General features: G+C 48.9%; 4 protein-coding genes across 4 annotated transcripts; 3 read left to right on the top strand and 1 right to left on the bottom strand.

Annotated features, from left to right (window-relative positions):
* Positions 1-979: 979 nt before the first annotated feature.
* On the bottom strand, positions 980-4330 carry LOC311200142 (uncharacterized protein). Its single transcript, XM_084274319.1, has 4 exons — positions 4261-4330; positions 3328-3463; positions 2874-2974; positions 980-1316 (listed from the first exon to the last, which is right to left on the bottom strand). Exons 1-4 carry the CDS (start codon positions 4309-4311, stop codon positions 1176-1178), a joined length of 429 nt encoding a protein of 142 aa, XP_084130445.1. The 5' UTR covers positions 4312-4330; the 3' UTR covers positions 980-1175.
* An 8429-nt stretch (positions 4331-12759) lies between these two features.
* GJA9 (gap junction protein alpha 9) lies at positions 12760-14319 on the top strand (the record flags this gene model as incomplete). Its single annotated transcript, XM_084274101.1, has 1 exon — positions 12760-14319. One exon carries the CDS (start codon positions 12760-12762, stop codon positions 14317-14319), a length of 1560 nt encoding a protein of 519 aa, XP_084130227.1.
* Positions 14320-16615: 2296 nt separating this feature from the next.
* MYCBP (MYC binding protein) lies at positions 16616-21625 on the top strand. The gene is made up of 5 exons (XM_084274315.1): positions 16616-16680; positions 16884-16956; positions 18407-18455; positions 19129-19258; positions 21532-21625. Exons 1-5 carry the CDS (start codon positions 16666-16668, stop codon positions 21574-21576), a joined length of 312 nt encoding a protein of 103 aa, XP_084130441.1. The 5' UTR covers positions 16616-16665; the 3' UTR covers positions 21577-21625.
* A 2005-nt stretch (positions 21626-23630) lies between these two features.
* Positions 23631-34114, top strand: RRAGC (Ras related GTP binding C; the record flags this gene model as incomplete). The annotated part of the gene is made up of 7 exons (XM_084274190.1): positions 23631-23897; positions 27928-28131; positions 28799-28998; positions 29835-29949; positions 31198-31340; positions 32465-32613; positions 33587-34114. The coding sequence occupies 7 exons, from the start codon at positions 23631-23633 to the stop codon at positions 33736-33738; spliced, it is 1230 nt and encodes a 409-aa protein (XP_084130316.1). The 3' UTR covers positions 33739-34114.
* Positions 34115-69530: the final 35416 nt, after the last annotated feature.

Consider the following 69530-nt stretch of genomic DNA (forward strand, 5'->3'; position numbering starts at 1 on the left):
CCAGGGCAGCGGGCAGGCAGGCTCTCAGCAGCCAAAGCCCAAACCACTGCCCGTGGGAGCAGTGACAGGCAGGGCTGCAGAGCCAGCAGGCACACGGAGAGCGGGTGCTGGGGTGAGCACCCCCCCACCTCAGCCTCTGAGGGAATGCAGCTGGGAATGCATGGACACTGGGAGAAGGTGAGGGGATGGGGGCCCAAGACACACAGGGAGGAACACTGCCACCCTGCCAGGCGCCTGGAAGCTGAACACAGGCAAGCACAGCTGGACTGCACAGGCAGGGACACTGCTGAAGGGTCTCAGCATGGCCACACTCCTGTAGTGGAGAGGCCAGGACAGGCCTGTCCTCTTCCATCTGCCTTTGTATCTGCCAAACATATCCTGGTTGCATCCCCAGAAGTGTGGCCAGCAGATTGAGAGGGGATTCTGCCCCTCTGCTCTGAGGGGACCTCACCTGGATGCTGTGTCCAGCTCTGGAGCCCTCAGCGCAAGGAGGACATGGACCTGCTGGAGCAAGTCCAGAGGAGGCCACAGAAATGACCCAAGGGCTGGAGCCCCTCTCCTGTGAAGCCAGGCTGAGAGAGTTGGGCTGGTTCAGCCTGGAGAAGAGGAGGCTGAGGGGGGACCTTACAGCAGCCTTCCAGTACCTGAAAGGTGCCTCTAAGAAAGCTGGATGGGGCTCTTAGCAACCTGCTCTTGTGAAGATTTCCCTGTCACTGCACTCTGGGACCAGATGGCCTTGGAAAGTCCCTTCCCACCCAGCACATCTGATGATTCCATGACTCTATATAACCCCCACCAGCTCAGGACTGGTTAACAGCAGCACGTTTACCGTGCTGGATTGGTGGAGAGCATAAACCACTGCAATGGGAGGGGCCAGGACTCACCGTGGGTGGTGAGGGTGGGTGTGGGGCTCAGCACCTCTCAGTGGGTCCTGTGGGTTCCAGCTCTCCCATCACAGACACAGCACAGGCCTGGTCACCAGCGCCTTTATTTCTCAGAACACACCTAAAGACAGGGGTTCATTTTGAGGTGGAAATGGAAGCACACAGCAAAGGGAGGCAGGGACAAGCGGTGGCGTTCGGCTGGCTGGGTCTCCACGCTTCACAGAGAACGGCATCCTGGGGGTGTCTTGCTGTAAGCACATTGCTGGTGGGGGGCACAGTGGCCCCTCTGGGTCAGCGCAGCTGCAGGAGGAAAGCCAGAGCCATCCCCAGGGCGAGGGAGAGGAAGGTGGGGCTGCTGCATGGGGGGCTCAGGCTGGCTGTCGTGGAGGGTGTAGCTGTGGTTTTGGGCTCACCATCAGCATTGCTAAGGGACTGAAAAAGAAAATGAGAGTCAGATATTGCCCCAAACAAGAGCAGATGGCAGGGCAGAAACACCCCACCCCCTGAGAACCCTCACAGGGCTGTCCTGGGACAGGAAAGCACTGGGGGCACCCCGGTGCCCATCCTGCCCCTTGGCAGGAGGAACAAGCAGCATCCTTTCCCTGGGGCACGTTCTCCTTCGGGCCACACAGAGAAATCAACATTGGCTATGGGGTTTTCCCAGTACAGGGGGTGAAACAAAGCTCTTCCTCCAGCAGCAGCCTGCTTCTAGCCAAGGACTATTTAGAAACAGGGGTGGGTGGGAAGCAGAAGCTGGGGGGGGGGGGGTGGTGGGGTGGTGGTCTGCAGCAAGGAAGCAGCTGGGGACAAAGCAGCCCACAGGCCCTGCAGCGAAGGATGTGGGATGCAGAGGCAGAGCTGGGAAACACCCATGCTGGAAGCAGGGAGCGGACACAACCCCCAGTTCCTCTGGCCCCCCAGTTCCCCTGGCTCAGGCTATCGCAAGCCAGGACATTGCAGGCAGCGTGTGAAATGTAACACAGCCAGGATGGCAATTTCAGGGCAGTTTCCTTCCTTATCTAAAGATCGGCACCTTCCAAGCCAAGGTGTTCCATGAATCCCTCCTGCCCTGGCTGCAGGACCACAGTCCCTGGGGGGTGTGCTCCTTTCCCAGGACTCCTGGTGTAGCACAGTGCTACACAGCAACAAGCACTGCCCTGAGCTGCTAGAAAAGGGACACCATTTCCCTCCACGAACCAGCCCCCACCCAGGTGCACACTGCTTTTTTTGGGTCCATGAGGAACTGGGAAAGGGCCAGGGATGGGGCCCCAACACCCAGCCCTGCCTCCTCACTGAGCTTGGAGGGTTTGGGGCTGTTTTGCTCAGCCACAGAGCAGGACACCTGAAATGCAGGCAGTGGAGCTGGCAGTGGGTCGCAGGTCTGCCAAGCACAGACACCAACACACTGTAAAAACAAGACAATGAAAAACCATCCCAGCAGCTGCTCCAAACAACATCAGCCTCCCCAAAAGCACCGTCAGCTTCATCTCACGCAATGGTCGTCACCCCTGGGAGCAGCGACAGCCGCTGGTTGCACAACCAAACCGAGCCCCTGTGAAGCCTACAGCAGGAGGGGAAACAGCAGCAGCAGCAGAGAAGAAACCACACAGCTGAGAGCCCACCCGCTCGGCTCTCACGCCAGGATGCTGAGGCTTCCCACACCAGGCACAGGCTGGTGTTTGCATGCAAGGAGAGGCTACAAGATGGGGTGGAGACCAAAGTGTGAAGGTTACAGACACACAAGATGCCCTTAAGAGCCTAAAAAAAGCCCAACAAATGGAAGTATTTAGACCTTACAGACCTGGTCCTTAGACAACCAGGAGTAAAGTCAAATAGCAAGTCAAGCGCTCAGGTGTCCAGCTGAAGTTCAACAGAAAATCTCACACAGGTTGAACCCCACAGCTCTCCCCAAACTGCTGTCACACCCATGGGACAGACCTGGCTGTACCTCCCGATCTATGGGGCCCCGTGGCACGGGGCTTCTCTTACCGTGCAGTAGACAAGGAGGACGAGCAGGAGGAACAGCCGGGACCGTTGGGAGGGCTGCATGGCAAGCGCTGCGCTCAGGGTGTGCTGTAGCACTTCCTCATCTGCTTGAGTAATTGTAGTAGGAGGCTTAAAGTAGCAGCGGTCCCACCAATCACACCTTCCTCCTCCGCCCCCCGACCCAGGGGACGGTTCGAAGCCAGGGCAATGTGAGGAAGTCGCAGCCACTGCAGGTGGCTCCAGCACAGGCAGCGAGCCCCTCACCCTGCCTCTTCCCACATCACAAAACCCCACCTGTAGCATGAACCCCCAGCCCCAGCTGAGCTCTGCTTCTCCCCAGGGGCTCCCTGTCCTGAGCCCCACATCCACGAAGGACCAACTGCGACTACGGGTTAAACCTCCCCAGGTCACTGGGAGGGTTTACAAGTCCCAGCCAAAGTTCCAGCCTGTAACAAACCTCGTCCTCTGCAACTCAGGGCAGAGGCTGGGTACCAGCTGCCTGTCAATTTCAGTTGCAAGCTCAGGGAAGCCTCAGACGGGTAACAGATCAAGGAAACACCTCCTTCCAGCTCCCTCACCCACTCAGGCTGCAGCTGCAGGAAACAAAAGGGACATGATGACTTTAAGACAGCCTGAAGCACGTAAAGGTACCAAACCCCACTGAGTAGTGCGGGGTGGCACAGGAAACCCCTGACATGTTCCAGAACAAACACTGAAAAAAAAAGGTAGTTTGGTACTTTTTGGACAGCCTTTTCAATTACATTTTAAAAGAAATGAATAAATATCCCCTCAAGCAAATCCTCCCAAAGCTAAGGAGCCCATGCTTTGTTGTTACACCTTATCCCCTCATATTTAAAAGGGCAGAGCTGTCCAAGTTCATTACCCACTGGTAAAGCTTTTACCACCCTGTGTGTTTTGCAACAAGTGGAGCTTTCTCTCTCCTACGTGTGTCCAAAATCAGATAAGTACCAGGTTTCCACATCCTCTTCAAGCTCTGGAGCACACCAGCCTCTCATCTGTTCTAACAGTCTGTAGGTCGCCTCCTTCCTACTACATCTTCGAGCACAAACTCTTTCAAACTTCTCCCAGTGAAGTTGGTTGTTTCTCTCAACCCCACAGTACTGTGGGGTTTGTTAAAATAGCTCAGTATGACCCCTTTCTGCCTCACTAAAGCACAGGATGTTCTTGTAAAGAGTATTATGGTCTTTTTCTGCTAGCCCCACACTCTTCCCAGCTGCTGAGATCGTACCTTCCCCCAGGTCCTGGCTCATAACAAGTGCCCATCTACCCTCATTAGTGCTGCAGTCCTTCTGGGATTGAATGGAGCAGGCTGCTCTCCTCTCTCCTGCCCTTCCTCCCTTCCCCCAGCATCACCACAGTATTTTTTCACCTGCTTCCAGAGAGCCTTATCCAAAACGTTGACCTGTTTTCTTTCTTTCATGCTCTTCCTGCCTCTTCTCAGATGCTGACAGCCTGTCTCTTAGGGCAAAGGATCCGGTGGAAGGCAGTGTCCCCTCCTGCTCCAGGGGGGCATCACTGAAAAAAACACATGCAGGGCAAAGTCTGTCATTAATTAGGGGGTTCTGGGCCACCACAGTTTCTCAGTGACAGCCTGATGGACTCAGTACCCCAGGCCAGGGGTCATTCCTGTGGTCCCCCTCCCACATACACAGCGTGCTGTCAGGGACACAGCCACCTCTCCCTACCAGACAGGAGCCAGGGGGGTTCTACCTGGTACCCCCAAAAGGTACCCTTGTCCTGCCAGCTGCTGCATGACAGGAATCCTTGTGCAGGGTCCCCATGGCACAGATAAGCCTCTGATAGTGATCATCACTGTTTTAGAGAGGTAACAGGTTGTATTTGTGCTTTCAGGCACAGCTCACACTGCCATGGAGCTCGTGTCCTCCACGATGCAGCAAAATCCCTGTGTTGGGAGCAAAAAAATAGAGAAACAAGCACAAAATCCAACTGTAGGGACAAATCTGCCCCTTACTGAACCTGCTCTGTGCTCTGCTGTGGCAGCTGGAGCCACAACAGCATTACACCTGCTCAGACCTGGTTAGGGCTAAGGGAAGGTCATCTGTTACACAGACAAGCTTTGCAAAGCAAGACAGCAATTGTTACCAGTCCTTGGGGTGGGAGAGAAGACAGTCCCTGCTGTGACCTCTTAAAGTCCTGTCCCTCAGCACCCTGTCCCTAACACCATCAGCTGCTTCACTCACTTCAGACCTTTTATTGTTATTGTTTCTTCCTCCCTTTTGCTTTCTGAAGCAATAGCTGCTCCTGCAGCAGAGTCAGCCTGGAGCAGACCTCTCTGTGTTACTGGAACTTGGACTAAACAGACCTTTTTATTTTTGAGGTGGCAACTGCAGAGATTCTTGTTTTCTTTTCTACATCACCCACACACACCACAGGCCTGAGCAGGAAGCACAGCAGCAGGAGCCTCTGAGTTTGTGGACAGCACTTGCACAAACAGAAGGGCAGTTAAGTCATCATGTCCCTCACCTCTTCTTGAAGCAGTGTATTTATATCCTGCCCCTCACTTGAGTCTAATGAAGGCTTTTGAGGTGATACAGCCCTTCTCACCCTTCCTTTTTACTGTCTCCAAGTGGGGTGAGAGTATTTGCACCAGACACCCAGCCCTGGCTAATAATGCAAACTGTTCCTCAGGGTCCTGAAGACAAGGGACTGAACAAGGTCACTGTTTGTTCTGGTCCTGAAGGACAGGAGGATTGCTGAACTTGAAGAGGACTCTTCAGAAAGGAGAGGGTAAGAATTGTTCTACCCTTTGCTCCTATCTGTGGGTGCAACAGAGCAGGTGTGGAGACCTCCTGTGAGAGCCATCCCTGTCTTAAACACCCAGGAGCCTCTTTGGTGAGTGGTATCAGTTATGCCACACGTGGTAGGTACCCTCTGCCTAAGCAGATCCACTCTACACACTCACATCTGTTACCCCACTTTTTCTGATGTGGTGCAGAACATTATTTTCTGACCCATTTTCTAAGGGTTACCAAGTTTCCATGAGCACAGAGACCTGAGGAGAAACAATGTAAATACTGCTGAGTTCAAAGAGGCTGGAAAAAACCCAGAGCTGCTCACAGAGAAGCAAACCCAAAATCTGCTTGGAGCCCCAAACAATATTAGAGGTTCAGGCTGATTCGTCAGCCTGAGCTTGAAATTAAACCCAGGTTTAAAGATCTTCCCCCTTCACTCTGTTGCTGGAGTCCAGCAGCTCTCCACCTAAGCACAGACAGGTGCCTTGTCAGGCATAAAGTTGTAGTAACTTCAGTTTCCTGAGCATGATGTACATCAAACCACAACATTGCTTTGGCTTCATTGCACATCTTACAGCTCAGGTCTCTGGAGTCAGCTTTAGTGGAACACTTCAAAACCAGTAAATACCCAGCAATTGCTCCCTCATAAAGAGTGCCAGGAGGGAAAGATGCTTATGGCCTAAACCTTCCCTCAGCAGCCATTTCACAGGCTTTCGTGTTTGAAACCAGGGCAATTTAGGGAAGTTGCATCCACTGAAGATGCTGTGAGGTCAAAGCTGCAGGATACAGTGCAGGGGAACCTCCAGGCTGGGGCTGCACTGTGCAGCCCTTCCAGTCCAACTTCTCCATCCACTGACACCACTTTGCACAAGAGCAGCTCCTGTTCCCTGCTACAGCTAACCACAAGCAGGATGTCCTGGCCACCAGCTCCAGCACAGGCAGCGAGCCCCTCACCCTGCCTCTTCCCACATCACACAAATCCCACCTGCAGCACGAATCCCCAGCTGAGCTCTTTTTCTCCCCAGGGGCTCCCTGTCCTGCTAACAGATCAGGCAATCACGTCCTTCCAGCTCCCGATGTCCATCTCCCAGCTCCCTCACCCACTCAGGCTGCAGCTGCAGGAAACAAAAGGGACATGATGGTTTTAAGACAGCCTGAAGCACGCAAAGGTACCAAACCCCACCGAGTAGGTACAGCTGGTGTCTGGCTCAGTGCTGGGGAAGCGCATCACTGCGCAGCGAGCTGCCGCCAGCCCCCACAGAGCTCAAGGCTCCTCTGTGAAAACCTGCACCCAAAAAGAGTGAAAACTTAACGAGTGAGAGAATGAAAGCTTCCTGGGGACAGCCAGCAGCCCATAAAGCCTGCTAAAAACCCCCCTCTCCTGCTCCTCTCCCAGCAGCAGCGATGCCAGAGGGCTCTGGAGAACGGAGCGGTGCGGACAGGGCACCCCATGAGGGCTCTGGCAGGGTGACAAGTGCTGAGCAGGGTCTGGAGCATCACCAGGGTGAGCGTGGGGCACCAGTGGGGTGGGGGAAGCATTGCTTGGGCCAGAAGCAGCAGGTGAGGCAGCTGGGAGCAGCGGTGCGGCGGCGGGTGCCTCAGGTCAGGCCGCGCCCGTGGGCGGGAGCCGAAGGCGGCTGAGGAGGCAGCGCGGCGGCGCAGGAAGCCTCCGGCGCGCTCGAAAGGGGCTGCGGGCGCCGGAGGCTTCCGGCAGGTGCGAGCTGGGCGCCGCCGGGAGCGGCTCTACCCGGCTGGCGGCCCCACAACGGGGCATCCGCCCGGGCCGGGCCTCGCTTCGCAAGCGGCAGCCGGAGGCGCTGAGCCCGGAGTGCGGCCTGGCCGCAGAGACCCGGCCTGGCCCCACCGCCAGCCCGCCACCGCTGAAGGGCGGCCGCGCAGTGCGTGCCGGGATATGTAGGCCTCCTCCCGCCTCGCCCTCCACGTGACCGAGGCTGAGCCAATCGCAGCGGCCCCGCGTCGCCGCGGCAACAGGCTGTGGGCAAGATGGCGGGTGGCCCCGGCTGGGAGATGCCTCAGGCAGGCCTCAGGCTTCCGCTGCGAGTCGCTCCGGATGTCTGCGGCGCCCAGCTGCGCTGTGGGGATGCTGGGTGCGCTTCTCAAAGACGGCACCGGCTCCCGAGGCGGGTTCCCGGGCGGGCAGGCAGCGTTGTGGGAGCGCTCTTGTGGCGGGATCGTGCTCCCGCGCCCCCGGTGGCTGCGCCCGTCAGGAGCCTCGAGTGAGGAGATGTCTGCGGGGCACGGGGCAGGCCTGCAGCAGGCAGCCTGGCGGGGCGAGGGGCATCCCAAGCAGGGCAGGGATCAAAAGAAGGCACAGAGGAAACAGAAAGTCCTTGGGGCTGGATCAGAGAGAAAAACTGAACTGGAAGCGCTGCCTGATAAACACCCTGCAAAATAAAGTGATGAACCTTTACCCCCTCGCTGAGAAACCCTCACTGAACCTTCTGAACAACAACAACAAGGAAGCAGAGGATAAACTCGGAGCCTGGGCTCCAAACAATAAGCACCCACGTGTGTGTAGGCAGGAAACTCACCAAGGGAAGCTGTGGGATTTCTGCTTGCAGCTCAGAATGTTTGGCCTCTCCCTAGGAATTTCAGCAGAACGTGTGGACAAGCATCAGGAACACAATGCAGTTGCTTTTTATAAACCTGGTTTTAGCTTCTGTATCCATGTGACCATAGGAGTGAATCAATCCCAGTTACTGAACTAAAATGTGCTTCCACCTGAGCTACCTGCAGCTCCCCCTGGGAACCAAATCATCTGCATTAGAGACAATAACCTGACATTTTTAGTCCTTGCAGCTCTCCGGGTAAATACCCAGAGCTGGTGATGCTTGTTACAACCAACCAGCCTTTTCTGCAGGGAACCTGTGTCTGCTGAAGAGGGAGAAAAGCATTAATGACAAATGGGAACGCTGCTCCTGAGGTCACCAACAGCACCTCCAAACCTGTTTCCTCAGGTCAGTAAATCTCACCCTAAAGCCTAATGGGAAAACTCCTCACAGAGTAGCCAGGACAGGGGTAAAATGTTTGGGCAGAGGCAGTGGTTTTTATGATTTTTAGCCCTTTACCCACATGATGATGTGCTGCCCAGGCTACCCAACCAACTGGCATGTTGCTCAAAGTCTCTTCCAGGGAAGGTGATTACCTTTCATTTGAAGATACTGAGGCTCATCTGGCTGGATGTTTCTTGGTTTTAAGGGTGCAGTTTGAATATCTTTGCCTCAGATTTACAAAGTTTCTACACAATCAGTTGCTAAATAGCAAGTAAGTGTTTTTTTTGAGTGTTCTGTAAATGTCCTGGAACGAAGCATTTGGGGAGCACAAGCATCCTGCTGACTTTACAAGAGGCTTTTTTCAACACAGTGAAGAACTTGTGCAGGGGGAAAAGGCAGTTCCAAGCAGAAAGGTGGCATGCTATTTAAGCTGGCTGATTAGTGACCAAATACGACTAATAAGTAGATAATTAGTTGCAAAAAACCCCACACTTTAAACCTTTCTGGTAAAGGCCAGGGCATCTTCAGAACTTTTGCCTGTGAAAGTGAAAACACAAGCCTGCACCTACTGATTTGCATGTGTGTCTTCCTGATTGAGAGCGAATCTACAAAGCAGCACAGAAGACAGGTGAAGGTGGAGGCTGCCTGCCTCTGCCTGCATCTGGCAGTGTCTGGTCTGCCTGCAAGCATGGCACTGCTGGATTTCACAGTCCTAAAGACAGTATTGAGTAGTACAGTCGTCCCAGTTTCCCATCCTTGCAGTTTGTAATTTGTGATCCAAACTTCACGACTGAAATGAAGCTGTGGGAGTGAGTCCACGGTACCCTGAAGGGCTGTAGGACACAATGGTGCCTCTAGTTATCCAGCCAGCCTGGGTCAGGCAGATACAGTAGGAAATATAAATCAATCCCATGCGTAAAGTGCACGTTATTGATGAGAAAGAATGAAAAGGTCTTGACCTTTGTGGAATATTTCCACAGCTGAATGTTTTCTGCAGCGTTTGACCCTGAGCTAAGAAAACATGACATACTTGTTACATTTTCAGGAGTGTTTTGCAGCAAACAAGTGAGGTGGCTTCTGGTCCTGAAAGAAAAATTGCTATTATCTCCTTCCATGACTAAATATTTATTATTAAACACCAAATGTTGGTATGACAGCTTGTATAAATAGCCACAGACTGTCAGGACTAAGGCAAAGAGCAGGATCAGAGCTATAAAATTGTCATTAGTGCTCAAATTCATTTCCCCTCCTCACTTGCCAAGTTGTTATTTTACTGAAACATCGATTTAAGTGAGATAACACATCCCAGAACATGATGTGCAGACGATTAACTGCTCATCTTAATGTTTATCTTTTATAGAATAAAAGTAGATCCTGCCCAACACCTTGGTTCAGTCTCACCAGCCACTTAGAATTTCCAAGCAAAGCTTCAGCATCTTTGCAGGGGAGGTGTGAGTGTCCATGGGCCACTTCAATGGACTTAAAAGTTTTTCCACCAATACCAGAAAAATGGTTAGAAACCTACTTCAAGTACTCATCAAGAGATGTGTGTTTAGGAGCCTGCTGTGAGTACTCAATAGCAGTGGCTGGCTGCAGACCGATGGCTTGCCAGGATGATCGAATACTCCCAGCCAGGCTGTCATTTAGCTATGAAATCGGACGTGACCTATTGACTGATCCTCAGTACCAAAATTAAAAGATAATGATTGGCATTTCAGAGTCCCCAGCAGAGGAGCCTTATTTATCCTCTACAGGACTCTTGGATCAGCGGGACACTTGGCAGGGCGCTGTGGAGCATCACCTAAAGGAGCATTACAGTGCTAGATAGTCTGAATTCATTCTCATGCTGACCCTAGCAGTGGTTGCACGTTAAAACCAGGCAGCCTAACAAGGCAGTATCCTTGTCCTTGTGCCACTGATGCTGTCTGTCTTTATACACAAAACGAGCATATTCCTTTGTCCCAGACAGAGGTCTCTCTCCCTCCCCTCTCCCTGATGTCTTTTGCAGACATTTCCCAATGTCCTCACCCTGCCCAAAATGCAAATAGCACTCAGATCAGCTCAAAAAAAGACAGCAAGTAGATTTTAATCTCTCTTAACTAATTTTAATTCATCAGCTGAGAAGATGTGATCTATCCCTGAGTGCTGGGAGGACTTGTTAAAGATAAAAAGCTTTTACTCTTAGAATCTGTGTCAGCAAAGGAAGAAATGCTTTACAATGTAGGTGGAGAGACACTGGAATGGGTTTGCAGAGGAGCTGTGGATGCCCCATCACTGGAAGTGTTCAAACTCAGGTCAGACCTTTGAGCAACCCGAGAGATGCCCTTGCCTGTGGCAGGGGGTGTGGGCTGGGGGGTATGTTAAGGTCCCTGCTGACCCAAGCCATTCCATGATTCTCTGTGCCTTTAGCATCTAGAACTTCCACCACCATTCTTGCACTCTCTCCTCCACAAAAGGGAGATAATCTGAAGGAAATTAGAGCTGTGGGGTGGTTTTGTCATTTCATTTTAGTGAGGTTCTCTCACTGGTCAGAGTGAAATTACGCTTGGAGCGGTAGCGAACTGAACAACAGATTGATTTTCTCCTCCCTCCATCCCTAGCAAATATAAACGTGGTGTGCAAAGCCTGTGCTCCATCTCTTGCTGTGCCCCATCTCTTGCTGGGCTCCATCTCTTGCTCCTGCAGTGAAATAAACTGCTGGTAATGTCAGCGTTGCTCCCACGGCTGGAAGGTGCCAGGGCTTGTAACTTTTTATTGGATGCAGCAGATCTTTAATTTTACACATTTTCCTAAAGAAAGGTACGTTCTGTTTTTAAATTGCCCTTTATATTTCACTGATTTACCTGTATAAAATGTCCAGCTTGCCTGTTTGTGTACTGATTTGCAGGAGTGCTTTCAGGTTTAGTAGGATTCCTTAACACAGAGTTTCCTCTAGAATCATCGGTGCTGCGACTGTAAGACTGCAAGTTGCATTTGATCTCTTAACACTCCTCTTTTACAGGGTGAAAATGAAGCCCATTTGAACAGAAAACACTGTGTTAAACCACCTTTATAATAAGAAACAAATCCAATTATCCTGGTTTTAGTATAACTGAATTCTATTGAATTGCACCGTGTGTACAGTGAGGTGAATCTGCAGATGTTCAGGTTATCCCTGCATGTAAAAAAGGAAATAGTTTTTATTAGCATATACAATAATATCAGCAGTGAGGAGGAATTTAAAATCTCCCCACAATGTCGTGCCCTGTGTCTGAGGAAGAAGCCAACAGAAGAAAGAAATGTGAGCTGTGTGACTGCACACACGTATTGCTGGTTTATCTCTGCTCAGATGGTAATCATTTAGGAAAATGCTGGGCAAGAAACTTTGCATAAATCATTTCTTTCTCAGAGAATCGAGGGCAAAGAGAGCGACATGTGGTGCCCAAATCCTCTGGTCTGTGTTTGAAGTGCAGGTAGCATCAACCAGAGGAAACCGGGCCAACCGCAGTGATTCTGTTCATTTGTTTATCACTGGCACCTGCAAACAGAAAGCATTTCTCTGCACCAGGGCTGCTTAAACATATTTCAGCAGTGCAATTGTAGTGAGATGTTTTATTCCCTCTCAAGTTCCCCTGTGTAACCAATTTCTGCAGCCCAAGAGCAGTTGGATGTTCCTGTAACTCCAGCTGCGGCGTCTGGTTAGGAAAGGCCGAAAAGGAGGACCAGGAAATACTCTTCTAACCTCTTTGAGTACCCCAAACATCCCGTGCTCACACAGCTGTTGGATGGTGGTTCAAACAGACCACGTAACGCTCTTAAAATCCTAATGCAAGTCAGGTGACCTTTGTTTCCCCTGATCTGATGCAGGCTGAGGGTGCATAACACCTCCCAGCGATGTGCTTATCTGGATGTCTCTTACCGATAGACACAGGAAATGATGAGCTTCTCTGCCTTGTATGTGAGAGAGGATGCCACCTAGGTTATCCATGAGCAGTGAGCCATGTTGCTGTGGTTGCATACGATTGTTTTTCCCATCATCTGCATAACGAAAGGCCCGCAGCTCTGACAGTGTTTGATGCTTTTCTCTCTCATACCTTTCAGTGTTGAGATGGCAGAATAACCATGGGAGACTGGAATTTCCTCGGAGGCATTTTAGAGGAGGTCCACATTCATTCCACTATAATTGGGAAGATTTGGCTAACCATCCTCTTCATATTCCGAATGCTTGTCCTTGGGGTTGCAACTGAGGATGTTTGGAATGATGAACAGTCGGAATTTATATGCAACACCGAGCAGCCTGGTTGCAGGAATGTCTGCTACGACGAGGCCTTTCCCATCTCCCTCATCAGATACTGGGTCTTGCAAGTTATATTCGTGTCTTCCCCTTCCTTGGTGTACATGGGTCATGCCTTATACAGACTAAGAGCCTTGGAAAAAGAGAGGCAAAAAAAGAAAGCTCAGGTGAGGGCAGAACTGGAAAGCACTGAGTTAGAAATGACAGAAAATCGGAAGAGGCTGGAGAGAGAACTCCGGCAGCTGGATCAAAGGAAGCTGAACAAAGCTCCCCTGAGAGGCTCTTTGCTCTGCACTTATGTGATACACATTTTCACAAGGTCTGCAGTGGAAGTTGGCTTCATGATCGGGCAGTATCTCCTGTATGGCTTTCATCTAGATCCCCTCTATAAGTGTCAGAGGGATCCGTGCCCGAACACGGTCGACTGCTTTGTGTCTAGACCGACAGAGAAGACAGTGTTCATCTTATTCATGCAGTCGATTGCCACCGTGTCGCTGCTTCTAAACCTCCTGGAAATCATCCACCTGGGAGTCCGAAAAATTAAGATGGGACTGTGTGGGCAGAGCAAAACCAAGGATGACCCTGACAATTTCTACATAAACAAATCCAAGAAATACTCCATGATACCACACTCCTCTTTGGGGGTATCCACCACCCCTCAAAAAACTCTTCCTTCTGCACTTAGTGGTTACACCTTTTTGATGGAGAAGCAAACCGACCCTGCTGGCTACCCGGTTCTAAATTCTCCTCCCATGTTTCAGTCTGTGCAAAATAACCGTGCAGAGAGCAGTGGCAACTACACCCATCGCACTCAGGAGAATAAATCACCAAAGAGGAGGCCAGCTACAAATGCTCTACTCAATCAGACTCCAAATGCTAGCACAAATGTTAAGCAAAGCTTGCTTGGTGAGCTTGGGACAGAAGCACGTGATGCTCAGAAGGAAGTGGAAAAGAAACGTTTCCTTGCTGGTGCTCAGCTTGCAGACACAGTTTCGGGTACGTGCTTGAGGAGCTTTGCTGAAATGCCACCTCAAGCTGCACTGCAGCCCAATCCCACCTTCCCTGTTACTGGTTTCAGAAGACAGCACGGAATCACTTCCTCTTGGAACTGCTCAGCAACGGGGGAGAGCGCCGGAGCTTCAACAAATTCCCTGCCAAAGAACAGCAACCGAAGACAGAGCAGCTTCGGTGCAAACAAAGCCCAACCTTACACTGCTGACGTTAAGAATTCCAGCCGGCCGGACACTCCTGACTCCACGGGGGAGGTGAGCTCAGAATCCAAGCAGAGCAGGACCTGTGATAGCCCCAAGCCCTTCTCTCCGCCCAGGCGACTGTCGCTGTCAAGCAACGCCAGCAGCAGGCGTGCCCCCACGGACCTCCAGATATAGTGTGAGCTAACCCATGAGCCACGCTGGGCAGCGCTGGGATCATTACTACACGCTGCGACCTAAGCAAGGCCTGTGTATAAAGTTGCTAAATCCTTCAAGCTGGTTAATAGATAGAAAAGTCCTGTAGCCCTTTGAATATTAATTAGCTTTAAAGAGTCTCTTTACTTTGTGATGAAAAGGTGGCTTGGGTCTCGGTGTGTAAACTTCTACACTGTCCTCCCAGCTAACAAGGAAAACACACATCAGATAAATCCACTTATTAGGAAAGGCAGGCATCAAATCACAGCTGATACCATTGGAATAAAAGCAAGAGACAACATTTACACTCTAACAGTATGTTTTATGAAGACTGGTAAATGTGATCGGGCTGAAGATGGCACTGGTGCTTTCAGGAGAAATTAATTACTGGTAAATATGGTTCTGCTTAATCTCTCTGGGAATTCAAAGGGCCATTCGATAGCTGCCTGCAAGCAGAATGTCAGCCATATGCCACTGTTTGGACTGTGCTAAATACAGAAAGAACAAAACATCTGATACACGTGTCACTGATTCTTTCACTCGATGGGACGCTTCATTCTTTCAGTGTAGCCCCACTGATGTCAGCAGAAAAATCAGAGTTAATTTCTTACTGTATGCTGTTCCTGTTAAATGCACTGTGCCACTTGTCATGCATCTTGAGTTACAAATAAGTTGTGAGCTTTAATTTTGCATAACACTAATAAGCTAGCAGTTTCCAATTATTTATTTATTTAAAAACCAGAAAACAAGTTACCGAATTTTATTAATGAGACATTTTGGAGTTCAGAAACCAGGTGGTTTAGTATGGTAAAAAAGAAAAAAAAGGTAGTTAGTGCCTCCCTGCTTTCAGTTATTTCAGTTACACTGCCAAAACCAGATGAGAGGTTTATCAGATGGTAAAGCTTTCCTTCTCTGGATGCTCTGGGGTCCAACTGTTGCCCGAATTCGGACAATATTTCAAATCAAAGAATGTTTATAATTGTTTAGGAGTGTTTCAATTTATGCCTTTTATGGCAGTAATAAAAGGAATAAAATACTCTTGATGCCCAAGCCCGTGCAGCGTGAGGCCACTTCCATGAAGCATCTTGAAACAATAAAGGAGGGAGAGATGAACAAAACACTATGTTAGATTTATAATTGAGGCTTCTGTGAGTGGTAATGCATTTACTGGAGTCCACAGCAGGGATGGGCTGTCAGTGCTTGGTGAGGTCTGTGTTCATCCACACGCCTGGATGCTTTACCCAGGATTCGCCTTGCTGTACCTGTGAGGGAAAAGGATTCCTGAGGTGTCGTGTCACAACCTTACAGCTCCATTAAACTCTTGGGGGGCAATATCACTGCCCTTAGGAGCCAGGCGTGTCTCAGACTGGCTGAAGGCTGTACAGTATTAAGAAAAAAAACCCCCTAACAGGTTGTTTTGCTCCGAGCAACAGCATCGATCTGTCCCTGTCCGCAAAAGAAAGACTATTAAAAGGATTGACTCGATGTTTGAGGCTGTTCTCACCTCCAGGACCGCTCTGCACACACACACAAGCATCCTGCCGTACCCGGGTCTGCCTCCCTGTGCTCAGCCCAGTGTGCAGGTCGTGGCTCCGGTAAAAAGCCGGGACCTGACGCGCTCTGCTCCGCCTGCCTGAAGCACAGATCAGCGTTAGGTGCTGGCACACGGGGTGCGGCACGGTTCCTGGTGCGCCGAGACGAGACACACAAGAATCTGTGTTTTTCTGCTGCCCACAGAGGATTTTTAAGGAGTTTTTTTTCGGTGTGGACACGGGCCCGACGCTCTCTGTCACCGCGGCGGAGCTCCGGCCCCGTGAGAACCGACGGCACCGCAGCGGCGCGGCCGGGGCAGCCGGGACACGTCCCCTTGACCGGGCAGGTACGAGGCTGTCGGGTTCCTGCCGAGACTTTTCCGCCGAGCGGGGTTTCATCGCCCGGCGGAGCCCGGCATCGCCCCGACGCGAGGCTTGCACCCGCCGCGCCGTTCTCCTCCCGCGATTTACCAACCGGTTCCGGTTACGACGGTTAAACCGGCCGCGATACCGGGCGCAGCGCCGCTCGCACAGCCCCGTTCCCACCGGCGGACCCCGGGGACCGCCTGTCAACCCGAACCCTCCGGCCAAGCGGCGGGTACCGCATCTCTCCCGCAGCCGTCCGGGAGCGCGGGCAGAGCCGGGGCGGAGCCGGGGGAAGGGGCCCGTCCCGGGGCGGGGCGAGGCGAGGCCGCGGACGCTGCCGCCCCGTCGCTACGGTAACGGCGAAGAAGCTCTCGGGGCGCTACAAGAGCAGCGCGCAGGCGCGCGGTGCGTGCGGGCGCGGCGGGGTTAGATGGCGCATCACAAGGTGGGGGCTGAGCGCGCCGGTACCGCGGGTTCGGGGCGCCGGGCGGGGGCCGGGACGGGGCGGCTGGTACCGGCACTGGAAAGGGAGCGGCCGGCCCGGTTCGGCTTAGTCTGGCGAGCCGCCTCTGTAGCGGCGGGGGGGGGAGAGGGGAGGAGCGGAGTGCGGCCGCCGGCGGTCTGACCGTGTGGGCGTCCCTCCCTCAGGCCGCCGACTCCAAGCGGGAGCAGTTCCGTCGCTACCTGGAGAAGTCGGGGGTGCTGGACACGCTCACCAAGGGTAAGTCTCCGGCCTGCGTCGCGCTGCCCCGCGGGCGGCTCTGGGAACGGGGGCCGGTCCCCTCGGAGCTTCCCGCTTCCGCGGCGCAGCCCCCTCGGCCCGGCACCGGTGCGGCGCGGCCGCCTCCCGGGCTGTGCGGTGCTTCCCGGTTCCACCCGGGCCGCTCGGTCGCTCTTTGCCCCCGTCCTGGCCCGGGCAGCGGGGCGGGCAGGGCTCCCCGGAGCGCGGCCTGGGTCCCGCGGCGCGGTGCCCGCTCCCCGGCCGCTGTGTGGCGGCGTGTGCGGGGCCGGAGCGGGCGGGAGGGCCCCTGCCAAGCGCTGGATCCCCCCCGCTCGCTCCGAGACGCGGCCCAGCTTCCGAGGGCCGTTACTCGGCCCACGCTAGAGCAGGTGCTGTGGGCGAACGAGCTGCAGGTGTTCCAAGCTGCTGCTTGGAAAGAGGCGCTGCAGGGGAGCTCGGTGCTGCTCCCGAAAGCCATGGCTGGAGCCCTGAGCTCTGTGAGAGGGACTGCCTGCCGAGTGGGGACAGGGTGATGCTGAACTCCGTGTGTACCTTGACTTCTGAAGGAGTTACAAGCCTCTATTTGAGAGCCCCCAATCCCAAGATGCCTGGAAGCTACGCTGTAGAAAGAGGGAGCAGCAGGTCCAGGATGTCAAGCGAATAGGTGCTGTGCTGAGGCTCTCTGTATTGTTAAGCATCCTGTGGAATGGCAGAACAGGCCTTCCAAGCAGCAGGGTGTCCCGTTTCAAACTTAGGTGCATGTCTGAAAGCCAGCTCAGCTGTGCAGTTTGGGCATCTGAAACTGGGAGAAGGGTGTCTAAGTGTTTACAAAAGCAGGCATCTTCTATAGCCACACGTGCTGCTGTGAGGAGGGGGCAGTGGTGATGTTTGGGAACTTCCTGAGTGGTCGTGTGACTGAGTTCTCTGCTGTGGAGTTGGTCTGTGTTTGGTGAGTCTTGTTTCAGCTGTCAGGGTGCTGCTGGTTGTGCCTGACCTCTCCAGATGGAGCCACCACCCGTAACGATGATCAACATCGTCTACTTTGTAGCTGTGGGCACGTGGCAGAGGTTTGCTTCTGTGCTGGAAGTTACAGAGATGCTGTTGTCCTGCAGTTCAAAGGTGTAGCTTAAGTGGCAGTAATGGTTTACGAGGGGAGAGTCCCAAAATAGTTAGAACTTGAGCTTTGCTGATGAAAGCCGATGCGAGGGTTGCATGTGGGATATGTAAAAATTATCCAGGCTGGTTTGTGTTGTGTTAAAATAGCCAAAGGCTGTGGTAGGGCATCCAGAAAACATCTCTCTAGCTGTTACTGGGGGGATGCTCAGTTCCCTCCTGCTCTTTAAAGGCAAAGCATATAGGTGGCAATCTTGTTACACAGACTGTTGGTATGTATGTTAAAACTGGGACTTGCATGAACTCCTTGCAATTGTTGAATGTTTTCTATTTGCAGTGTTGGTAGCCTTGTATGAAGAGCCAGAGAAACCAAATAGTGCACTGGAGTATCCTTTTTCTGTTGTGAGTCGTTCGTTGGGGCTCGATGTGAAACAGCCGTGCTGCTTCTGACTCCTGGGTGAGCTTGAGGGGCTCATTAGAAGACTTACACTGAGAACATGGCTTTCACAGAGGCATTTTAGCTAATAACTCATTATGACAAGCTACCAAAGCCTGCCAGGAGGTGAGAGAATGGAATATCGTAGACCTGTAACGTTAGATGTGAGTTCTTGCACTCTCTGTGCCTTCCAAATGTGGCTTCTTCACACTTCTTTCTAAATAATAACACAAGAAGGGGAAAAAACTAACATCTCTTGTTTCTCACTGGTTCTCAGCAACCTCCCTGTTTGGTGATTGCTTCTAGTTTTATTCACTTTGACTCCTCAGAACTTCTGTGTTAGAGAGAAGAGGGTAGTAAACCATGAGAGCCTGTCCTGTGTGTACTGATGTCTTGTGCACTTTGGGGTGTGGAGTTGGGTTTTTTAATGGAATATACCTATGGATTTGGAAAGCTTCCTTATGTTTGTAACTTCATCCCACAGGGTGAAAAGCACTGTAGTAATTTTTAAGGGGATTAATGCGATTTCAGCCCCGTCTGTTGCAGCACTAACTCCCTAAGGGTTACAACTAAAATGTGGTTGTGATATCTAGCTGAAGAAATACTTAACACCCAAATGCCAGCTTTCTGAAGCATCATCTGGGAGCTTCAGCTCCTGAGAATCCAGAAATAGAGGCACTTCGCTTGGAAGTGGCAGAGATGAAAGAGAAATACGAAGCTGTGCTGGAAGAAAATAAAAAACTGAAAACCAAGGTAAAAGTCCACTTAATCTTCCTCAGCACTTCCATATTTCACAACAGGAAGAACACTCTGATGCTCGTAATACTGCTAACTTTTCTACCATTAGAGCAACTGGTGAATGTTGTGGTGGTGTTTTAGCCCCGTGGCTGAGGGATGCTGGTGGAGTTCAGCATGGTACAGGGTTTTTATGGGATGCTGCTTGTGTTCTGTAGCATAGGACAGCATTGCTAAAGGAGGGATTTTATTTATTCAAAGTGTATCTTGCTGGGGCTGACCCCAGGTGTTCTTTCAGGGCTGTCTGATATTATGTAGCTGGTTCTTCCTTGGGAGCTTTGGAAGGGAGCCAGTGTATCCGTGTGAGGGCAGAGGGAAGGAGAGCTGCTGCTGCACATCATGTGTGAGGGGCACAGGCTTGCACGTGGTGGGGTGTTACCAGTGGAAGTGCTCCTGTCCATGTGGAAGGGTGGTTTGTACTGCTCAGCTGAAACCACCCTGCTGTTCCTCTGTCTGCAACACCAGTGTTGGAGTGCTAGCCAAGGCACAGCTGTTCTTCCCTGGGTCTGCAGGCTGTCAGACACAGCCCTGAGATGTGAACAGCTTCCCCTTGCCAGTGCACACCGACTGTAAACCTGATGCTGAAGGAGGAGACCTTTGAGAGCCTTGATGACACAGTGTATGTGCTGCTCCAGGTTTCCATGGGTGTGTTGGAAGAGGATGGCTGCTCTTCCATGGAACATCCCTGTGGGTTTCCTTTACTGGAGACAACCACCCTGCCTGAGTTCTGGGAGAAGGGCTTCTAGGGTGCTATCCCCTTGTATTTGTGTCTGGAGTGCCCTCCTAGTGATTCTCCTCCTCCTCTGTTACCCACGGTGTCCTTACATTTGGTATTTCTTACAAGGAAATATGGCAAAGAGCAGAATTTTAGGGGGTGTAGCAATAGACCTGCAGTTCACTTGGTGTAGCTGACTTAAAAATGCAACTGATAGTAAGTAGACACAGGAAAGTGGAGTAACCTGGGGTTTTAGTTAAAAGAATCTTTAAAAGAAGTTAAAGCTTGTCACAGGAAAGGGAGCCTTTCCATAGCCACGGGTTTATCTGCTTTCACCTTCTCCAGCCTTCAAACCATTAATGTTGGAAAGCACATGAAGTAAATGTTTTTAGTTTTCCTCTTTCCCCCATCACCTTCTGCCCATCCTTCTGACGTACCACAGAACTTTGCATGGACAGATTGCAGGGGGAATGCTGCCATTGAGCTTTTTTTTGTTGGGGTTGGGGTTTTTTTAGCAACCTTGTAGCCTAAAATACATGACTTTAACTGTGTGTTTACTGGTAGCTCAAACCATGTCCAGAAAGGTGGTGTTCTGTTGCATTTATCCAGGAAGTTCTCTTTCTTCCCTTTGTTGGTCAGAAGATCAGGTGTTGGGCTGGGAGGGCACAAGTCAATAGTTACACCCTTTGTGGAAAAGATGACTGACTTTGGGTTATGCCCTGACCATCTCCTGAGGCAGAACCTGCCAGAACCCCAGGAAGCTCTTTCAGTGGTTCTCCTTAGTGACACAGTGGTAGCTGTCACAAGGAACACGTGGGTGTTTTCATACATAGTTCAATTTTTAACCTATCCTGCAATTTGTAGGAGGGGGAAGAATCTTAACTGGGGAGACCAGACTGGCATTTGTCAGAGGCTCAGCCCTCAGACTTCAACTGCTGCTGAGTCCTGAGCTTACCTGCAATGTCCCTGAGGTCAAGTGAACACCTCCATGTGCTGCTGTGGGAATAACTCTACAAGGAAAGGTTGTACTTTGGGGCACAGCTGCTGGGGCTGTGCTCTCCAGAAGGCAAATGAGACGAATAAGTGATAACAGGGTTGATAAATGATTACAGGGAATATTAGAGCACTGTAGATATGAGAATCTCCATGTAATTTAATCATAGTTCAGTGAAATCAAAGCTCATAAGGCACTGATTATTATCAATCACTGTTTGAAATTAAAAGGACTTGGTGACACCTAGAACAAGAAACAGGAAAACGAAGGGTGCTTGGAAGGGCATTTAAACCCCCCTTTTGTTATAGCAGTGTGATTAATACAAGGTGACAAATTGGTGCTGGAGGGAAGGGTGCTACTTTGTTACCTGGCTTGGAAGTGGACTTCATAAGTATCCCTGATGGATTAAAATGCACAGAGTAAGCAGGATGCTGCTGGACCAAATGTTTTCCTACAGCTCTTAATGGGGAAAGTGTCTGTGAATCGTTGCAGCTAACTGAATTCCTCTCTTTAAATCCACAGCTGGCTCAGTATGAACCACCTCAAGACGAGAAGCATGGTGAATAACAGTAGTTTCTCCTTTAATGCCTTGACTTAATAAAGGGCTTCCTGAGAAATGCAGTCCTCTTCTTTGTTTCCCCCATCATTTTAAAGGAAAAAAACATGTTGTTGTGAGTGTACAGCTGCTTTTGTGCAGCAGCAGCAGCCCATGAGGTGAAGCACACTGGGCAGCTTCCTTGCCTTCTGCACTCAGAAGGTTCTGGTTAATGTGCAGATGGCTGTGCCTGCCAGCTCTGGGTGAACTTTACATCGTGGGCAATGGTCCTATTCAGCTGATGGGCTCTCTTGGTTTTCTTTTAACTGGAGGGGGTGATGTGACACAGATGGACCCACTAAACTACAGCAGGACCTCCAAGGAATGTCCTGAGCTGGTGGTCAGGCTCGTGCTGAAGGTGCTGGGGGCACAGAGGAGTGAGGGTAGTTAAGTGGTGGGCACGGAGTTGGAGATGTGGTATCTACTGAACTTACCCTCTGTGATTTCCCTGAGGTGTTTCTGTGCAGTTTGTGTCTCTGTGGCCTTGAAAGGGCAGATCCTGATCCCACCTGCCAGCAGAACACAAAATTCCCACTTGTCAGGGATGTCCTGTGACATCAGTGGTGCCTGTAAGAGCACAGTGTGGAGAGTTCTGCTTTCTGATTGAGTTAATGGGGGGGGAAGGAAAGTCTGGGCAGGGCAGAGAAATCCAAGAGGGGGTGTGTGTGTATGAATTATAACTTCACCTCTGTTCGTTGGCCTCTGTTTCCCTGAGTCAGCTTCACAATTCTTTCGAAATGTGAAGTTGTTCTGTATGTTTAAATGTTGTTTAGGTAGCTGTGCTCAGTTTCTATTCTGAATTGAGGTTCTTCAAAGGTGACTGTTGACAGGAAAAATGGAGGGGGGCAGTGCAGTAGCTGTTTTCTGTTGGCTCTACTGGCTGTTGGCTTAATTTCTTTGTTTCTGGGGTGGGTTTTACAGTGTGGTAGGAGGGAGCTCTTGGAAAGGTAATGCATGAGCTGAAGTTGAGGGCTAATGAATGTAATGGTTGGCTGCCTTACTCATGTACCTGTCACTGAGCTAAAGAGACCAGAAAACCGAAGGAGGGGAAAGTCCTGTGTGTGCTCTTTGAAGTGACACCAACCACCCCCCTCTGAACAGTGAGGTAGAGGTGGTGTCAAGTCACGGGGTGCTGAAAGAGTTAGATAGTAACCGTGTAGGAAATGTCTCCTCTGGGTGAAGGTGCTGGGAGGAACCCAGCCCAGCTCTCCCCTCCTTGGGGCTGGTCCTGCCCCAGGAGGGGGTCTGGAGATCCCCAGGGCCAGGCTGCTGCTGAGGACAGTGATGTATGCTCTGGGGTTGAGGGTCTTGTGAGCCCTGAGGCAGGACTGTACGGGGGTGATGAGTGTGTGGAGCTGCTGCCTGTGTGAAGGGTGCCACGGGGACCCCCAGACGGGGGTGGGGGAACCAATTAACTGATTAACCAGCTTCGAGGGGGAGAGACACACAGCATCCAGCTCATGAACACTGTGCCCTCCCTGCCAGAGCGCTTCTCAACAGCTCCTTCTGGTTATGGAGGCACAGAACGGTTCGAAGGGCCCTCAGGGACCCCCAGAGCCCCCCTGCTATGGGCAGGGATACCCCCACCCAGCCCAGGGTGGCCCAAGCCTGGGGTACCTCAGGCCTTGAGCCCTGTCAGGGAGCCGGGGACAGCCCCAGACACCCTGTGCCAGGGGCTCCCCGTCCCCGGAAGGGCTCCGATCCCGCCCGGGGCGCGGTGTGGCCGGGGCCAGGCCCAGGCCCGGACCCGGTCGCTTCCCGGGGGGGGGGGGGGGGGGTCCTGGTGCCGCGCGCCAGGGCGGTGGCTCGTCCCGCTCACGTGCGGCGGCGCCGTCAGGTGACTCGTGTCGTCGGGGGGGGAGTGTGGGGGTGCGGAGCCATCCTACCTCGCTGCCTTCCCGAGCCAATCGGCGCCGCCGAGCTCGGCGCTCGGCCAATCCGGAAGCGTCCGCGCGGCGCCGCGTTGGGTTGGCCGCGCAGGAGGCGGGGCCGGGGCCGGGCGCTTGGGGCCGGAGGGGAGCGGGACATGGCGCTGCAGTTCGGCGGGGTGGGCGCGGCGGGCGCGGCCGAGGAGCCGGCGCTGGTCGGGGGCAGCTTCGGGGCGGCGGACTCCTTCCCCAAGGACTTCGGCTACGGGGAGGAGGAGGAGGAGGCGGAGCTGGAGGGAGGCCCGGGGCCCGGCGGGCCCGGCGGCGGTGCGGGCGGGCCCGGCGGCGGCGCGGGCGGGGCGGACTCCAAGCCGCGGATCCTGCTCATGGGGCTGCGGCGCAGCGGGAAATCCTCCATCCAGAAGGTGAGGGAAGAGCCGGCGGCTCCCCGCTCCCGGCCGCACCGGGACCTCTCTCCTTCGGGCGGGGGCCGCTGCCGCCCCGCGGCGGGGCTGGGGCGAGGGGCGGCCCCGGCTTCGGGTCCTCCCGGGACGGGCCCCGGCGCTCTGCTCACGGGGGGTGCGGCCCCTTCCCTCCGTGCGCCTGGGAAACGGGAAGCCGAGGCGCCGGTGCGGGGCATCACCCGGAGGCTTCCCCCGCGGGTGCGGGGGTCAGCCGGCGCCGCGGGGCGGGAGGGGCCTTGTGCCGCCGGGGTCGGGCTTTGGGCCCTTGGAAGAGGCTCCTGGCGCCGTGCGAGCAGCCGGGCGGCCTCGGCTCCCCTTGCCGCGCCAGACCCAGCGCAGCCCAGTCGCTGGCCCCAGGGGGGACACGGGCGCTCGGGGTTTGTCGGTGGCTTCGCGAAGTCGCCGGTGTCCCCCAGTAAACACCGGGCGAACCCGGCTGTGCTCGTTCCCCGCGGAGCCGGGGAAGCGCCCGGGTCCCCAGGGCCAGTCCCGTGCCCGCGCAGCCCGGTACCGGCTGTCAGGCGATTCTTTGGCTGGAGCTCAGCGCTGAAGGGCCTCAGGCTTGCTGGGGTGCGAGTGAGACTCCTCAGAGGCCCTTGCGTGTGGCTGGGCTCGCTCACCGCCCTTATGTAACAGGATCTCGGAAGGAGTCCAAGCAGAGTCCCCGCTTCTGGGGTTTGTGGGGGTGTTTTGGGTCAGTCGGGGTTGGGTTTTTGGCCACAGTCGCTCTGCTGCTCTGCCTGCCTGGGATGAGCATGGATCTATTACCAGGGGAGGATTTTCAGTGTGTGGTAGAACCTAAAGCAGCGGCTTGAAGCTGCTGCAAACCTTTAATTGACACCCGTGGTTCTTCCAAGGTGTTAAATGACTTGATGGGGGGGAGCAGGCAGTCTGCTGTCTGTTGTGCTTCCACAGCAAGCTCGAGTCCTTAGAAGATCTTACAGCAAGATGCAAATCGCCTGGTTACTGGCAGGTTTCCGTAAAAACTCTGTCTTGTCTTCCTTTCACCATATTTATCTTCTTCCTTTTCACCCCACACCCCCAAGCCTCTCCTCTGGTAAAGCACAGCTGCTGTTAGAGATCGTCTTGTTCCTTAGAGCAACTTAAGGAACCCCTGGAATTAAAGCAGAGGTTCTGGGGAGCAGGGGAAGAACACAAGGGCTGCAGGGCTTGCTGCTGTCAGGGGATGCTTTGGAAGCTGCTTTTATTGCTGCCTGTGAAGCAGCTGTTTGCTTCTAGTTAGATTCTCAAGAGTCTTGCAGTTCTGTACCTCTTCTTCCTCCTTTCTGGGTTCTCCTCCCTGTGCACATTATTTTCTGGGCATCAGGGCAATAGGAATGGTCTGATATTCCCTCAGGGGGAAAAAAAAGGGTTTGCTGTGAGTGATATAAAAAAATAAAGGAGTTTGAAAACCTGTAAACCCCGTTCTGCATTTGGACTTACAGGTAAAGGTGCCTGTTCCAACACACAGAAGGATCCAGTGCTGCCGTGGGGAGACAGGGGGTTGGTGCAGGGGCATCACCTCACCTGACTGAGGGATGATGCTTGTGGGGGTGTGGGGTGACTCAGTGAAGGGCTCTGCCCTTTGGGCTTCCTTGCAGGATGAAGTCTCAGGGAAGTTCTGGCTCCAGCTGCTGTTCCCCTGGGAGGAGAAGGATGTAGGTTCCTGGGATGGAGCCCAGGTATTCCTCTCTGTAGACAAAGTGTCAAAAAAAAAAAGGAGAAAGAAACTATTCTTGTGTTGTTACTTTGTTGGCAGCTCACAGCTCCTGCCTCAGCTGTTCTTCCACCTCACAGGCGTTGCTACAGTGTACCTGGTGAGGTTCTGGAGGTGGCAGGTGGTGGGAAGCCCTGCTTGTCCCTTGGGGTAGAGGACAATTGTGTGGTGATCTGGGAAATCGTGGTTTCTATTAGAATCACAGAATTGTCCTGGTTGGAAGGGACCCTTTAGATCATCGAGCCCAACTATCTCCCTAACCTGCCAACCACCACTAAGCCACATCCCTCAGCACCACATGTTAAACCCCTCCAGGGATAGAGGCTCCACCGTGTCCCACTCCAAGGCCTAACAACCCTCTCTGGGAAGAAGTGGTTCCTGACATCCAATCCAGACCTCTCCTGGTGCAGCTTGAGGTAGTTTCCTCTTGTCCTGTTGCTGGTCACAAGGGAGAACGGGTCAGCCCCAGCCTCTCCACAACCTCCTTCCTCCAGGTAGCTGTAGAGAGAAAGTAGGAATCCCTTCAACCTCCTCTACTCCAGACTAAACACCCCCAGCTCCCCAGTCTGGACCAGTTTATCTGTTCTCTGACTCCTAATAAGCCCCCACTGAATAAAGAACCTGGCTGCATGCTTTCCTGGGGAGTCTGTTAGAGGTTTAAGGTACTGGGAGGCAACACACGGGACAAATTCAGCTCCTGGGCCCAAGGAAGGGTAAGCAACTTGAAAACGGAGAGAGGAATTGTGAGTTTAAAACAAACCAAACAAAAACCCCCACAGCAAACAAACAAAAAACCAAAGGGCACTCCAAAGCCAGGCGGGCTGCTCTGAGTACTGCATCAGGAGAGCAGCCGAACCGCTGCGGTCAGAGAATAAAGCCTGTGCAGGAGATAACGGGGGGGGAAAGGTTGATATGGCAGGAAATAAATGGTGAAAACTGGGAAATCGTGGTGGGACAGGTGTTTGTAGTGCTGAGAGTCCTCGTGCTGAGGGTGAAAAGGCCTTCCAGGACAGGTAGGGTGGGGAGGCTGCCGGGAGGTTGGATGCTGAAGGTGTAACAGGGAATGATAAAAGCCACAGGGAGGAGGCTCGGTGGGTTCTTTGAATTTTACTGGTTCTATCTGCTCTGTGGGGAGCATGAATCTGATGGAGTGTGCTGCTCTGGGAAGGGGGGATGATGGGATGACTCTCAGATGCTCGTCTGCTGTAGGCTGGGTTCACTAATTCCACCCTGTTCCCCACGGGAGACACTGAGCTCTGAAGAAGGGATGTTGGGGTTTCTGGTCCTTGTGCTATCTGGAGCTGTACAAACACCTGCTGTTTAAAGCCTCCTCTAGATCCCACCTTCCTCAAACGTTTGCCTTGAGGAACTGATTTTGTTTCCCTTGGCTTTAAAGAATCTGGGCCAACGTCTGACTTTGAACCTCCCTAATCAGGCCGTGAAGCCGTGGGGCTGGGTGTGGGGCTGTTTGACATGCAGGGTTTTCTGACAGACACTGTTGCACTTGGTCTCCTTGACCCCTGACCTCTGTCACTCTGTGGAACGTGGAGAAACCCCCAATTGCTGTGTGGGGAGCCTCTTCCCTCTTGCAGCCCCAGCGTTCAGCCAGTAGCTCCTGTACAGCGTGGTTGAGTTGTGATGCTTGGTGTTGAAGCTGACTCTGGGCTGCTTTGCTGTGGGGCTGCACGTGAGTTCTGTCTGTCCAGGGGAGCGCTGGGATCCCAGCACTGAGAGTTTTCCATCCCTGCAGCTAAACCCCACTAGCATGGAAGCTTTCCTTCCTCCTTTAGGCTGCTCCCAAGGAGAGGGTCACCAGACACCCTTCGGTTGTTGATGGGTGCCAAACTGCTCGGCTGTTTGGGTCTCTAAACCAGGTGTTATTTGGCACATGTGTGGTTTAGGAGCAGTCCCATTATACTGACACCAGGTGAGGTTTCCTGTAGGAATTTCTAGGCCTGGGATGGTTCTTAAAAGCTTGTGATTGTTTAATTAGCAAGGTGGCTCTATACCAATTGGCTGATAGAGCAGAATCTGCATTAGGCTCGTGAGGAAGAAAGAGTAACTGGGATGTGTGTGTCTTTCACGAGTCTAAATAACTCATCCAGGTTGGGGGTAGGTTATTTCCTTGCCTGATGCAGGAACCTGCCTGTATGCCTAGGGGAAACTGTACACTTCAGGCTGGACAGACCCCTCTGTAAGGCTCAAATCACTGAACTTCTGCTGATCTCTTCAAACAAGGTAAAGCTGAGACTGTTGTTTGGGTTCTTTTAACAGGTGGTGTTTCACAAAATGTCTCCCAATGAAACTCTGTTCTTGGAAAGCACCAACAAGATCTACAAAGACGATATTTCCAACAGCTCCTTTGTGAATTTCCAGATCTGGGATTTCCCTGGGCAGATGGACTTTTTCGATCCCACGTTTGACTACGAGATGATCTTCAGAGGAACAGGGGCTCTAATATATGTTATTGATGCCCAGGTAAATACAAATTGAGAGGCTTTATTTTTGCTCTGTGTGTGAGAGGAGTGATTGAGAAGCTAAGAGTTTATACCTTTAGATAAGCTTGTAAAGCATGTGTTAGGTATAAAGGATGCGTTGGTGATCCAGCTTGTGATGTGTGGGCTTTACTGGATGATGACTGGAATGTGTATGTTCCTGGTGGAGACAGGGGAAGGGGGTGAGGGCTCTGAATTCACCTTCTCTCCAGCAACACCGTGCTAGGTGGTGTGAATTGTCCCTCCCCTCTGCTCTTGGCTGCTCTGGAGTTCTTTTAATAGCAGCACACTTCTGAGCACGGTTTGAGGTACTGGTGTTACTGGTTATCTGGTGGCTTCCAGTGAAGGTAGGACTTGCACCATGGGAGGTGTCCTGGTTACTGGGACTGTCTTGGGGATGGCTGGAGTCAGTGTAACCCGGCTTTTGCTCTGCAGCCCAGTTTTGTGTAGCTGAGCCTTGTATAGCTAATGCAGCTTAATTAGCATAGCAGAGCCAGGGCTGCTTGGATCTCTGCCTCCCCAAGGCATTCTCCTCTTCCACACTTCTGTTCAGTGGCAGAAGTGAAGCTCAGTTCTTGCTCCGAACAGAAAGGATTAGCTATCAGTGATATAAACCCCTGACACTCACTCCTGACGACACTGATTTGCAGGATGACTACATGGAAGCTTTAACCAGGCTCCACATTACAGTTTCCAAAGCCTACAAAGTCAACCCAGAAATGAACTTTGAAGTGTTTATTCATAAAGTTGACGGGTTATCAGATGACCATAAAATAGAGACTCAGAGGGATATTCATCAGAGGGCTAACGATGACCTTACGGACGCCGGGCTTGAGAAACTTCACCTTAGGTGAGTTAAAGATTCTGGGGTGTGTGATTTTGCTGTTGCTGGTACATGTGCAGGCTCGTGGCTTCTAGATGTAGCAGTGGATGGGCTGGAGGAAGGCCACCTTAGTACTTAATAGTGAGCAGACCCTCGTTATAACACACCGCTGAAGCTGCAGCCAAGCCTTGCTGTTAGGCTGACTGAAACATGTAGGACAGGCTGATGTATCTGATTCCAATCAGCAGATTTATTCATGGACTTGATAATTCAAGGTCCTTTTGCATACTTTTTATTGGGCATAATGGCCAGTATATGTACATGTGGCCTGGAGGGGCAGGGGAAGGTGAGTTGAAGGCACCTGCCTTCTCCTCCTGGCTAGCACCGACTTGTTGGGGTAGCTGGTTTTAAAAGTGTGGTGTCTTACTTGATATTTGGCTCACTTTTAAGGTGTCTTCTACCAATGCCTTTAAAATGAGGTATCTTTCTCTGGTTTTATGGCTATTTTGATTCTCATGGAGCCTTTTAAGTATTGCCAGTGTCTCTCTGCCCTAGTGTGAGCATAGTGGGAGGTGAGGAATGGGACCTGAAGAAATCCAGTGGAGTGTTTAATGCCTAGGGGATAAGTATTCTGCAGTTTGTGCTGTGAAAACATGTTCAAACTTTCCTGTTCTCCTATCTCCTGGGGATGGGGGAATTGTTTTCCATGTTTAGGTTCTTGCTGCAGTGGCAAGGTGTATTTGTGATAAATGCATCCCAGCTCAATCCTCAGGCTTAAGTGTTAGTAAACATAGGTTTAACACTTCTCCTGCAGTACAATATTCTTGAATCTTTGGTTTTTTTCTCCCTTTTCCTCATCTCAGCTTTTATTTGACCAGTATCTATGACCATTCAATATTTGAAGCCTTCAGTAAAGTGGTACAGAAGCTCATTCCTCAACTGCCAACGCTGGAGAATCTACTAAATATCTTTATATCAGTAAGTGATAACAGAACTTGGAGTGAAATGCAGGGAGTGGTAAAGCCAAGCCCCTTCTGCTAAGGAACACTGGCTACATCTGCCCCAGGAGATCTGAATGACACTCCTGTTGGTGTACCCTGCTGCATGAGGGGCTCTTCACCCCAGCTGAATTGTACTGGGCATGTTTTGTGTGTGTATCCCTGTACTGACAGAGCATCCTTTGGCTGGTTCTAGCTGTTGGTAGGGAAGTTTCCTGCCAGCACGATGCACTGGTTGCTCTGCTGAGGCACTCAGTGGCTGGTGTAGCTGTGCTAGGGAGAGACTTTAGTCATAATGCCAACTTGGCCTTGAACTAAACTGACTGTTTCCTGGGGGCAGTGGGGATTTTGCCCTTAATCTTTCAGTGTTTGTGTTTCCTATAGAACTTGTGACATAGGAATTTGCTGCTGTGTGTTTCAGCTTGAATAAAACACCACCCCAGAGACAAGGCTGGAGTAGCCTGTCTCAGTGTGAGTTGTGTCTGTGAGGCTGCTGCAGGCAGCTGGACCCCATGGAAAGAAACCACATAGGATTGTGAGGAGCTGTGTGGGTCAGACGTGTCACCCCGTGCTCCTGTGTGATGCTTGTTGCCCTTGTTTTAGAGGACAGTCTGTAAGAGCCTGGCCCAGGTCTCTGACCCTGGCTGATGTGTGTGTGGAGCTAACAGAACCACAGCAGAGGAAAACTGCTGAATTGGGGTTCTGGAAGCAGAGTAAAATGGAATCTTAAGCATGACTGGGTAAATAATAAACTAAAAGGAATTTTAAGTGAGTCCTCAGCTTTATTTTTGTCAACTTAAGCTGAAGGAGGGGACACTGAGGTTAGCTATAAAGCAGAAATCCTCCCCAGGGAGGGGGAGCCCCTGGCACAGGGTGCCCAGAGAAGCTGGGGCTGCCTTGGCAGGTTGGATGGGGCTTGGGGCACCCTGGGCGGGGTGGGGGTATCCCTGCCTGTGGCAGGGAGACACTGAGGGGTCTGAGGGCCCTTCTGAACTGTTCTGTGATTCCATAACCAGAAGGTGCCATTGATAAGCACTCTGACAACAAGGGCACAGTGTTTATGAGCTGGATGCTCTGAATCTCCGTCCTGCCTTAAGCCTCCCAAGTTGTGTGTTTAAACCTTTCCCTGCTACTGAGAATGTGGAAATGTGCGAATTCTACTTGAGATTTTTTTTAAAAAATGCAGTCATTGCCCAAAAACTCACCCCAATTCTTTCTCTCTCTTCAGAATTCAGGCATTGAAAAAGCTTTTCTCTTCGATGTAGTCAGCAAAATCTACATCGCCACGGACAGCTCCCCCGTGGACATGCAGTCCTACGAACTGTGCTGCGACATGATTGACGTAGTGATAGATGTTTCCTGTATATATGGGTAAGTGATGAACACTCTTAGAAAGAAAAAGGCCTTGAAAGTTGTAGAATTGGCTGCAAACTGTGTTTCTGCTCAGCCAGTGGGTGTTTTTGAGAGTCAGGTGTTGTATGTGGGATAGAAACGCTGCTGCGTCTCGTTCGGCACGGTGGGTGTGAGCATGGTAATACCCCCAAATAATTGGGGTGGGTGCACTTAGGAGCTATGGGATGCTAATACTGCTTTGGGACATGCCACTAAACAGAGTAGCTGCTATGAGATCGGTTCAGCTCTCACTGGCTTGCTCTGGGGGGTGCCACAACTGTGGCTGTAGCCTGGAAAACACGGTGCTACAAAGAAACGCCACAGCATTTAATGGTCTGTCTCCTGATGGCCCAACCCTGGGTTGTGCATCTCCTTGTCTCTCTCAGGAGTGAGTGCTTAGAAGGAGCTTGTGATGCATCTTTTGCTGCCACAGGAATGTAGCTAACACAAATAGATTGCAGATAGAAAGGAGCATCCTAGCTTTTTCTTGTGAATGCAGGCTGGTTTAGCTTGAGACCAAAAAGTGTCCTGCTCCCTGCACCTACCCCTGCCCTGTCCCATCTCCCCAAGGAAGCCTTTGTATTAATTCACCACAAGTAATCTTGCTGAGATGTCACTGCACTGACATTTCTGCACAGAAGTCCCACATTAGACTCTTCAATCACCTGGTACCTTACTGTGTCATTGTAAACTCAGTGAGACAGTGAGTAGCAGTGACTTTTTGGGTAAGTTAAGGCAAATGATGCTGTAACTGATGGATTCTGCTGCCTCCACTAAGGCTGCTCAGCTTGAAGCTGAAAACAGTGTCGACCAAATGGCTGCAGCTCTGAGCTCGACACCAGAAGGATGCACAGTGAGAGCTTGTGCTCATCCACAACAGGGAGTATGTAGCAAAGGCATCTACTCCATGTAGGTGTAGCTTTCCTGAGGAACTTAAGGTGTGATAATGGCCTTACTTAGGATAGTATTGAGACCTGCACTGCAGGTTCTTCCCTTGCTTGGTATGAGTAACAACCTTGTAACTGCACCTAACAGGTATTTGTCTTGCAGCTGCACATGTATAACTACTGCATTATGTCCTGGGCTAACTCCTCCTTTCTTAGGTTAAAGGAAGATGGCACTGGAAGTGCTTATGATAAAGAGTCAATGGCAATTATCAAGCTCAATAACACCACAGTCTTGTACTTAAAGGAAGTAACAAAGTTCCTGGCGTTAGTTTGCATCCTTAGAGAAGAGAGTTTTGAGCGCAAAGGTAAGGACTGCCCTGCTGAGGGCTTCCCTCTGAGGTTTAATACCAACCACCAAACATTAACCTGACTTTCCAAGTCACCTTGACTTTTGTGTAACTAAATTTGTTTAGTTTCTTCTGGGAGGAATTTTCTCCCTCCCTAGAGATGGGTATAAAGAGGTTTTATTTTGTGAGTCACTGCTGGTAATCACTGTCCTCCTGCTGAAATGGCTCATGGAGGTAACGTGGCTCGTGTCACTGCCCTCTGCTGCAAGTGGAGTCAGTAGAACAGAGTCATGCTTGTTGTGTTCTGCCCAAGAGCTGCTGTACTGTGAGTAGCAGCTGCCTGTATCATGTCATGGTGATACAGGACAGTGGTAAGCTAGCATGGTGTGTGGCAGAGTCTCTGTGATGCTGCAGAGCGACTGTAGAGCTGCTTGGAGCTGTGGGAGGTGGTGGTATGGATGGTCTGGTGCATGTTACAGGGTAGAAATGACAGCAGAGGCCCTAATCTCACAGTATGGGGCTTAAACAGTGACAGTACTTATCTTGGCATTTAAAAAAGAGAAAAAGCAGATGTGTTGTTTTAACTGCTCTGTGTTTGATCTCAAAGCTCTTCTCACCCCAGCCAGGATACCTAGCAATGACACAGAGTGCAAGATAACATTTAAGTGATAGTCATGCTCTGTTGGCATGTTTTTGGGGGGTTGTGTTGTCCCCTCACCTGCTGTTTAATTATGAATATACACTCTGCCTTCCAACCCTAAAAACCAAGGTGGTCTAAATAAATCAGTATCAGCTGATACTCAGATATCAGGACTGATACCACTAAAGCTTTGTTAAACCCAAATCCTTCCTGAAGGAAGCAGCCAAACAGCTGCTGGTGAAAGGACACATTTGGTATTTACTCTGCAGCTCTGTCGGTTGCATAAACGTGCCGAGCTGAGAACGGTGTCTCCTCTCCCCTTCCTCTTCCCCTTCCCCTCCTCCCTGGCAGGTCTGATAGACTACAACTTCCACTGCTTCCGCAAAGCCATTCATGAAGTCTTTGAAGTAGGTGTTGCCTCCCACAGGATCTGCAACCACCAGTCAGGCGCCTCCAGTATGAAAGCAGTGACTCACAACGGCACGCCCAGGAGCGCGGTCTAGAGGAAGGCGAAGGGCCTGGGATGGACTTGTCAGCTCTTCACTCCAAAGTTTTGTGGGACGGGAGGAGAGTAGTCTGAAAGCCTGAAGTGTGTTTCACAGGAGAGGAGCGGCGGTGACTGTGGACCAGCAGCTTGTAACTCATGTTGGACAACTGGAACTACTGTAAAAATGCGTTGGGGCCAGTGGAGTTAGAAATGCCAGTGTGAAACCAGCTTTATTGCAAGTGCAGTGGGTTTTCAGTTTGGAGTCCTGCTTAACAGCCTGCCTCTGACTGATTGCCCGGTCGAGACTTGGAAGCGATTGAGTTGAGCTCGGTGGGAGACACCCAGGAGTCACTTGCTCAACTGCTGTGGGTTTGCTTGGGGTTTATTTTTCATAAATTAATTTGTAGAATACCCACTTCTGTTTTCCCTTTTGTCACGAGGGAGAAGGAAACCAACCAGGTGGTGTTATGATGTAGGGTGTTTGAAACTGGGATCTTTCTGTTTGGTGAGGCTGGTCTCACAAATCATTCCATGAAGTAGCTCGTGCTGGCGTGCTCAGAGTATTCCTGACCCCTGTGCTTGTTCCGTGGACGCAAGGTAGAGTCCTAGTGCTTCTGTGTCTGCTGGGAGAGCTGACCCAGGGCTTCATTTTAAGAGGTCGTGATACTTTGCTTCCAGACCACGCTTCTTGTTACGCCCCCTTGGATGGCAGGGAGGTGTGAGATCCAGAGAGAAGCTGCCTGCTCCCCTCTGCAGGAACACGGACGTCACACATCTCTGATTAACCCTGTTCCCAAACCAGCCCCGTGGCTAATTAAACTGAAACTGAAACGCCTGCCATGTGTTGGAGTAAAGCGACCGCTGCTGGCTGTTCCCAGGTGAAGACATGGCAAAGTCACTGGCCTTTGGTGGGTCTCTGCCCTCTGACTGCCCATCAGGACAGCTCCTAGGAAGATGTCTGAGGGCGTTATCCTGGCACAGCAATTAACTATCAGTGTGCTGCAACCTGCTAATGACACCGGACACTGAACGTGCGTTGGTTCTGCGCTGTGGCAGACACCGTGTTTGTCACGATCTGGCCATGAGTAGTGGTGTTTTGGGGTGGTTTTTCCCTGGTTTGGTGAATGCTGGCTTTCATACTACGGGAGGTGTATCAGAATTGTTTTAATTAATTTATTGGTATTATTACTGCAGATGTCATACTGTACATCAGCCTCGCTATGCAATAAGCTCAGCTACTGGCCTGTAAAGATCCTGCCGCCTCTGACCTGTCCCTGTGTGTGTGTGTGTGTGTGTGTGTGTAGGTGTTGCAAAGCCACTGGACCAACTGACTATACAAAGTGCCACTGTAAAGGTTCCTGTGGGAAGACCTGTAGCTGTGAGCGGCCTCGGCAGCCGGTGTGTTTCCGTGGTCAGAAAGAGCCACAGGATTGCTTCTGTGCTTGTAGGAGGGATCCTCATGGAGCTGTGTACACATGAATAGCTGTGCATTAACATGAAGGTGTATCCACATACTGTGTAAATGTTCTTTCCTTTTAAAGACCTTGTACCATACTAAATACATACAGCATCTGCTCCAGGTGTCGCCACGGCCGGGGGGAGATGGCAATTCAAGTGCTCGAGGTCAGTTCTCTTCACAGGAGTTGTGCTGAGCCCCTGGGCTGAGCCCCCTCACAAGGATGGGACCCCTGGGCTGGGCTCGGTGGGCTCTGCTGGGCTCGGTGGGTTTTCCTGCTCTAGGAAGGACCACGGGCTGGTCAGAGGGGTTTGTGGCCCCTGGGCTCTGTCCCCGTTCTGGTCCTGGAGGTGAGAGGAGGAGTAGTGGGCGAGATGGGAGGAAGGAAGGAGTCATTCCCCTGGTGCAGCGAGTTCGTCGTCCCTTTGTCTTCACTCTGCGTGATTTTGTGCTAATAAAATGGGAAGAAAAAAGGTCCCGACTGTGACACTGGTGTGTGTTGGAGGGTAAAGCGCTTCCCAAGGGTCTGTGCAGGCCCCGGGGGGTGGAGCGAGCGCTCAGGCGTCGTTTATCCTCACAGCGCTGGCAGACAAAGTCAAACACCCGTTTTCTCTGTGAGGCTTTAACGACCTGAGGCCCTTCCCCGGGGGGAAGCGGGGCCGTGGGCTCCCCAGAAGGGCTGGGAGGAGACCGGCCGCTCCCGCTTCCCCTTTCGGCCCCCGCCCTGGGACAGGCGGCCCTTCTGCAAGGGCAGGGGGGGGGACCCGGGGGTACGGCCCCTTCCCGGGGGAGCCGTCCCGGCGCAGGTGGGCGCGGTGGGTGCCGCGGGGCCGCCCCGGCTGCGGGAGGGGAGGGGATGGGGGGCGAGGCGGGGCCCGGCAGGCGGGGCGGTGCCGCGGGGGCGGCTGCGGGCCCGGGGCTGCGCCCGGTCGTGTCCCGTCCCGCCCCCCCGATGCCTCCGGTCCCCGCCGAAGGTGGCGCGCGGCCCCCGCGCAGGGCGGCGCGAGGGCGGGGCCGGGTCTGCGCGAGCCGGACGCGTCCCGAGGGCGGGGCCGGAGCGCGAGATGCTCCCGCGGGGGGGGGCTGCCCCAGCCGCCAGGGGGCACCCGAGGGACGCGAAGGCAGCGAGCGATCGGCGCCCGGTCCCGCTGGACCCCGACGGCGCGATGGCGGCTCCCTCGTTCCGCAGCAGCTGCTGCCCGCGGGGCCGTCCTGGCGCGACCCGGCGCCGAAAGGGCCCCGTCCGGTCCCCGCGGGCTGCGACAGACGGAGCACGACCCAGCCCGGACCCCGCGGGTCTTTGCCGGGGCGCCCGGCGCTCCCCTGCACGGGAGGCGGCTCGGAGCAGCGGCCGTTCCCTCGCCGCCGGCCCCGTTCGGCTCGTCCCTTTCCCTCGAAGCCCGCGTTGTCCTCCCGGGTAGAGCAGGCGGCAGCCGCGCCCTTCGCCCAGGTGCTGCCGCGTCCCAGGTGAGCCCTTTCCTCTTATTTCCTCCCGCGCCGCTCGCCCCCCACCCGTCCGGTTCCCCTTCCCCGGCCCCCCCCGAGCCGCGGCAGCAGCGTCCCAGCGCGAGGAGCCGCGGCGGTGCCTCCCCCGAGCCCCGCAGCGCTCTCCCGGCCCGGCCGCGTTCGGTGAGTTCCCTCGCGTTGTCCGGGTACGCGGGGATCCTTCCAGCCGTGGTGGGTTCGTTTGGGTGCGGGATGAGCCTGGTTCGCCCGGGACGCGCCGTGCCGGGGCTGTCGCGCTGCCCCCGGAGCGTTTCTCCGTGTCCACCCCCGGCGCTGCGTTTCCTCGCTCTCGGTGCGATGCTTCACCTGGTTTTTACAATTACGGGATCGTGGAATCACGTCAGGGGTTGGAAGGGACCTCGGAAGATCAGCCAGTCCCACCCTCCCCCCTGCCAGAGCAGGGTCAACCAGGCTAAACCCCCCAGGAGCACATCCAGGGGGGTTTGAATGTCTCAGGGATGGAGACTCCCCAGCCGCTCTGGGCAGCCTGGCCCAGGGCTCCGTCACCCTCGCGGTGACAAAGTTTCTCTAAGAGTTACCCATGTGAACTTCAACGCTTGTTCTCACCCCCTACGCGTGAAGGGGGCGGCAAAGGGGAGGTGCGGAGCGGATGGAGCCGAGGTGGCTGAGGGCAGGATGAGAGTGACATCGAGCTGTGGCACAGGCTGCTCGGCTTAAATTCTAAGAGAAAAAGGAAAGCTTTGCTGTGAAGGTGCCTCAGGCCTTGAGCACATGACCCAGAGCGTTACGGATCTTCATCCTCAGGTGTTTCCAAGGTTCAACTGGGAAGGGCTTAGTGCTGAGCTGATCCGGTGTTGGGGTGAGCTTGGAGAGGGGGGTTGGACATGGTGATGTTCCTTCCATCCAGCAGCTCCGTGCTAACAGTGTAATGCATTCAGTGTGAAAGGGACCACCTGAGGAGGTGCTTTGTTATCCTACAGAGGAACTCAGCACTGCTCCATCTCCCAACAGTTGAGCTGAAAAACGGGCTGTGAAGTGATGTAACTTATGTTGGATGTGTAATTCCCTGGTTTTCTGTGCATCACTTAGAAAACTCTTCCCTCTGAGTACTGTTGAAGCCTCCAGACCATCACAGGTGTGTGTGTGTGTGTGTTAGGGGAGGGCTTCCAGAGCATTCCAAACTCCCTGCACCTGGGTGGGGGTTACTTCTGCAGCTGTGGAATTGCTTCTGCAGCCTCTTGCAGATATTTTTCACCTGTTTGCATCGCTAACTGAGCACAGCTGAGGACCCTGACCTGCCCCCCCTCCCTGCTCCCAGTGTAGAAGTTCTGCACCAAGAGCACTGCTGGCTTGAGGGGAACCACAGGCTGTGTGGGAGCTGCTTGTCCAGGGCAGGGAGAAGGAACTGATGAGTACATTTAGTGTAGTGAAGAAGCTGGAGAGAGCTGATTATCCCCAGTTACAGGTCACTGCTTTTAATTTTCTAAGATTCCTGCGCCGTACAGTGAAAAAACACCTCACTTTGTATACAAACACCTGCATTCTGTACAGACTGTCACCCTAAACCAGCACGATCCTGCCTTCTGGGGTTATCAGCTCCGAGAGGTGTGCTGACACGCGGAGTAAGAACGAGCTCCCCAGCGGGAGATGGGACCGAGGATGCTCCTGGCTGAGGTTCACATCGGGTTGGCCGGGTTCTTGCTCCGGCTGCTCCCTTGGGTGGAAGGACAGCTGATTTTCCCAGCCCTCTAGGTGGCTGTCTTGTTCTCTTCTACAGCATCCGCTGCACGAAGAGTTTGGTAGCGCTGAGAGGGAGAAAGTTTATTGAAATACTCCCCGTTTTTACCTCTCAAACTGAAAATATTTCCAATTTCATTTCTCGTTACACCAAAAACCTGCTAATTTATTGTGGTTCTACCAGGCACGGTTAGAAACACAGTAGTGGGGTTTTTTCCAGCTGCTGAATTCTGTAGGAGTTTTGCTTAATTCTTTTATCTTAAACTTCTTTAGGTCTTTTGGCTGTGGCCACGAGTGCACAGGGAGCACAGCAGAGGTACCGAGGGGATGGTCTTGTGGTATTTTAATGTGTTGGAGCACAGGGCATCATGAGAAGGGGTTTGAGTGGGATTTTCTTCTCTTTCTTTATTACTTCCCCAAAAATATTTCTTGTTTCACGCTGAAAATCTGTGTTTAGATGAACTAGGTCTTCATAAGAAACTTGTGTAGAGGATTGTCTTTAAATGGAGTATTAATTGTGAATAAATTTTAAAGTTAAGTGTTTTTTAGGCTTTGCAGGAGGGAAAGCCAGCAATGCAAAAACCTGCTTATTTTGTAACTGCATTTAAGTGCACTTTTGGCTACCCAGGTCATGACAAGTCAGACATTTAACCATGTTTTGGGCTTTATAACTTACTGTAAATCACACAGTAATTGCCAAATAACAGCTTAATAAGCCCAGATCTTCAGGAATCACCAGTAAACAGTGGGGAGTGAAAACTTCTGAAAAGTTTTGTTTCTTGAAGTCCTTTTGCAGGATGCAGCAGGAAGGAGCGACTCAGTGTTTGCTCTTCAGTCAGCATGTACTTTGCTCCTTAGTAGATCAACTTCAAACATCACCTTGGTATGTGCTGTACTGGAGCACAGAGAGGCAGAAGGCTCCAGGCTGCAGTTCCCTGAGCCCTGATGAAGGCATTTCACTTCTAGAGTGTTTCCTCTGCTTCTAAATGTGTTTTCATGCATATTTTTCTTTTTTTTTCTGCTTCTGAACTCCTCAAAATGGAGTTTTCTCAGCTTTTCCCATTGAACAAGTGGTGTCCTCCTGACTGCAGCATCATCATGGTGTAGTGAGAAACAACTGGCTAGTTAATTGCTTTTAGAGATGATTGTTAAGGGATGATAACTTATGTGATGCAGCATTGATTAGCTTCCTGGAAGAGATTCTCTTGTCTAATAACTTAATGGCTCTGACGGGGGAGATGTTAAGATTATTAAGCATCCTTTTACTGTCATGAAGAAAGATGCCAGTTTCTGGAAGTGACAATTAGAACAGCCTGGAAGTCGCTGTGGTTGGTGGTGCTGCGGGTGCTCTGCTGCACACACACACCGGGTGGTGCTGGGGTAGGTGAGCAGTTATCCCTCCCTCACGATTAAGGATGAATCACGTTTGAGAATCATGATGTAAAGTGATCTTATCAGCCACTCACAACTCCTGTGCCATGCAGGCTCTTTATGAAAAAAAGAGCAAAGTAATTGGTCCCCGTCACGTGCTCGTGTTCAGATCACCATTTCCATGACAGTCCTGCGCTTTAATAGAGTCTGTCAGCTGAGCTCAGCCCGTGGTGGCTCACAGCACAGCCCTCTTGAAGAGGGCAGCAGTCTGTTAGTGAGGAAGTTAACTGTAGTTTTACACAGAGTCCTACCACAGAGCTGTCTGAGGGACAAAAGGTTCAATACAGAGGAAATCCAGTGCAATTAGGTCACCCAGCTGCTCCGTTGGTAAGATGAGGAGAAATGGTTTCCTTAAAAAAAAAAGCTTAATCAGAGTCTTTTGAGGTCAAGGAAAACCCATCGTGAGGGTTACATTGGAGTTTATTATTGGCTTTTATAGAATTTTCCAGGCTGCCTGTGGGATTCAGGACCTACCAAGCTGGTCACATCTCTTTCAGCCAGTCTTTGTCCCATGTTTGTCCCTTTTAATGCCGTGTGGATAACGTGAGGGAAGGGATAGTGAGTATATCTGTGTTGTAACACTGTTGGTGTGGGACTGGCACGCTCAGCAGCGACTGGCTTCTTCCCAGCATCCTTGTTTCAAGGCTTTTTTCCCCTTGTGCACTTGACTTATGTTTCCTATCAGAAGCTGGTTCCCTTCAGCCCGCTGTGAGCACGGATGCTGGATAGCTATGGGAAGAGGAAAGGGACGTGCCATGGGTACTGGTGTAGCTACAGCTTAACAGCTTCTGAGACTGTGCATGGCCACACCTGAGCTATCATTGCACTAACACTGTGAGAGTGAGTTGCTGTGTGTGTTGGAGAAGCAGAGAAGGTGTTCCCATGGTTGGAAGTTGCCAAGATCCACCTGCACTGTGCAGTTAAACTCAGCTTGAGGGAGGCTGGTTGATGCAGCTCCATCCCAGGGAAAGGTGCATGGTTGAAGCACCTGAGGGTTCCAGTCATGTGAAATTAGAGGAGAAGGGAGGTGGTGCTGTCATGTTAAATACCCACCAGTGGATTAGGGTAACAGAAGGTTTCCAGCTACGTGAAGAATGACCAAGGAGTAGTAGCAACACCACGTTGATGCAGCATGTAATCTAGGCACGTCCCACAGCAGCAGGGCATCTCACTGGCCTGGTGTAAGAGCATGGAGAATTTCAAGTCTGGTGATAAGTTTGTTGAATTGGATGTTGCTGGATGATTGGGACGTGGCAAATTAGTACCACGGTCTGTGTAAGATGGAACTGATGTAACTACTTTTGGGGTTAAGTGGTATTCATCAAATTCCAAAGGAATTGTCCTTCCCAGTGATGGATGGGAATAGAGGCTGTGGGATTAAAATAAATAAATAAACATCTGCTGCAAGTGAATTTCAGAATTTAACATAAATCAAAGTGTGGTACCATTGATGAGACAAATGGGTACAATCTTTTACCTCTGTAACCTCTGTTGGTTGAAGGGAGGATGTCTACGCCCCTTTATTAGGACGTGATAGAAGACTCTCTTATTTGTTCTTCTGCATAATGCTCTGCCTCATCTTAAGTTTTATGACTACCTCACACCAGAAGGTTATTAAACACGAGCATATGGCTTCTGTCCTGGTGGTAGCACTAAGCACTCACACTGAAACGCACCCAGCCTTTGGAGGAAGGAGAAAGAATAGAAAAGAAGAAATAAAAAAAAAAGGAGGAAAAAAAAGCTGTAAAATGATAATGAGGGAGCATGCAGCCCCTCTCAGCAAGCAGCTCAGCAGAGCAGAAGTGTGCACTGTGACTCATTATTAGAATCCTTTGCCTAAAGGCTTGGAGCAGTGATGCAGGAGAACTTCACGCTGGGAAGCTGATAGCTCGTTGGAGTGACTGTGAGACTAATCAGGCAGCCGCGGCTGCTGAAGGCTGGCGCTTGTTTCCTGACACTCATCTTCAGAATCAGACGTTAAGGCTATTGGGTTTTGTGCCTTTCTGTGAGGGCACAGAGCATCCCGGCTTATTTGGGATGAAATGTTGTTGTTGTTGTTACGATAATAGAAATTATCATCGTTATTACCAGCCCCAGTCCTCTGGGTGGGGGGGGGGAAGAAAATGTCCTTCTGGAGCTGCTGCATCTCTGACACTTTGTTCTGTAAAACATTCTTCAGCTTGGACAGGGCAGGATGCTTATTTTTGACATTAGGGTAATATTTTCCCCTTAGCCTGGGAAAGGTGTTACTGGCTGTTCTTGTGGCCCTGCTCTCTGTCACAGCATGGGGAATTTTGGAATTGGGCTAATAGTATAAATGTTGCAGCTTGTGCTTGTTTTCCTCATTGGTTCAGTATCTTTGGGTAACGTGATGGGCACGCAGCTCCCCTGCTGCAGCAGTGAGGGTATTCATCCCTGTTCACCGGGCTCCTTATCGCGGTATCGAGCAGCCTGCTGAAGTTTGAACAGTGTTCAAGTGTCTTTATGTTCTTACAGGGTTCTGAGCTGTGTATCTGTATCTAAAACTGCTTACAGAGGGAGCAAAGTTCACTGTTAAATGGGAGCAAGGGAGGCTTATAGGGAAGGGAAGACCAAACCCCCCAGCGCCGAAGGGCGAGGTTATCCAGCGTGCTGCTGTTTGAGCATCCTGGGTCCCATCTCTTGTGTCTTGTGGCTCTATGTTCTCTTTCCAGTGATGACGCTGGGAACAGCTCATGTTTCTTTTTTCTTATTTTTGGATGTGGGGAGTGCAGCCTTTAGCATCTTTTTGTTTCGCTGTATTGAGAAAGTACCCAGTGCCCCAAACTGGGATCTGCAGCAGCCAGCAAACAGAAAGGGCTAAAGAAAATGATGGCCTCAAGATTCCAGCTTGTTAAGCACTCAGATGCCTGACTTCATTAGATAACCACGACAGGTTAGTGGGGTGTTCTGGTACAGAATTCAGTGAGGAGAAGGGTCACTTATACCCAGTATTGATTGGCAGGAATTACATTGCCCAGTGGAAACATGGATGCAGAGGGAGTGTGGGTACCTGAGGTGTCTGGTGACAGAGAGCGTGCAGGAATTAGGCTCATAGGTCTGACTTGTAAAGCTGAATGGTTCTTTTGAGTTTCACTGTTCCCTTTTTTCACAATCTCAGAGGAGAACGTGTGTGTCTCTGTGCTTAATGTACATCACCAGACCCACAGAACGTATCTGTGCTTGCAGTGATGTTAGGGGGCTACAGGCTCTTGGGATTTTTAATTGTTTTGCTTGGAAAGATGAAGAAAATAGTTTTCTAAGGCCAAGTGGTCAGGAGAGATGCTTTGCTTAATTTAATTCCTCTACTGATTATGTTTGAAATGTATTGAATCCAGGAGTAGTTTGAAGAAAAGCGCTGTGGGTCAGGATGTGATTAAGCCAGAGATGGTTTATAGGGTTTATACCAGAGATGGTGTAAAGGGGGGAGTGTCTGAGGCTGCAGTTGGCCTCGTCGGGCTGAAATGAATTTAATATGTAGGATAAACTTACACCCTCATACATCCCTGTGACAAGCTACTTGATGTAAAATCCAGTTACACAGAACTATGAATCTGACCTCCTTATGGATGTATTTAAATACAGCTTCAACTGTGAGCAAGATGAAGACCTAGATTTGGATATGGGTTTATGAATTTGTGGCGTTGCATTGTAGCTGCAGAAGAGAGGGCACTGAATGTGCCGATTCAGAGGTGTAGAAGTCTGAGCATTAAGTATTAAAAATAGCACGGGGTAGTAATTTTAATGGCTTGGAGGTTGGAAAACATTCCTGTCTGTGTGTCCTCTGTTTTGTTTGGAAATGTTATCTGCTTTGGAATGGTAACTCACCAGGGCGTTCTGCTCACCTGAATTCCTGTGCCTGGTCACTGATGAACAGCAAATAGCAAGCTCTGCACCCAAAATACCTGCCAACAGTTCCTGGATGGCAATACACATACTGAAGGAGTTTATGGAAGAGCTCTTTAAATTCGAGGGTTTGACTTTAAATAATTGAAGTGATTGTCTCTGCTTGAGGTGCAGTGAGGCTGCTGGGTGGCACAGTGCAAATGGCATGTTGGCAGCACCAGGTGATCAAAGCAGCTATTGGACCATCGCTGAATACTTGCAAACAGTGCCCTAAATAGAATTAAATAAGCAACATAAATACAGTTTAAAACCTCATCTTTCTGCAAGTGTAAAGGCACTGTGTAATCTGGTATAATTTGGGAATACACTATTCCTCAGGTGTGGTGTTTCCCAGGTAAAAGACCTGGGGATGCTGTCAGACCTGGGGATGCTGTGACAGTGCTCTGCTGTAATTCCTGTATCTTGATGATACTTTGGTTATTTGATAGGGTCTAATTGCTGCTGACCACAGCGAGTAACATCAGTGATAAATTTTGCTCCTTCCCATCAGCACGTTATTTCCAGATACGTCTTGATTCCTTTCTGTTTGGCTTGGGTTTAATTCTCTAATCACTAAGTGAGCTGTACAGGCAACATAATTATTACCTGTGCTGCAGTTTTCTTTCCCACCATGGCTTCCCAAAGGGTTATCTGCACGTTCTTCTTTGTTACCAGCTCCTTGCAGCAGGAGATGGGGTAGAGGCGTTATTGTCTGCTGCCTGCTCGATGTGCCCTCTGCTGAGCCTGTCTGAGGAATTCCTCCTTTCATCTCTTAAAAATAAACTTCATAAAAGCTGCTTTAAACGTCTTTATGGTGCATCTCCTCAGTCTCTAAATGGCCGAGGCATTAGAGCTTTTTGACTTTCCTTCTGGTGCGTTTGTTGCTCTGGGCAAACAATTTGAGAGGCAATCCGCCCGCCGCAGCGAAGAGCAATACACTGAAAGAACATTACCCCTTAATTTTAAATATATTCTGAATACAGGTAGACTCTGAGACTTGTTTAACATAATATTCCAGTTTAGTTATTGTATAACAGAATGAAAAATCCCAGAGGAATTCTGTTAGCAACGTGAAATAGAATCACGTACACTCCTTATTATTGCAGAAGTTTCCTTAATCACATTGTTTAAACTTTTCAATACCCTGTAATGCTTATTAGTGGTTTTTCATTTTCAACTGTCAGGTAATTCCTTTTGCTAACTCTGGATAAATAGTACCCTCAATACTTTTGGTTTTAGTTACGGATGATTTATATATGACCAGACAGCTGATGTAATAAAGAAGTATTGTGTTTTCCACTGTGTTGAACTTAGAGGTTCAGATGTGTTAATGCAATTGATTTGATTGCAATATTCTATAAAAGTTTCTTCAACTAAAATACTGTTAGTGATTCCTGTTGTCAAAGGTTATGAAAGGAAATTAAATGTACTTTGAGCTGTAATGACAGCAGATGGTCAGGGTCTAAACCAGAGGAAATAGGAATAGTCTCAAGGTCTCTCTTTGTGGGGGAATAAATGAAAATCTTCCAAGATCTGGAGTATCAGTTTGCTGTGCAGCTTCCAGTGATGCTCCCCCTTTTTGGCTGCTTTCCTTTTATTTCCTTTGTTCATCAATCTGAAATTTGATTTGTGTTTCAGATGGAAGTATTTGGGTCTTGAATACACCTACTGAAACTGTCACGAGCTTTTACAGCTTTCCAACCCAAGGACTGAGTACAACTACTCTAATCTTCTAGGGTTTGCTGCTTGGGTGGTGGTTGTTGGGGAGAGAAGTACCCAACCTGGGGCTGGTTGGGATCTGTATCCTTTGGTATGGAAGAGTCATCCCCTGTTCAAAGGGGAAGATGATGAGTGAAGAATCTAATTGGGCTGATAAGAACTTTCAAGTCTAGCATGACTCCAGCTTTTCCTGCATCAATATGTTTCTGTTATTGATCCTCTCCCTTTAGAGAGTGTGGCCAGTGTTGTTGCGTGGAAGTTAAGTGAAAGTACCTGTAATTCCAAGATGGAAAGCTCAGGCAAACGTGAGATTGATCAGAAATCACCAGTGATAATTTCTAGTCCTTTTTCTGGCCGGTGGAGAAGGATGGGTGATCCTTGTCTGGTCTGCCCCCAGTGCTGTGAACTGTTGTATGTAATTGCTGTTGAAAGAAGGTTTTTTAGAAGTACTTTTCAGAGTAAGTCTCCTGAGGTAAGATAATTAGCAATTTAGTGAGTTACAAGGGGCAGCTCATCGTGGGAAACTGAGTTACGTAGTTTATATTCAGATTCTCTTCCTTCCCCTTGCTTGAAAGCAGGAGCCGGGTACTTCTGCGCTTCTCGAGCTTGGAGGTGTTCAGGGGCGATGGGTGACCGCTGCATTTGAAGGCAGAGCGTGTCCTTGGTGCCAGCTCCTGCCTGTGCTGCTCAGCAGCTCGGCCCGAATTCTGCTGGAGCCCTGAGTCACGGGGCTGACCCAGCAGAGCGCCGCGCGTGACACATAATGAAAGGTTGAACTGCCTGTCTCTGAGGTGGCGCAGCAGATCAAATCACAGAGGATCAGGCGGAGGTATGTTGCCTTGCTCTGAGTGACAGAAGTTAATAATTAGTGACAATGATTGACAGATACACTCCATCTGCCGCTCTGATGCCTGGGAGCAGTTATTCCACAACTGTCTGCAGGCACAATGAACTCCTCTGGGAGAGGAAGATGGCCCGTGATTGACAGCTGCCTCCGAGAGAGACAGGCCACTGACAGTAAAGTCACTGTCAGCAAAAGTGTTGAAGTCTCCCCCTGTTCCCTGGAAGTTTCACTAGCTGTATACATTTATTCTCTTTCATTTATCATGTCAGGTGGGGTTTTAAATGCATTACTAGCCAGCCGTTCTCTCCACTGCAGGGTTTTTTCCAGGGGTAGAGCTCCACACGCAGCGAGGCGACTTCACCTTCCTTCTCCTGGATGTGCACCAGCTCACTGACACGGTTGTGTGTAATTAATCCATCTGTCTGGGGGGGGGGGAAGAAGAAATCTTTCATTGCTTTCTCTGTGTTGGTATTTTGAATGTTCCTGTAACAAAATGTGAAGGCTTTTAGTATTTCCCAGTGCAGGAAAAATAGCTGAGCCATGTGGTTTTATCCCTCTGGTTCGTGGTGCTGCCATGGAGGTGGAGGTGGGTTTTTGGCAGAGATTGTAATTTGCAGTTCTGAGACTTTAATAACGTGCCCAGCAAACTGGTAATGGGGATTTGTAATGTAAAACCGTACTTGAATGATGAGCTCAAACCCAATTTATTCTGAGTTCTGGAAGGTAGAAACACATGAGAAAATGAGCTTGCTTAATGGATGTGTTTCGTTACCAGAGTGCTTGTGCTATGGAAGTGCAAAGAGCATCAAACTCTTGTGGGTCTCAGCCCCTAATGTAACATGAGCAGCCTCCAGTGGCTGGGAAGATTTGAGAACATAGAACTTCTTTAGTTTTCATTTCCTTTAATCTATCTTAGTGTATCCAGAATATGTTCAGCCAACCCCTATATAGAACTGCAGTCGTGGGACGTTGGATACCAGGCTGTTTCCATGTAGTGTGAAGTAGGTCTGACCCTGCCATGTGTATGAAACTGAAGCCTGATCTGGCCTTAGTCGCCTGCTTTCTTCTGGCACAGGAGGGAAGAGCATTGCTGCTCCACTGAGTTCTTCCCACAGATGTTGCCATAGCTCTTTATATTGCACTTTCCTTTCCATTGAGTGTGTTATTGTTGTGCTGCTCTGTGAAGCTCTAAGGTGAGGCCTTGTTTTGTCAATCAGATGTTAAAAGGGACCAGCTAATCCTTGGGCACATTTTGTGTTGTGATAGCTGGATTTCAAAATAAGTTACTTCATTTTCAGTCTTGAAAATCCAGTGTGTGTGGATGTTCTTTTTTTTGTTTGTTTTTAAGTTGAATCCCATAGGAAAGGACTAGGAGATTCCTGAAGGACCAAGACTAAGGTTAAAATATGTTCCTAGCAAGTGGATGTGAGAGTAAATAATTCTCACTTGTCAGCAGTTTTAGATAATTGCTGACTAAAAATCTCAGCATGGTCCTATATTAGTGAATGGTTTTCAATAAAGAGCTTCCTTAAAGCTACTTCAGATCATCTTTGAGGGATCAAGAATGCTGTGCTGCTTTCTCCTGGTTGCCTTTTTCAGAATAACTCTTTTACTAAGTGCAGTTAGAACTGTGATGAGAAAATTCTTTCTTATGCAACTTGAGTGTTCTGAAGTACCAATGGTTTAATGACTTTATTTATTGCCAGAAGCCTCAAGAAAGTGAATATCTAAAGGGTCGAGTTCAGCTGCTGGCACTCAGAACTTCCACAGTTCAACTTCTTGGGTTTGTTTTTTATTTTAAGAGAATCTCATTGGTGGTCAGGTGCCAGTTATCTTATGTAATGGTAGATGTGAGTGCACAATTGCTACTGTCCTCCCAGTTCTGGGAAGCAGTCCTTGGCTGTCTCCCTGCTTTGTTGTTATTTAGACAAATTAACTAGGAAATTCTATGCTACTGTAAAGAAATCAAGTTCAAGATACAAAGTTATCTCAGTTATTCCAAAGTCTGCATGAAAAGGCTCCTACACAATATAATGGTGTAACATTGGAAGACTAAATCAAATCTGTTCTCCCTTTTTAAAGGGGAATCACATCACCCTTCCTTCCATCACACAAAAACTCCATTGATTTTCCAGAGTGTTACACTTCCCCCTGTCAATAGCCAGGTTATCTGTCTCTTCCCATTTCAGATCTTCTCTTGATTCACAATTTGTATTAAAGATCTGGAGAGAACAAGGCCAAGGGAGAGCGCCGCCTCCATCAAGCTGAGAGGCAGAGAGCCTCCAACTTGCGGTCTGGAGCTCTGGGCTTTTTGGACACGTTCTTTCAGGCTGAGGCTTCATTTGCAAAGTTCAATGCCCATGCCTGTTAGCGGTGAAAGTCAAGTCTTGTTGAGTGTCTGTTTGCCAGCACAGCAGGAGGTACATCATCTGTCTGTGAGTGGGGCTGCTGTCGTCTGGGCTGACATGTACAAGAAGCAGCATGCCTCGCAGGGATGGGAGTGTGATCGCTGTACAGCGAGCAAAATATTCTGAAGGCATTAGGAAACTGAACAGATCTCCCTGTGTTAGACTTGGTCTTCACAATTCAAAATGACACGTTTTTTAGAAGTTCAGCAGTCATAACAGAATACATGTGTCGGGCCCTGTGAACGTGACCCTTTAAAAACCCTTGGGTTTCAGGGGCTGCTCTGCAGCACCGAGCTCTCTAGAGACAGATTGAAGGAGAAAGGGGGGGACAAACCCTGTGTTTGCTAAAGTGTGATGAGAAAGGAGTGCTTCCCCTGCCCTTGGGTAGCTCACAGAACTTAATGTAATTAGGAGAATGGATAAGTATCAGCTGAGAGCATCCTTTTTTTCTCTTCTTCATAATTTCCTTGCCTTCTCTTGTGTTCACACCATCCATTCTGGTGTGTGCTGCCTTCATATTATGACTTCCAAGCTGATGTCCTTACCTTCAAGCTGTGTCTAGCTGTAATCTCTGCCTCATCATTAGCAGCCCGCTGTGAGTCTCTTCCTCAGCTGCTGGCCATCGGTTCAGTAACTCACATTTCCTCGGTGGTACTTTCCCCTCAGAGTGCTACTTTTTTCCACTTCCCATTGTAGGATAATTAACCCTTTTGACCAGTGTACTGAGATCACCTCAAGTGCCACTCGTAAGCCCCGCGGGGCTGCGAGGGAACAGATGCTCCCAGCACTTACTGTTTAATTATGGTTACAGATGTTGTTGCCCTCGGGAGACTCGTCTGTCTTGGCAGCACGTTTCCCACCCATTCAGTCATGGGAGTGTGCAATATGTTCCTGGGATGCTTCTGCAATACAGTTCAGAGTTACCTCCCAACTGGGGAAAAACCCTACACTGATACAACCTGGAATGGAGCAGATCAGGGGTTTTTTCTCCAGTCAGAGCAGTATTCAATTGCCAAACTGTTTAGAGTTGATTTCAAACCCAGGTTTTTTTATGAAGTCCCAAATTACATGAGGAGGAGCATACGGAAATCCAGCTGCAGTGCTCCTGGGCAGCGTGGGAAGCTGCAGGGTGGTTTGGTTCGTCCTTTGCATGGCTTTTTGTCCTTTTAAAGCGCATTCTAATGTTGCTCTGTATATTGGTCTGTGCCTTTGGCTTGTGTTCTCAAATTAAGCTGAAGGAGTTACTTCACGTGGAGAGTGGAAATAAGCCTGTGGTAAGGGCAATCACCGTAACAGTGAACATATGAAATGGCTCAGCTTAAACTGAGGCACAGCTGGAAAAGTGGATGAATTTCACTCTACTTTGCTTCTCTAAAACGTGTATGTAGTTAAGCTGGTTCTAATCTTGTTTTGTCAAGACCCAAAGCGCCAGTTTTAAAGCCCTTTAAGTGTTTTAGCAGAATTTCATTCTTTGCTAACCTGAGATGCCACACAATGTCATATCCAGGCTTGACTCCTCAAGATGGGTTTCCAGGAAGTGAGAACTCTGCTGATGAGGACTGCCTGGATGAGGGGGCAGCTCTGCAGCCAGATTTGTCCCTTGTAGATCTTGCATCCATCACTGAAGTTCCATGGTGTGTGGTCATGGAGTGATGTATGTAGTTGGTGTTGGTGGTGGTGTGGGCTTGTCCCTCCAGAGCACTGGGAGCTCATCATTTTCTCACAGAAGTTTTCTTGATACAACGTGAGTAAAGAGACTCTTGTGTGTGTCTGTGTAGTTATTGTGTGCACACCAAAAACGTTACTTATGAAGATGTTGCTGGGAGCAGGACTCTTGTGAGCACAGGGCTGTGTAGTGCCACAGAACCTAAAGCTCTTCCTGGCCTAGGACCTGGCAGGTTTGGGGCAGGCACAGAGGGTCAGAAAGGTCCCTGCTGAACCTTTAGCAAGGTACTTGGTAACTCTTTAACTCTTGGTGTGCTGGTTTACCAGCAGCCCTTCACAGAGGGACTCACTTCTGCCAAAATTACCCTACAGAAGTGCTTTGCTCACATGTAGCTCTTATTTTGATTGCCCATGTGGGTTTTTCTTGTACAACATTTAACAAATTAATAGTTCTTTGTGCTGCACTAGATGTTTGTGTCAAACAAAGTCCTGGCTGTTGGGTTTTGTTTGTATAACTTCAGTATATTTGGAGGTAAAGCAGACAGTTCCCAGCTTGTTGTTAAGTTTTCCTTAAGAGCTGTTACAAGGTAACTCAGAAATTCAGGAGTAGCCTGGTGTTGATGCTTTTCTTTATCTTGTTTATAGCTGGAGGATGGTTAAGTAGTTTTAGGTACAGATGTTGCAGTCTACTAATATTCTTAATTGATTTAAAACTAATTTGTGAGGGGTTTTGGTAACTCTGTACAATCGCAGTAACAAGGGTTTTGATCCAAGGTGTGTTTTCTGCTGCTCTTGGTGGAAAAATGCCTTTCTGCATAACAGCATCAGCTGAGAAATCTGTAGGCTCCTGCCCCTGCCCAGGAAGGGAAGCAACCAGAGATCGCTTTGGCTAATGTCTTTTATTTGATCAGGATGAGAGTAAAAGCAGAACTGTTTGTTTATCTAGACAGATGAACTGGGGATGCCTATTAAAATCCCCAGTGTTTTCAGGCACGTTGGATTCTTCTCTGAGATGAAAGGGTGAGGACCTGCGATGAAGCCTGGCATGAATCACATCAAAGACACTTCTCCCATTGTTAGCCTCTCCTGTGCAGGGAAGGATGGTCTCATTAAGAGCAGGAAAAGCACCCTGTTTACATAAGTCCAGCCTGATTTATACCACCGTGAGCTCTTGGCCCATGGGAGAGCACTTCAGCTGTGGTGGGATGGCTCCTTTGGAGGCGTGTTCCCTCAGAAAAGGATGCTTGTGATTTGCCCTTGTTCAGTTTCCACTTGGTTTTCACCTCTAATGAGGTGGTTGCAGATAGAGCAGTATCTAGTAGGTTGAGACATAAAACAACATAACTCTGTCTGCAAAATTAGCTTCACAGTTACATTGATTAAGCTGTACGGTGTTGGAAGCATTGTCACACCGCGCTGTTAGATCCTTGTTCTTGTGGGACTTCCATACTTCTGATCATTAGGCCAATGTTTGTCTAACTGCTAGGGATATTTTTACAGCAACTGCATGAAACTAATTATGGTATAATTATTACAGAACCCTATTGTCACGGTGAGATTTTTCTGAAAGGGCAGAATGTTTATACATGAAAAATATTCCTGGCCTGGGAAATGGGAAACTAAATTACATCTGATGTTGGGGTTTTTTTTTTCATTGTTGTTGTGTTTCTGGTTGGTTGGCTTTGTCCCTTAAACTCTCTTGGGTGCAGCTGTCAGAGGGAAGTGCATGGCTCTATTGTTCTTCATTAGGATGTCAACGCAAGCTAAAAATTTGGAGCTAGGCAGCCAGGCTTGTTGTGTGTGTTCCTCGCAGTAAGTGATCGGATCTGAAAGCTCAAGGACTAGGGTGAGATGTGAGTACAACCTAATCCTCTGTAAGGACCTAAAATACAAACCTTAGTGTACAGAATGCAGCAAAGACACAAGAAATAACTCGCCTCTGGGTGGGTTGTTTCCCAGGCATTGATGATCTCCACGTGTTTTGTGGTTGCTCCCGTTGCTTTTGTGTGTGGACGTTTTGATCTTCTGGAGAAAAAACTCAATTCTGATTTATTTAGAGTTCTTTTCTGTCCTGTGTGGTGATTTGTGCCGTCTCCAGTGAAGTCTCCAGGAGAATTGACTAGTTAGGTGAACTGACTGGTTGCTCACAAGCCTCTTGAACACAAACCCATCACCGTTCTGATGTTAGTAACAGCCAAACCGTGTGGTGTTTGGCTGATGAAGGTTTCTGGCATGTTTGAACCCCTGTAATATCAGGGTGGTTAAGCTGATGTTTTAAGAGCTGGTTTTATCTGTAGATTCACAATGTTCCTGCAGGCTGAAGCTGCTGACCTTGCACAAGCAGCATCCCTTTCTGTCTGGGAACTGGAGTCTGTACCTGGCATTTTAATGAGAAACAAGGTGCCCACGGTGGCTGCTGGAGCTGGCTCACAGCAGCCCTTTGTCAGGCTCTCACCATCCTGAGCTTCGTTTCACCATGTTTGCTGCTTGTACAGAGTCTGCTGGAGGAGCAGCTTCTGAATTTGTGTTCTTCATAACTTTGTAATTTTTTCGTGGTTTGCAGAATCTACAATGATTTTTGTAATTAAAGTGATAAACAGAATCAAAACACAACCCCTGATCCTACAGTAAACTGTGTACTGTGGTTATCAGCTGCCAGCACCACTTAACTTTGTACCAGAACTCTTCAAAGGAGCCTTTCTTTCCTACCTTTCCAGGCATTTATCCCTGTGTGAAACTGAAATATTAAAGTTCTCTTCTGCTTTCCACATTTTCCCCTTCACTGCAGAAATACTTTAGTTCTGGCTTAGTGACTTAAAGCCCATAAAAGTAGGCTTTGCTAATTAAAAAACCCAACTCTTTTCCCTAGCCCTTTAATATAGAAGAGACACTAAAGTGCCTGGTTATGGTTCCCGTTCCATTTGCAGGGTGTTGACCCTGCTTCATTCAGTACAAACTGTAATGCAAAGGTCGCTGAGATTAAATAACATATTTAAAAGTGATAATGATGCAGACAAAATGGGAGGGTTATGTCACATTCTTACAATCTAAAATTTTTGAGTCCTGTAATGAATCAAGAGCTGTGTGTGTTGGAAGATAGAGGTCTCTGACCTTTCTTTGACTTGATTAACAGAGAGCAAGATGGTAATTTTAAAATTGATGGGAATGGTATTTAATTTCTTCCAATGCTTTGTTTATAATTAAACAGTATAACTTTTAATAGACATTTTAATCAGCCCAGTCTAAGAATCTCTTACTGCACTTTTTCAAGCAGCATTTCAAATATTGGACCTTGTGGCCCAAGTGAGTGTTTTATTTTGTTACTTGTGGACTTAATTGTTTTGTAGTTGATTAGTGGGGACTTTGCCTAAGACCAACACGAAGGATGAGGTGAGGAAAGAAGCTTCTAAGCTTTGATTAGAAGGGCTCAGTGATGGCAGGCAGAACGTTCTGCAGTGGTCATGGGAACATTGCCTGTGGTATCGCTGCTTTCTGATTGTAACGGACCTTTTGGAGCACAGCAGATGGGGTTGGGTAGAAAAGAGCTGGTGTCCACAGTGTGGGGGATGCTTAGAGGAGGTTCAGAATGCAGAGACAGGAGCAGGTGGCCTCAGTTACCTGAACGCCAGCAGCTTTGGGTGCTGCCACCAGCTGCTCCCCTCTCCAAAGGGTACAGCTCTCCTCTCCTGCCTGTCTGTGGCTACCTAGGCAGCATAAGAAGTTCAGAACTTTGCTGGGTAGAGTTTGACTTTTGAGTGGCAGCTGCCTTGTGTTTGTGCTGCCTGCTGCAGCCGATGGACCCTAATGATGATTCAGGGGTAACGCTTTAGTTTCCCTCAGACTGCCTGGATGGCTCTGTGGCATCTCCAAACACAGATGCCCCTTCTTGCTGCGCACTCGGGGTGGCTGTGAAGAAACTGGAGTCAGGTCCCTCTGGGCTGCTGCTTTCAGGTTGCTCATATCTCTCCTGGTGCTCTCATGTCCCGAGGGCCTGGAGAAGCTGGGATGCTGTGGGGCTAGTGGCATGCTGTGATTCAATAAAGGGTCTTCATATGCAACCAGGCAGGCTTGTTTCACTACAGACCCTCATCGCCCCCCTAATAAGAATGCAGGGACAGAAGCGTGTCTGCCCTTACGGCGTTCCTGGAGGAGCCATCCCCTCACCTCTGCTCTGTCTCCAGTCACCCCTCCTTGGCTGTGAGGAAAGCCGGTAAAAAGACTGTTTCTCCCTCTGCTGTTACAATCCACTTAGTGACACAAGAAATGTCACTCACGATGATTAACATTTTAAAGCAGCAAGTCTTGAAGGTCAGCGTGAAGGGGAGGACAGGGGATGCTCTTGGCTCTCCTTCCCTGGCCGCCTCCCGTGAGGAAACGCAGCGCATCGAAGCGGTGTGGGCAGGGTAATAATGACCCCTTGCTTTTCCATTGTTTTCTGTCAATAAAAAGGCTGGAAAGTGTATTAGAGACGTTTCATGTAATAAAATAACTGCGTGTGTCCTGTGGGACAGGCGGTCCCTCCACCTCCACCCGCAGCCTCAGACAGGAGCTGCTGCTTAACCCGAGGAACTTCCCTCTGACACAGGGAGAACTCATTAGAACTCGTTAATCAGACTAGCGAAATGATGCCGTAAACACAAAGAAAACCCGGTACCAGAGGAGCAGGTGTCTTTGCCGTTGGTTTGGGGGTTTTTTGCAGCAAAAGGTCCCCCCTCTACAAAGCCCCCATGCCCCAGGACTGCTCCCCACTGCCACCCCAGCCCCAGGTTCTTTGCCAAGCGCATTCTGATGCCACATGAAACATAAAATAAGTAGAATCAAGCAGCCACCAAGGGCTATTTATATGCTAATACATATCCCCCAAGCTGGAGTAGGCACCCAGAGCCTATTGCAGCTACTAATGATGGCTATGCTTTAACCTCTGCGCCGAAAAGAAAAGTATTTTTCCTTAAGAAAACAACTCAGTTTCTTTAAGATGAAATGTAATTATCTATTATCAGATGTCCTTTAAAAATGGGAGGCCTATTTAAGCTGCTAAAAATATTGAAGCCCTAATTCCACCATAATAGCATTTTAATTTCAGCAAATCACAGCTCTATTGTTACAGGACACTTTGCTGTAGGAATGTGGTAAGAGGTCCATCTTAGCTTTTTAAAGAAACATTTCCCTTTCTTTTAGACATTCAATTAAATCTTTGCAATCATCTAACCTTTTGTGACACAAAATTTTACTTACTAAGTGAGAAAACAATGGCCATTAGCATCTAAAAGAATTTGTTTTAAAAAGTAGTTAAACTTTAATTGCTTTAGGTGTTCTCGTCAGAATATTTTTGGCTGCTGGCTTACTCGTTTAGTTTAGAAAGACAAGAGTTTAATTCATTACAATTTTCCATTTAAAATACTTATTTAAATATCTCTGGGCAAAGTTGGCTGTAACTGGGTCTGTGAATTGATGCTGAGGATCATTTGGAGGGTGATGTCAGTGACAGATGAATGCAGGCGTCACTGTGGTTATCACAAAGGAAATCTACTTTTCCTTTTTAAGTTGCTTATTTAACAATTGTTTTACTCCTGTGGTACTCCCAAATAGTATTTGGGTGATAGGATTTTAGCGTCCTCATCTGTGGGGATGGTTTCATTAGGGGAGGTGGTTTTTACAGAGCTGTTGCCAGTAGGTACCTGGGATGTCTTTTAGAGTGGAGCTCTGCTTCACCTTCTCTATTGTGTACCCCTCGTGCTTATCTTTAGGATCTTCTTGTTTTACAGGGTCAAGCAAAATATTTTTATGTACTGGCTTCATTATGACGTCCTGTGTAGTTATGTGAGGTAATAATTATTTCCCAGTGTTGAGTAGCATAAGGGCTTCTGCTATGGTGAAAACGTTTGCCAGCCCTGGGGCTGAGCTCGAGTGGCTCTTGCATTTGAGTGCCAGAATCTGGAAGGGGAAAATAAAGAGAGACAGGTTTTTCCTCACATCAGAGAAACCAATTTATATATATAAAGCTATTTCCCCACCTGCTTGTTCCATCTTTAACCTCAGTTTTTCTGAAGTGCTGCTTTAGCATGAATTTAAGATGTTCCTTGCTCTGGCTTTTTGCTTTTGATCAAAATAAAATAAATACCCAAAATATTGTTGGGTTACTAGTAACACATAACAAAATTCTAACCCTCCTGTAATGTGCTTAAAAACATATTGTTATGGTTATAAAAGCCAGGCACATTCAGCTGTGAGAGGCTGGGTCTCGATACTGTGAGAAATGTGGTGAGGAAAGTTCTTCGGTTGCCACAACTATATTGGTCATGTGTGGAGCTCCAAGGAGTTCAGCTTGCTCCCATCATCAGGTTCTTGTCCAAACTCTCTCTTCTGTGTCTAAATCTGGTATTGAACAAGAGATGTTTTGAAATAGGTAGGTGGAAGGATCCTGCTTTGGATACACGTGAAACCCACCGGTGCGACTGGCAGGTTCTCTCTGCCAAACCATCTCTAGAGCACAGTGGGTTTTCAGTCAAGGACCTTTGGGAACTGGCAGTTCAACCCCTAAATCCCTGAGCAGAATGAAAGGATTCCGGCTCTGCACATTGAGCAATCAGTACTGCCTCCTTCTGCAGGATCTAATAAACAGGATAGTGTGTAATACATGCGTGGAGCAGTTATAATTCAATTAAACTCCAGTTACTCCAGCACTGAAAGGAATAGCAGTGGCAGGTCTGTGTGGCTGTGGCGTACAGCTATATGAAACAACCTATTTAAGGTAAATCAACTCCTACTTAAATGACTGTAATAAGCATTCACTGAGTGGCTCTACCCCTGGGGGTGTCATTTATCACAGTATAATAGAAAATTGTAATGAATAATAACACCTAGCTATTCTGCAAGGGCTTGCATACGTTAGGGGAAATGCAAATAAGGTGTCCCAGTGAGAAGAGCAGCATGGCAGGGGGTTGTGGTTTGGCTTTTCCTTCCTGTACCTCTCCCCACCTCCTTAAAAACTACATGACCCTAACATGTGTGGAATGAATTCTCCGTGGCTGGAAGACTTGTGTTTGAGGGGTGAAGGCTGTTTATCATCCTACCCCCTGTTTTCTCTGCAGTGCACTGTACAGTGCTGGATTAGGTGATAGTTACTGTGCAGGGAAGCGAAGTCAGTGGCTCTGTACAGATGTGGGCTTTGCCCTCAGCCTCAGCATGTGGGTAAGAACCCAAAATTACAACAGACTTGCTGGAGTGCTAAACAAGATCTTACAATTGCTTTTGCCCTTAGTGCTGGTCTGGTTTTCAGTGGTCTCTATCAGCAGTCACTCCTACCCTGCACCTTTTGTGTCCGATACCTAAAGCCACGATGCCTCTGTGCTGCTCTGTTGCTGGAGGTGGCCCTGGGGTCGGTCTTGCTGTAGTTACCTCTCCATGACCCCAGACAACGGGAGGGTTTAAAAGGTGTGGTAGAAGGGCTAAGATGCTGCTGGTCCTTGGTTGTCCAGGGTTCTCTTGTGTCCTTTGTGGACAGCTTTTAGATCTGAGAAGCAAACTCCTCCTCTCCAGGGCTGGGCTGTCCTCTTTGCGATGCGCCCCAGTCCTTAGTTTGCTTACTCAGGTGTGGCTATTTGGGATGCCATGTGAACAACAGATGGGTTTTAGGAGAGTTTATCATCATCTCATACTACAGAGATTAATTGGTATGGCAGTTAAGGAACAAGATCTCCCTGAGCAGTTGGAATCTCACCTCTCCCCTCCTGCAAACTGGACTCTGCTTGTTGAGCTCTCAATGAAATGGAATATTTGTGAGTGGGTTTTTATGTTGGGGTTTCTTTGTTTGTTTTATTTAATAATCCACATTCACACTCAATAACATCCCATAGTAATTCAAGTGAAGTTTTTACACGAGTGGAACTTCTGCTTTGTCATGAGTGTAATGCACACCCCATCCCCCAAGGTGTGCTGATAACATCCACTTACTTATTATTCCATTAACGTGACCCTTACAACCGAACTTACTTTAAGGAGCAAATATCACTTGCAAGTGGCTGTTACAGCTGAGTAAGCGTATTTCTTGACTTAAGTTCATAAAACACACCTACTGATAATACTTTAAATCTGATGATGAATGAAAAGACGAAGCCATTAACGAGCCCTTTAAAAGCTACTGCCTAGAGTAATACTTTCTGTAAATGGAAATAGCGCTTTTTAATCAAGTATTTAAGGTTATATGCTCGCTAGTAAGTGCTGCTTTGTCCATTAATAGTGAATCTAATTCTGTGTTTTAACGAAAGGTAGAAGTAAGAAGATAATTTCAAATGGCTAATTAAGCTATTATTAGGCCAAGTTATGGAAGTTGAATCGATGCAGAGCTGCCTTTTTATTATTTTTTTATATATTTTTTTCGTTTTGATCATAAATGGGGGCTGCTGTGGTTACGTTGCATTAGGGAGAGTTTAAAGAGCAGGAGGAGAATGGTGAGGAGTTATTGAGGACCTGAACTTTGAGAAGTGTGAACGTCAGGAAGTGTTCTGATATTCATGATGCTCGTACTCAATCATTCCCTTTAACAGTGGGAATTGTTTCTCTTTCTCTCAGCTGTGCCCCAAAAAGGAGGTTTTGGGGAGCATTAAAAACTTAGAATAAAAATAATAACTAAAAAAACCCCAAACCAAACCCTGCTGAACTTGATGGTGTGTAAGCAGAGGGAGAGAGATGAAGGCAGGCTGAATAAATATTTAGATGTAAATGAGTTAAATGTTTTACAGCAAGGGAGTAGAACAGCCACAACTCAGTGTTACAAGTGCCCAAATGGTAGGTCATTATCACAGCGTGGTGATAATGACAATTTAAAGTCATGTTATCTTTGTGATAAGGGCCATTTGTTCCCAGAAGTTCAGAAGAGAAATGACCCTGTTTCATACTGTTGCTAATAATAAATAATTGATTATGCTGAACCTCTTTTGCCTATAAACTGTTGATTTAAAGCTGCAGTTCACAATAGTTCTCACACTTCCTGATGCTTACAAAGGAGGAGAGGAAACCTGGGAAGGGAAACCTGCTCTGGAAGCCAGAACCTGCCTGAACAACCCTCATCCCGAGTTCCTCTTGACTTGCACTTGGTGACCCAGAGGTCTGTGTGTAACTGTGGCACAAGTGTGGAAATTGGGAACCCAGGAGCTGCTTGTCTTAGCTACCTGCCCCTTATCCATCTATTTTAAAGCAGCATGCCAGAATTTGGACTCAGGTTGCTGCTAAGAGAAAAGCTTCCAGACAAATTCCATTCTCCTTTTGTAACCCCAGCGTTATATCCCACACTTGTGACAGTGATGCAAAGAGCTGGTTTGGTGTTTTCTTACAATAATCCTGAAAAACAGACTATTTTTACCCATTTCTCCCAGTAAAACTAGCATGTGACTGAATAGTTACATGTTTTTGCCACGTTGTGGTGCTTATTTTGGTAATTCAGTTTACAGTTCAGCTGCTTTTATGCTGTGACAATTTAAACGTGTAATAAAATTTACCTGTAGCTTTTACAGGCAACGTCCTATTTTAAAAGAATAACTAGCTGGAAATGCCCCTAATAACAGCAAATGTGTATTTCAGGTTATAAGAATGTATACAGATTCCTCTGTGTGGGTATGTACTTGTTCATAACCTGAAATACATGAAGCAGTTTATTTGACATCTTAATTGTGCTTGAATAAAATGGATTCAGGTGAGATATCACAGTGCCAATGGTTAAACTTACCAAATTTGGGTGAAACATATGTGTTGCTCTCTGAAAACACCTGAATTTCTGTTTGCAGTGAGCAGTTTTCAAATGGCATAAATATCTTGAAGCAAAAAGAGCAGTAGTGTGTAACCTGAGGGATAGAAGAATTCCAGCCCTTTTTCTGCCCCTCTCAGAACAGGGGTAGCACCAGGACTCTGACAGAAGGGAGCTTTCCCCCTCTTACAAAAGGTGCTAGATGTGATTCTTCTCAAGTGTTTCTCCTGTAGGTAAGGATTAGTGTGACGTGTGGCCACCCAGGAGTGAGGATCCAAGATGCTGCAGCAGAAACTGTTGTGATGCTTAAACTGCCACACGCGCGGGTCGCTGTTTGTCCAGCCTTAATAGGAGAAGGGACGACGCAGCTTGTTCTGCCCCTATAAGCTAATATCCTCCCTTTGTGTGAGCAGACCTTTAAAATCTGTGATCAGAATGGTAATTCTAACAAGCAGCAGGCTCGTAAGGCTCCTTCTAAACAATCAAACGTGGCTCTGGTACGTTATTGTCTATACTCAAGTGCCCCTCCAAACTTAAACCTTTCCCTCTCCCTCCCAGATGCGCAAGCTCTTGGGTCCATATATTATTCATTACAATCAAATAAGACACAGTGGTGGCTCAGTAAACTTGCTTTTCATATAAGAATTGATTTTATTGAGTAACGCGGGCTGCAGACCCTAGCTTCCAGCAGCCGGGGCTGAAATGAGCAATTCTCTCATTGTAATAATGTGCCTCTGTCATCTCCTTATTATCAGCATGATAAAAGATGAAATATTCACAGATGCTGCCCTCCTAACCTGATCACAGCTTGATATTTGAGCTTTGGAAATGAGTTTTATAAGCTTTAATATACTCCTTGGCGGAGTGACCCCTGAAATTAAACATTATTACAGAGCGGATATTTAAAAAGCTGGGGCCACAAATTACATCAGAATGAAAATATTAAGGAGTATTACGACTCTACCAAGTGGGAACTCGCTGCTCTGGAAACTGTGAATGCCATAAAGCTCAGCACATGGGTGTCAGAAGCATCAGAAAAAATAATAACAGCGCAGGCACCTTGACTTCAGGTGGTTTATACGTTGGGATAAACTGAATTACTGGAATGGTTTTTTTCCCTGTCGGCTGGATCTCCAGGAGGAAAAGGCAGGCTGCTCTAGCACTCTTCCCAGCCCTTTCAAGATGCTCACTGCTGCTTCTCTGTGCAGCTACCAATACACAATAGTGAGTGTGATGAAACCAGAGATCCCACTTAAAATGTTTCACCTGGCCGTGCTGCTTGTTCTCTTTGTTTTGACTCCATTCCCATCACTGTTTGGAGGGGTTTCCACCAATGCCTGGGACACAGAGGGCTAAGGAAGCTTCCTTCCTCTCAGTGAAAGTAGGAGAATGTACAACGTGTATTACAGATCTTTCAAACCAGATATTATATTATCTTGTGGAAGTTACTAAATAGCAAATTTTAACTTTTTTTTTTTCTTTTTAGTATATTGAAATTTCTTTACATTTTCTTTCCTGGGTTCCAGGACTCTGTGTTAATGCCACATGAAAATGAGCTTTAGTGGCCAGCACTGGTCAGAGAAGGTCCCTTGGTCACAGCTGCTCTGTTATGAGCTGCCCTGTGCAGTTTCTGTGCCCTTAGGATGCTTTAACAAAATAGATTGGCTTGTGAACCCTGGGAAATGAATCAGTGGATTCGTGTTACAGATCGCTGCTTCCACAGGGGTGCAATCCCTCGGTGCTTGCTACAGGTATTGAAGCTTTTCAGGTTGTGATCTGCTGTCAGCGCTGTTCAGCAGTCATTTACAGAGACCAAAGAAGCAGTTCTGTGTTAGGACAGGGGCTGGATCCCATTGGGTACATTCTAATGTAGAATTATACTGTAATTATTTGTTTATGCCATGTGATGTTGAGGGAATGATGTGACTTCTCATCCAGTAGATGATCCATCCTTCCCTGTGTAACCCAGAGCTTCAATGCTGAGTGATCTGTGTGTGTGTCCTGTGAGTCACCTCAAGTTACTTTGAAGTGAATTTGGATGGAGAAGGTTGTAATAAACTTTAAGAACACAACCCAGTTGTTATACAGTGAAGATCCCAGCTCCAGAGGTTCTCTGGTTGTGTGTTTTGATGTTTGTTCTTGGATCCATTGGACTTGTGTGTTTGGATGGTGTTGCCTTTGCAGTTGAAGCAGTGGAGTGCTCTTCCAGTGCCATCACTGGTGTTTATCTCGCTGCTAGTCAGGAATTAGGACAACAAAAATGAGTAGACAACTTACATTTATTAGTCAGAAGTTCAGTGTAAGACTTTAAATACCTGAAGTGGTGTTTGCTGTACTCTGGCCCTTCCACAGCCTGCGAAGCTGCGCGTGGCAATCGGAGTCTTACGGGTTTGCTGGAGTCAATTTGCAAATGTAAATTGTGCTGCTCAAGGGGTTTTGGCTTAACCTTGGTTTACTTGGTAGGTTACTTCTGAAATATGGGGCAAGATCCAGGGAAGGGGGCTGCAGGAGTGCTTGGTGCAGTAATACATCTGGAGTTTGACACCAGAACTTGTCCTTTGTGCTTCTGATGTGTCTGTAGATGGTAGTTGTGGTCCTGTATCTTATTTCTTCTATTAGTCCAGCCATGAGCATGCTCGTTAGGGCTGTAAAATAACACTATGCAGATTGACAGGTGATTATTCTTCTCTCTTGAGAGTATCCAGAGCTAAGGGTTCCCCTTCCCAGGAAATTATTTTAACTGTAGTGTGCTGGCTGAAGCTTGACATGCAGTTGATATCAGAAACACAGAGGAAATTGCGTTCTCTGTGGTTTCGAGCACGAAAGCAGAGTCCAAAGGGTGCTTTTGTTCCCCTTGCAAATGAGACTGCTTTTTGGCCCCCAATTAGACTCCTCAAAACTTGCAATATGAGGGGGAAATGGTTCTTCTGGCTGTGATGGAGATGTGACATGTGGGGTTCTGTTGCTGGTTTGTGGGTCGGTTTTGCTTGTGTGTTTGAAAGAGGCCTTTTGTGACCTCCTGATGCTCTTGTTGACTTCAGTACACCTGCCTTAGTGCAGGAGCTGTGTCTTTTTATTCCCAACTCACAATTAATGATGCTTTTAAGGCCATTGTTTAATCTGTATTTACATCTCAGCTCTTTTAATCTGGCTGCCACTGAAACGTCTCTCGCAGCCTATTCATAGTTTCGGGTTACGTACCCGCGGTAGTTTGGACATCACCAAGTCAATGTGATTGTAATATTCTCTGCACTGATCTAGCCAAAGCTCTTGCTAAATTGAGCTCAGCAGGAGCAAGTCCAGTGACCTCATAAATAGTGGAAATGATTGCAAATAGGAATTCATATATGTTCCTGTCTCAGTGGGTAACCGTATCCCCCACAAAGGAAGCAATCATCTCTTTCAAATTTCTGTTTGCCCTTTCACTCAGATGTGTTTGAAGATAATATGGAGAGGGAGAACTTGCAGTGTCTGACAGAACTGCTACTGGAAAGCTAAAATAAATGTCCTGTATCTGACTGCACTGCTCAAAGATGTGTGTTTCAAGCATTACACCAACCGCAAGGAACTCGGGCACGGGGTGTTATGGTTTCCTAGCTGGGCTTGGCACTTCTGGGCATTTGTACTTGTCTCCCTAAATGACTTTTTAATTTTATTAGAAGTAAGATTTCCTTTGGTTTTCCTTACTGTTGGGATCTGAATTTTTGTTGATATTCATAGTTTGGTGTTCAAACCAGAGATTCATCTGCAGTCTCCTTTCAGTAGCCTCCTATACAGTGTTCATTGTTTTAGGTGCTTTCCCTGCTGAAAGCTGAACATAATTACTGCTTTAGTAGCAGTAATACACACGTAATCCCTGCCTCAACTTCTGCACATTCCTTCAGGAAGCTTGTAAACCAGGAGTCCAGTTCTGCTTTGTCTCAGTGTCACTAGATATGAAGTGTTGTGATTTTAGACAACAAGCTTCTTTCTAAAGGAATACCCAGAGCCTCCTATCCTGGCTGTGGTACTGCACAGCCACATGTCCTTAGGCAAAGCCTGGAAGAAATGTTTGGCCTAGGATATACTCTCTCTTCTTCTGACTTTGGTTTTGGGCTTCCTGAGTGAGCAGTTGCACCTTGATATTCCTGCAGACTGACCATCACCTTTGTAAGAGCAAGAATAAACCTGACTTAGGCTGGACAATACTTGTGGAAGGCATCCATATGTTAACTCTTTGCCCCCAGTTTTTAGACAAAGGGAAGTAAACCCTGAAACCACAGAGGGATTTGAGATGGAAGAGGCTCCTGGCCTCTCGTCTCGGCTCCTACACGGACTCTCTGGGCACACACATACTCACATTTCACTTGGGTTCACTTCTGGAGACAGAAATACTGGAGGTTACATCAACTTCAGCCCTCACTGGGAAATAAGTAGCTATATTTCAGGTGTCTGCTTTTCCACATCCCTCTTACCCAGATGTACTGTGACTCCTCGAGTCAAACTTGGGGTGGACACAATCTCCCCACTGGCATCTTGCACAGGGTCTGTGTAAAATGTGGCTCCAAAGCCAGGGTTAGCTCCTGTGACATGTGCTACTGTATACCTGTCTGTCAGCCAGAACTCCTGGGAATGCTTGATGTTCTTAGAGCTGGATTCTTTTGGGGGCTGGAGGTGTATTTTGAACCATATGCTTTTCTTGCTCCAGGAGATAGTGACCTCCAGTGGCAGTAGCCCCTTGAAATAGAACCTTCTGACTTCAAAAACTCTTCAAAGAAAAAATTCTGCATTCTGCTAAGATGCAGCCTGTCACTGTGGTAGAGTGGTGCATAAACGAGGTGTTCCTACTGCAAGCTGGAGATGGCCAAGTATGAGTTAGTGGCCAACCTGCAGCAGGGTCTGCAGGCTGAGATTTGTATGTCATTCCTTTGTAGAAGCAAACGTGCTCCTGGTAGAGTGGCTACTGAGATCCCAGGACTAGGGTCACTCCTGAGGGATCTCAGGGGAGGTTTAGCCCAGAACAAGCTGCTGGTAGGGAAATGGAAGCTATACAGGTACTATACAGCTACAACTTTAGAGGGCACAAGCAGAGGCAGTGCTGAAGGTGTGAGGTGCTCCCAGGATCCAGGCAGTGGAGGCAAACTGGCAGCAGGCTGTACAGAGGGGCAGAGCAGCAATGCACGCCTGATGTTCCGTGTTCAGGAGGCAATAAATCACTGGCTAGCAAGCTGCTGAAGGGAAGGAGAGAGGCAGCAAATCAGAGCTGAAATAGAGGGATGCTGTGACTAAGGATGAGCCACTGAATTGTGGAGGTGGATAGCTGAGTGGAGGAAAACATGCATAACCTACAGCACGAGCTCTGTTTCTCCTCAGATGAAATTGCAGTTGAGATTACACCCATCTCCTGGTTTGCTCTGCCAGCAGAGCACAATCTCTTTCTGTCTTTGCTCTGCTAGTTACTCATACTCTGATGTGTGTGTTTGGACAATTGACATTTCTTTTTACCATTTACTTAGTAATTTAATTGATCAATCTGCCTTTATATTTGTGCATCTACTTGAGAATGGCACCTGTAATTGGGATTTATTTACGTTGCCTTTAAGTTCATTTAATTGCATCCTGCTGACATTGGAAGGATTTTATAACCATGTAATGGAAAGAGTAAGAAAGGTTTAATTAAACTCTGAATTTGATCACATTTCTACTCAAAGGTAGTTGACTAATAGTTTATTTCCAGGGTGTCCCTGTCTTAAATCTCACAGTTCTTTTTTGCTCACCTCACTCTTCTGCTCTTCCCACCTTACCAAGTGATTTAGCATGTGGCTGAAACCAGTTTGTATTCTGGTGTTCGAGATCTATGCTGGAGACCCCATTATGTCCAACATAAAATGGTATTACTGGCATGTTTTATGGTTGTCTGCAGAAGTGCTGTGATACTTTAATTGCAATCTAGCTCTTAATGAGAAAGATCTGTACTCTCCTAGGGATGAGTGATGCTTTTGGCACTTTCAGCTCAAGCAGTTCATTTCGTTAAATATATGTACCCTTCTGTGGTAGCTGTGAGGGGGGGGGGGAAAGGATCTTACCACTGAATTTGTTTGCTTACTTCATGTAAGTACAACAGAACTAGGGAATGCTCCACATGTAGAGTGTGAGACTGCAGTCCAGACCTCACCTTGCTGTGTTGGGTTGCAATACTGCCAATTAAATCAAGGCTTAGACCTCCCAATCTGTTTATTACTTTGAGGAGTCGGGTATCTTTACCCTGAGCATCCCTTTTTGCCCGTATCCTTGTGTACTTCAGCAGCAGGGACCAGACAAGCGTTTCCCTTGCCCTGTCCTTATGCACAGCTCCTGGAGGTGGTGCTGTTTAACAAACACATCGTCCGAGGATGCTCGAGCGTCAGTTCGCTCCAACTAAAGCTGTAGCATCACTGCTGAGACTCAGAGCAAGTTCCATCATCCTCCACTATGTACCGGTATGTGTTGGGGCAGGGTGGTGGTTTTTCCTTTAAAAACGCATTTGGAACTGGCCCATAAAGTAGAAACTCGAACCTCTGGTACAGAGCACAGGTCACATACATCTAGTGAGGAGCCTTCAGGCTAGGGTGTTCAGATCTCTCTTCGTGGAGCTGCACAGAGGACAAACTGCTGCCTGTGAGAAGTCAATAATAATAATAAAGCAAAATTGTGGGTGTGTTGTCATCAGAGATCCAGTCGTGGACATATTTTTTTTTAATTAAACTGAGCAATTCTGGCACTTGTGTGCTCCATGTAGATGTGAAGTGGAGTCACTCCTGACCTAAGCAACCTGGAACCAAGTGTCCCACAATGCTTTCATTCTGTTTTCCAGGTGCCACTTTGGTTTTCTATAACTTTTTTTGGTCTGAAAAGTCAGGAGGAAAGTGGCATCTGCTGTCATCATTAGACCCAAGCCCTCTCTTTGTCTGGAAGTAATGTCATCACCTTTCTGATATTGTAGCTTGACTTCTTCATGGCTTCTTGGCATACACTGAGTGCAGAAAGAGCTTCTGTACCAGTCCCAGGTGTTTTGACCACAGACGGGGCCAAGACAGTTACCAGCTATGAATAGACTTGTGATCCTTACAAAAAAAAAGGCTAGGAGCCCTGGTAAATAAAATCTCCAGGCTGATCAGTGCCTACTACATGATCTCCTGGAGCTCTTTTGACTTCTGTGGGAATCAGGGGTCCAAGGTCAGGTGCCTAAAGCTATATGGTGTGAGCACATCTCCCTGCTCCTCATGGGCACAGTAAAAATAGTCTCTACATACCCCTAACTGTAGCCTAGAACTGAGAAATCTTTACTGTGCTAGAACAGGGTGGGGGTGATGCTGGATCCCCATCCCTCACCGAGCTGTGAGATATACCCAAAGATTTTGGCCTTGTCCAGGTGAGCACCTTGTTACGTCTCTGCTCCGACCTTGTGTTGTTTAAGAGCATCTTACTTGTGGCCTGAAGGGAGCTGTCACCGTTCCGTGTAGGTGTATCCCATTACAATACCACGTGCTTTCTAGCTGGCAGTGAACCCAAAGGCAAATCCCTACTGAGAGGCAGAAATCGTTTAATTGAACATAACCTGTATTTATGACATTAACCACCAAAGCAGCTCACAGATGTTTTACTCAGTGCAGGATTATTAAGTGCTGAGATGTCAGACAAGAGGTCTGGTGTCCGGGAAACGCCTGATTTAAGGAGTTTCATGGTACAGTGCTAGAGTGGTGGTGATTTGCACTAGAGGGAGCCCGTCTTTAGGACACGGTGCTTTAATGAAATGCTGCTCCCAGGAGGGGACGTTGGAGTCAAAACCCAAACGTGAAGGTGCACAGGTGCCAAAAGGGAAATATTTAAGGGGCTTGTTTCTTTCTGGTTCGCTGCTGCTCTCTGAGAAGAGGCAGGTGAACAGTCTGCTCCACACCAGGATGGCTCCCAGTGCGGCTGTAGCATCCACCAGCTGTTGTTGTATCCACCTGGAAGTGCTGCTCTCCCTCCCTTTGTGTGTGTGTGGCAAGGAGTGGTCCTGGGGCTTGAGCTGGTCCTCAGAGCTGTGAAGTTGGGCTGTTGCCCGTCTTTGTAGGTAGAGTTTGGCATTATCTTTGGCTTCCAGAGTAGGTTAGCATGGGTGCTGGAGGTGGCAGGTGGCATAATGCAGCTCCTGTGTGCAACTGCAGCAGCTTCAGCTGTGGTTCCCTTCTGTATCTTCAGTGCTGGCTTTTCAGTCATCCATCCCATGTGGTTGGGGTACAGAATCACCAGGTTGGAAAAGACCTTTGAGACTGAGTCCAACTGTTCCTGTCCTCTACTAAACCATATCCCTGAGCACCTCATCTGCCTGTCTTCTAAATACAGCCAGGGTCAACTCAACCCCCTCCCTGGGCAGCCAGTTCCAGTGCCCAATAACCCTTTTGGTGAAGAATTTTTTCCTAAAGTCTAATCTGACCCTGCCCTGGCGCAGCTTGAGGCCATTCCCCTCACCCCATCACCTGTCACTTGGGCAAAGAGACCAACACCTATCTCTCTACAACCTCTTTATGACTGTGTTACCCTTGGAAGTGAGTACAGATCTGGTTGGAAGATGCTGAGGTAGGTAAGTGTTAGGAAGAGAAACAACCATCAGAATAAATAGGTAGATCCTTGGCATTGCTGCATATTATTTTTTTAAATAAGTTACTGTATTGTCAGCTTAAAACCATCTTTTTGTGTCCTGGGAATTGGTGATGCTGGGCTGGTGTTGGCAGAGTGATAGCAGTGCCCATCTCTGGTAAACCCTGACTGTTGGTCCAACAGCAGAGGAGAAGGATGAGGCAGGATAGAAAGGAAACATCTGAAACTGTATACTTGTGATTTTTACCAAAATCAGAGGAAGAAAAGGTACTACCAAAGAATTTCCCAATTATGGGTTAAGTCACTGAGGCTACTCAAGAGTCCACTCCACACTGAAGGTATTTGTGAGCTCTGGAGTGAAAGGCTAATGTGTTTGCTTTTATACAACACGTCTGTTCTTTTCCTTACGTTGCTGCAAGCCAGTTCTCTGCAGCTCGAGATTGTAATTGGCATATTTGGTCCTTTGGCTGGTGGAGACTTAGTGTGGAAGTGACAGCAACAGCTTTCAGGGACAGTGGAGCCAGACGCTGTACGCAGCTGTCAGGCTCGTGGAGCAGGGGCTGCGCTCGCTCTGCAGGCATTGCTGGGCATCTCTGCAGCCAACAGGGAAGTAACCAAGGGCAAGACGTAAGACTGGCGACGTAGTAAGAGTCTCGTGGTACAAATTCAGGCCTCTTAGTGATGTGGAGTCATTAGAGGAGAAGAGAAGATTGAAAACTCGCCGTGAAATGAAGTAACTGGAACTTCTGCACACGTGGAAATAGGAGGAATATGAGGAAATCTGAGGTGATCCACAATGTAAAAAGTAGGCACTGGGACCCAGGAAGATGCTCCA

The sequence above is a fragment of the Gallinula chloropus genome (assembly GCF_964237585.1).
Source record: "Gallinula chloropus genome assembly, chromosome: 22".
Lineage (NCBI taxonomy): Eukaryota > Metazoa > Chordata > Aves > Gruiformes > Rallidae > Gallinula > Gallinula chloropus.

Bases quoted from the DNA above. Each gene is read 5' to 3' on its own strand.
- LOC311200142 (XM_084274319.1), bottom strand. From the start codon at position 4,311: ATGAAAGAAAGAAAACAGGTCAACGTTTTGGATAAGGCTCTCTGGAAG. The intron at 2,975-3,327 runs GTTTGTTACAGG...TTACTCAAGCAG, and splicing joins CCTGAGTTGCAGAGGACGAG to ATGAGGAAGTGCTACAGCAC. The intron at 1,317-2,873 runs GTAAGAGAAGCC...TTTCTTTTTCAG, and splicing joins TCCTCCTTGTCTACTGCACG to TCCCTTAGCAATGCTGATGG.
- MYCBP (XM_084274315.1), top strand. The intron at 18,456-19,128 runs GTATCCTTTTTC...CCCAAATGCCAG, and splicing joins AAACCAAATAGTGCACTGGA to CTTTCTGAAGCATCATCTGG. The intron at 19,259-21,531 runs GTAAAAGTCCAC...TTAAATCCACAG, and splicing joins ATAAAAAACTGAAAACCAAG to CTGGCTCAGTATGAACCACC.